Genomic DNA, 69,171 nt, shown 5'->3' on the forward strand with positions numbered 1-69,171 from the left:
TCAGGAAGTCCACGATGTCCATTTGTCCCAATACTGGTGGTGTTCTCACATTTATAAGATAGTGTCTGTCAGCATTCTCTATGGTAAAATCAACTGAGAAGTATTTGGCATGAATTCATAAACAATTAACATGTAGTCTGTGTGGAGACCACTTTGAAATGATGTAAATCTTCTGTTCCTCATCAAACATTTACCCTCTAGTTGTGGCATCCATTAATGAATCTCATCTGAATCCATTATTACTATAATGATTACAAGATGCTTCTAATTCTATCATTCCCTTTACGCATATTAGTTAGCATCACACTGTGCAGTAGAGTCTTCTCTTCTCCCCCATTTATTTATTTATTCATGGATTTATTTATAGCAGTATGGACTCATGGGTTTCTACTTTATTGAGTGGATTGTATTTGTTACTATTATTATTTGTTTGATGCTCGAATTTTCCCAGATTTAGCCAGGGCAAGCTCTCTTAAGCTGATTATTATGCCCTTATGACATATCCCTTGTTATTCTTTGAACAATTTTTACTTTCTGGCACAAAAATATCAAAGCTCACACTGCACTTGTTTTTTTCCATATCTGGAATCAGCCATTTATCCAAAGATCCCAGTTCCCTTTAGTGGGAAACAGTCTTTAGAAGCCAAGAGCTGGGCACTGGTGATGCTCATTGCCACTGGGATATTGTTGCTTCTAGAGCCTCACAAGAGACAGAGCTGAAAATATGTGAATACACACACACACACACTGCCTATAAATCTGTGTCCACATCAGTCTATCTACACATATTGAAAACCATGAGTTCACAAACATTTCCAACTCCAAACCAAAACCACAGTGTTTCCTCCAGCCTTTGTTTTTCCACGTTTGTAAGTCCCTTTTCAGATTGTGAGAAACCTGGATTCCATTATTCTCAATATGTTTACTTTTTCAGCCAATTCCCCAGTGGTAACCCATCCCCTGACCACTCACACAGTCTCCTCTTGGCCGTGGCCCTGGCAGCCCCAGCCATACTGGCTGAGCCACTGGCCCCAGCCCCATCAAACACACCAACCACAAAGGTCAAGTCCTCAGCCCTAGCTGTCCTGGCCACACTAGCTAATTCTTTGGCCCTGGCACCACCAATCTTGCCAGCTTATTCCTCATCCCCAATTCTACAGACCAATCAAAAAGATAACTTTTCCAAAAAAACCCAGGTAGTGCTGCCATGATTAAAATTGTTTACTACTGGATAAGAAAAAGACCTCCGTGGAACGAAGTAGAGAATCCAGAAATATACCTAAATATCCATGCATTTTAGCTCATGATAAAGGTGTCACTTTTTTTTAAAGATTTTATTTATTTATTTGACAGAGAGAGACACAGAGAGAGAGGGAACACAAGCAAGGGGAGAGGGAGAGGGAGAAGCAGGCTTCCTGCAGAGCAGGGAGCCCGATGAGGGGCTCGATCCCAGGACCCTGGGATCATGACCTGAGCCGAAGGCAGATGCTTAACGACTGAGCCACCCAGGTGCCCGATAAAGGTGTCATTTTTGATTAGTGGATTTATAGGTAATCTAGTCAGTGGCGTAAATAAAATAGTGTAGGGGAAATCGAAAAATTGTTAGAAAAAATAAGGTTTATAGTTTATACCAATGTTAATTATAGATGTATCAAAGATTTTGAATAAAATATATTTTATTTTATTCATATAGGGGCCCCTGGGTGGCTCAGTTGGTTAAGGGTCTCTTGATTTCAGCTCAGGGTCATGAGATCGAGCCCCATGTGAGGCCCCTCCCTCAGTGCAGAGTCTGCTTAAGATTCTCTCTCCCTCCCTCTGCCCCCGTCACCCACCCCACTCACAGACACACTCACTCTCTAAAAAAAAAAAATTAATTAAAATTAAAATTAAAAAATACATCCATATAATTTGTGAATAAAGCATGAATAATTTATATTAGATCCTGGAGTAGAAAAGGCTTTTCCAAGAAGGACACCAAGCGAAGAAACTATAAAAGCAGAAGTTTGATAAATTTAACCACACAAAAGTATAAATTTCTCTTTGATCAATCAACACAGCCTAAAAATCATTGACAAACTGGGGAAAAGATATTTGTCGTACAGGAAAGCAAACTGCTGATATCCTTAATTTACATAAAGCTTTTAGAAGTAGACAAAATAAATTCAAATAAAAAAGGTAGATGGATAATAATTCTCAGGCTTACACAAAGGTAAAGAAATGAGAGCCAAGACGAGGGAAAGCAGTGCTGCTCCCATGAGACTGGAAGGCAGGGTGGCAGCTTGGAGCCACGGAGGCTGTGACCACGCTGGGTTCCCTGGGGACTTGTGTGGCACCACAGCCCCACATCTGTCTGGTTGAGCGTTAAGACATGCTCGTTCTTGTACACTGTCAAGGCCTAGAAGTGTAAATTCATGAACTCTTCCTGGAAGTTGGTAATTTATTTCAGTATTTAAAATGTACAGACCTGGGGCACCTGCGTGGCTCAGTCAGTTAAGCGTCTGCCTTCGGCTCAGGTCATGATCCCAGGGTCCTGGGATCAAGTCCCGCATCGGGCTCCCTGCTCAGCGGAGAGCCTGCTTCTCCCTCTCCCTCTGCCCCTCTCCCCTGCTTATGCTCTCTGTCTCTCTCACAATCTCTCTCTCAAATAAATACAATCTTTATAAAAATTTTTAAAAATTACTAAAATGTACAGACCTGTTCACCCAGCCATCCCGTCACTAGGAATTTACCCTGAGAATATACTGGCAAAACACACCAGGTATCTCTTCAACTCAAGGATGTTCACTGCAGCCTTTTTCATAATAATGACAGGGAATAAAATGAAACTAAATTGTCTACCATAAGGAGCTGGTTAAACAAAGTATAGGTACATCCAACTACTGTAGTAGAATGTCACCTTTAAAGAGAATGAGTGCTCTAAGTGCTGATATGAAAAGGTTTCTAACAGTTTGATACTATGTTTTTTTTAAAAAAAAGCAAAACAGGGGCGCCTGGGTGGCTCAGTCGGTTAAGCGTCTGCCTTTGGCTCAGGTCATGATCCCAGGGTCCTGGGATTGAGCCCCACATCGGGCTCCCTGCTCAGCGGGAAGCCTGCTTCTCTGTCTGCCTGCTTCTCCCCCTGCTTGTGCTCTCTCTCTCTGACAAATAAATAAATAAAATCTTTTTAAAAAATAAATAAAAAAAGCAAAGAACTGTGAGTATAGCAGAAACCTTTCTGTGTTAACAAAATTTTACATAAAGAGATGAATACAGATTTGCAGCTACTCGTAGATTTTTTTTTTTTTCCTAATTTACGGAGGCTACTTCAAGGCCATCTGAAACAACAAACATAGCGGGAAGGCAATAAATACCCTTACTCTGATCTTTGCCTTAGAGCCTGGTTCTCAGACTGAGAAGTTTAATGGGGGGAGGGGGAGAGGATGAGCAAGGGCGTTTTTTTCTTTTTTTTTTAGATTTTATTTATTTATTTGAGAGAGAGAGAGCATGCATGCACAAGCAGAAGGAGCGGCAGCGGGAGAGGGAGAAGTAGGCTCCCCGCTGAGCAGGGAGCCCTATGTGAGACCTGATCCCAGGACCCTGAGATCATGACCTGAGCCCAAGGCAGACGCTCAAATGACTGAACCACCCAGGCATCCCAGCAAGGATAGTTTTTATCTCTTGCAATTTGAGGTACAATCCAGAGATGCCTCCAATTCTGAATTTTATCTATTCTATCTGGTCCTTTTCTGCTTGAAAATGAGTTAGCTCTTGGCTGAATGCATCTCTTATAATTCAGGTCTGCAATCCCTTATCCATAAATCTGAAACCAAAAAAGCTCTGAGAAAGAAAAATTTTTCTGTAGCTCATTCCTGTAACTCTGTGGTGGTGAAACTTGACCTAAATTGATGTGAGCTATTTATCTTTCTTAGTATGAATAATCATACATCTCACTGCAGAAACAGGAATGTGTTTGATTTTGGGGTGCTGCTGGGGCGTTTTGTACTATACAGTACATGCCCTCTTAACTTCCTAAATTTAGAAAAATCCTGAATCCTCATAAGCATCTAGCTCCAAAGTGTTTGGACCTGTACCTTGCTAAAAGCAGCAAGCAGCTGCCAACTCACCCTAAAATTCTGGTTCTTTCCAACTTCTCCCATAATTATAGGTTCATGAGGAATCTATATTTGCCTTCCTGGTTTTCTCAGGCAGTGTTTTACCAACTGTATTTCCCCCACATGGCAGGGATCTGCCTCACTGCATGTTGCCCAACTGCTAAATCAATTGCTACATATTTTGGATTTTTATTATGGTGGCCCTCCATTCCTGGTGCTAAATTGTTGTTTTTTTTAAGAGGGAGAGCACGTGAGCATGGGTGGGGAGGCAAAGGGAGAGGGAGTGGGAGAGAGTGCATCTTAAGCAGGCCCCACACTCAGCATGGAGCTGATGTGGGGCTCAAACTCACAACCCTGAAATCATGACTTGAGCAGAAACCAAGAGTCAGACGCTTAACCGACTGAGCCAACAGGCGCCCCTCTTGGTTCTAGTTTCTATATATTTAGAATAGCCTAAACTGCTATAATAAATAGAACACCAAATGAAATGGCTCAAAGTAAACCCTTCCTTCTTGCTCATGTGACATTCTGCAGAAGCTATTCCAGGTTGGCAAGAAGCTCTCTTCCACATAGTCCCTGCAGGGACCCAGGCAGACAGTAGCTCTGCCCCACAAGGTTACCCGGGTCATCACCACTCTAGCTTGAGAGCAGTGGGGAAGGCAAATGCAAGCAGTTGTACAGGTCAGGTCTGGAAAGAGCACCCCTCACTTTTGTTTACATTCCGTTAGGGAGAACTCACTCACACAGCCACACCTAACTATATGAGAATTTAAGAAACGTAGTGTAGCTGGACAGTCCGTGTGAGCTACCATTGATGAACAGCCAAACATTTCTGACCATGTTCATTCCAGCCAGGAATGAGTCTGGCTAGATTGTTGTTTGGGATTTTTAGGGATATGGAAAGGAGAGGACCAGTGGTCATCTGCTAAGGGCAGGGGATGATATTAGGGAAAATCTGGAAGAGAGTGAAATGAGAGTAGTTGTGGCACATGAGAAATATGAACAGAGGTGGAAGAGAAAGCTGTTAGATCTATTACTAGCTCTTCCTCCTTTGTTGAAACCTCCAAATGTCGAAAAGCCCAATAGTAGAGACCTCTGTCCTAAACTTCATACGATTCTCTCTACATGTGATTTTAGATACCATCCATGTGTCTTTGATTTCCAAAAGTGTATCTCAAGCTCAGACCTGAGAGCCAGGCTCTTATACCAACTCTATCTTCCGAATATCTAAAGGGCATCCCAAAATAAGGTGCAATTGGAGAGACTGGCTAGTTGTTCCCCAAATCCTCTTCACCTTGAGCACCCAGATAAGCATTTCCCAGCTTCCCACGCAGCTAGATGAAGCTGGAGAGCCTGGCAGATCAAAAGTAGAAAGGGCTTAGATTCATGAATAAATGTATAAAACATTATCCACTGAATACACGCAGTGAACTCTTTTGTGAACAAGAAAAATCTACTGTGTTCAGCCATTCCTGTTTTAAAGTTATTTGTCCAGCAGCAGTTAGCCTACCCAGACTACAGATGTCCAAAACTGAACTTGACTCTCCTACCCAAATTCCTTCCCCCACCGACCTCCTCTACCTTGATAATTCATGCCTTTTTCCATTCTGTTGCTGAGAACAGAAGCTTTGATTTCTTTCTTTTCCTTACCCACACATTCAGTCCTTGCTTTGTTCTATTATTCCAGTCTTCCTAAAATAACAAACGAACCCAAACTCACAGTGAGTTACAATAAATATTTATGCCTCACACACAAGTCTGCCAGCTGGCTGTGACGAAGCTAGGAGGCTTTGCTAACCTTGGTTGAGTTCAGCCCAGTTTGACTCCAGATTGCAAGGCAGGTTTGGGTCTGCCAAGCCATGAGTCTCATTCTGGGACTCAGAGTAAAGAAGCAATGGTTTCCTGACACATGCTCTTTTTTCATGGTGGGAGGGGCAGAGGCACAAAAGAGATAGCAGAAATTTCCCAGGCCTCATTGAAATCTCAGTCACAATTTGTGATTATCTTGTTTTTATTGATAGTTTCCCCCATTAAAATCTAAGTCCTATTAGTGCCTGGCCTCTAATAGGCACTTCTGTTTATTAAATTAATGTTAAGTAAGAGCATTCTGGAAGTGGTTTGAGGCTAGACTGCTCAGGATCTTGCCATGCCATGTTTGAGAGTCTGGACTTCATCTTGAAGGCATTAATCAGCCATCAAAGAGGTCTGCTTTAGAAAGGTAACTATGATGGTAGTTGGGTGATGAATTTTAAGAGAAACCAGTTCAAAGGTTACTGTAATAGTCCAGATCAGAGGATAGTTAAGGCCTAAACGAAGGCATAGGGACTAGTAAGGAGACTGCTTTGAGGTGCCATCATCAAGAATCAGTAATAATACCATGTATTAAGTGCCTACAGTAGGCCCAGACTCCGTGCCATCTTCATAACAGGCGAGCAAAGCAGGTGTCAGTGCACCAAATTTGCATATACAAGGGCAAAACAAGTTTCGGAGAACGTATATAATCTCCCCCAGAATCACACGGCTAAATAAATGGCTATTCTGGGATTCTATCTGATTCCCAAGCCCAAGGAATGAAGCCAGGTTTCTAGCTAAGGTAATTACTTGGATGATGTCCTTTGCCGAAATGCATAAAGTTCTGATGGGAAAGATCGTGAATGTGGCTTTGGACACCTGGTGAGAAGCCTGTAATATGGTAAATGGTTCTTCATGAAACAGAACCTGATTCTGGCTGACTTGCTGAAAAGGGTATTTCTTGGAAGACTGGGGGGGTGGGTGGCTCACAGAGTCAGTGATAGGCTGGAGATAACAGGCTTCACAAAAAGGTCAGGAAGCCAGGGAGTTCCGGAGGGCTAGGCAACGGGAACTAGTCGTTCACACATTCTTCCCTCCCTTTCTGTTTGTTTGGCTACAGTCCACACTCTGTAATCTTCGTCCCACTGGTCTTGTTTTCAGTCAAGTCTGGTCAAGCCAGCTCCACCTCCTTCTTCTCCCACCAGGGCCTCCCCTGTAATGAGATTTTTTTAAAAAGTCCTGCCCGAGTGGTGAAGTGCTTGTCCGTGGTCAGAGGTGACTGGGGGAGGGGACCGAATTAATGCTTCTGTTCTTCAGTCATTCCTTTACCACCTCAAGCTGCCTTTTTTTTTTTTTTTAAGAGTTTATTTATTTATTTGACAGAGAGAGAGTATAAGCAGCGGGGAGTGGTAGGCAGAGGGAGAAGCAGGCTCCCCGTTGAGCAGGGAGCCCAATGCAGGACTCGATCCCAGGACCCTGGGATCATGACCTGAGCCGAAGGCAGACGCCCAACCAACTGAGCCACCCAGGCGCTCCCCAGGCTGCCTCTTCCTATAAAACATAAACAGTGTCTTACTGGGTTCCAGCTGCTACAACGAAAATACCATAAGTTAGGTGGCTTAAACTGGAAACTTTTATTTTTCTAAGTTCTGGAAGCGGAGAAGGTCAAGATCAAGGTGCCAACAGATTCAGTGTCTGATGAGAGCCTGCTTCCTGGTTCATAGACTGCAGTCTTTCTGCTGTGTCCTCACGTATAGAAAGGCTAAGGGAGCTCTCTAGGGTCTTTTATAAAGGCACTAATCCCATTCATGAGGAGCCCACCCTCATGGCCTAATCACCTCCCAAAGGCCCCATTTCCAAATACCCTCATATTAGGGACTAGGTTTCAACACAGGAACTGGGAGGACACAGTCTATGAGCAGCAAGGGGGAAATTTTCCCCTCCCGAATGCAGAACTGCTTTCCTGCTTTCTTCCTTTCAACGTCCAACAAAACAAGCCCTTTACGCTCAACATGCCAGAAACGTCCAAGACATAAGCCCTTCTTGTACCTAAGGAGAAGTTGAAGGCATGGGAATGAAAACTGCTGAAACAGCAATAAAGATTTTATGAGCCATCAAAGTACTTCTAGCTGTATGGATAAGTCAACACAATGAAAAGGAAAACATACCCGGCCTAAAGCCTTCTGACATCGAGATTCTAACCTGTCCACACCGTGACTTGACTGTTCCCAAGCACCCTCTCTCAAAGAGGGGTGAAGTACCCCCACCGAAGAGATCCTAGGGGAGATCCAGAGGTGGAGACCGTTGGTAGTATGTGGGGCATCTAGAGGAAAGGGGAGAGAGACGCACTTAAAACACGCGAAAACTGGAGACCTCGGTGCCTTGTGCGGTTGGCTCTTCTGGCTGAGTCTCCAGTAGGCAGAAACAAGTTCTACCCCTCAGGCCGACCCCGCCTGCAGGCCTGTCACGACCTCACCGCCTCCAGCCCGCCCCAGGGCTGGACACCAGGGCGTACCTGGGGCTTGTGTACCCTCTCAAGGGTCTGTGGGTCCCCCGGGCGGTGCAGTGTTGCTCCCACAGAAAGAACCGCGAGGCGGGCCTCAGCTAGTCGGCTGGCGGGAGCCGCGGGCGAGGGTGGGCGAGGGTGGGCGAGGGTGGGCGCGGCCGCCTTGCGGGCTGGGCTCCCTTCCGGCTCTCGGGCAAGTTGACTACAATAGTACTTATTAGCTAGGGAAACGTACAGGCCCCAACATCCCTAAATCCTCGCACTTGGCGAGTGCAGCAATCGACGACACCACGGGCCTCCGCCGCCCCAGACACGCAGAGAGAGCGGACCCAAGCCACCCCGTTCCCCGGCGCGGCGGCGCCACCGCTTCCGCGTACTCGCCGGGCAAGCCGCGCACGCGCCTAGAAGCAAGCTACGGTGGCCCTGCTAAGGGCAAATTATTGACGTGCTACTGGTCTGCAAATCCAATCCGAAAAGTGTGAACTGACTGGGATAATTTAGGAAGGCGGCCACGGAGGCATTTACGGAAGGGGACTTATACATGGACTTGGGAGTAGGAGGGGGTAAGGGGTGGACAGCCGTGCGGAGGAAGAGAATTCAGTCTCCGCCGCCTAACCACCAGGGACTGGGAGCGGACACTCTGGAGGCGCGCCCCGGCTGCCGGGTGCCCGGCCGTGGGGGCGTGGTCTCGCGCGGCCTCGGGCGGGGGCGGGCCCTGATCCGGGCCACGCCCCGCCCTGCCAGTGGCCAAGGGCGCGGCACCCTCACTTCGCTGCAAAGCTGTGGTCTGCACCAGCCGAGCGGAGGTGATCCAGGTGAGTCCCCGCACCTACGGGCAGTGCGGAGCTCCGGCTCTCGGGGCACTTCTGCTCCGGCGCTAGGCACCGCCCCTACCTCTGCCGTCCCAGGATGAATAGGGAGGCGCTCCGTTTCCCCTTTCTGGTCTGCATACTTCTACCTTTCCATCCCCTTTGCCCTCCACGTGCCCTGCATCCTCCCCCGATGGAGTGGGTTTGGCGCGTTGAAATGGGGCCCACCTCGCTATCTGTAACTCAGGGAGATTCTCAAGGTCAACCCTTCAGTGCCTTCCTTTTCTCTCCTCCTCTCCCCGGGCTGTGCAGACCCGGGCGCTCCTTGTTTCTGCCTCCCGGAGCCCACCCGACCTTGCCAAGTGCAGCTCCGGTGCAGAAGATGGGCGGGCGGGACGCTGCAGGGGCAGTGGGCAGTGCAGGCCCGATCGGTGACAAGTGCCCTGGGAGCCCTGCGCCGGCTGCGGATGTGGATGTGTTGCTAGGAACCGTCCGGGAGAACCTCCCAGGGAATTGTGTTTGTTTTCCTGCTGCCTCATAAAAACGTTTGTCGGTTTGTACTGGAACCCTTAACGTGGGTCATTTCCTACCTCTGCCCGAGAGCAGGAGACTCCGCAGGGGAGGAAGACTCTCCATGTACGGTTCTACTTTGGATTTCAGAGAATTTTCTTCCTTATCTGTGTCACTGCAGCGAGCCCCAGGGCCACTGCGGTGGGGCAGCTGCAGGGCGGTGGAAGGGGCAGGAGACTCACTGGTGAGTCATTCTCCTAAGTTGTGGCTTCTGCTGTTACTTTCCTTTCCGACCAGGAGTTTACGAGCTACTTTGTAGCTTAAGGGACAAGTGAGTGTGGAATAGGAGGTAAAGGAAAAGCTGAGACAAGAGGGTGTATGCAGGAAAGGAGCGACAGTTGGGGCTGTAATCTCTCAGCTGGAGAAAGGGAGTCCTAGAGGGAAGGACACTACTGCTGTGCAGACCAATGACTCTCTGCGGTAGCTGTGGACCTAGGCGTGGTCCTGTGGAATTGCTGCAGATTTGAGTTTCCTCTGTGCGTGGGAGCTGCAGCCAGGGCTTCTCTTGGGAAATCTGTAGATCACCGAGAGCCTGCAGTTTGTGGGAAGCACCCAAGGTTATCGGTCAGAGTTATAAGGCTATGTTTTAGTTCAATGAATTCAGTAATAAGAGCATAGTATCCTGGTCAGGGGATCAAGAATGTTTATTCTCACAGGAGTTAAATTTAACCAAGTTAAATAAAACTAACCTCTAAAATCCAAAGAAATCCTTTTACCCCTGGGAAGACATTCTGTTAAGCTTCCATCCTGACACAATGTTACAGAAATAGAAAACTTTCTCAAGCAATTTTTTTTTTTTCCTGAACTGATGTTACTATGTATAAAACAGATACACTAGAAAGATCACTGTAGCCAGCTATAGAAAGTGTACACCAGGGGCTTTCTTAGATTAAGGAACAAAACTGGAGAAGGGCAGTCTTTCCCTAATTTAGACTTCCTCCTGTTGGCCGAGAGTCCTGAAGAGACAGTCATGGAAGGAAATTTCCTAACCTGGAGGACAGCAGAGGGAGTGAACAAGAAAGAAGGGCTTTACCCCACTATCCAGAGACATGCTGAAAAGCCCCTGGAGCAATCTGGAATGAAGTGGATGACAAATCCGGCTGTCAAAATGCAATTTAGTGCCTACTGCACAGTTAGCTGTATTTAAACCTATTGTTCCCTGTTTAATATTTAAATATTCTGAATCTATATTCAGAATACAGTTGCCAACCGCAGTTGACCATGAACCATTTCGTATTTTTAAGCAATGTTTGTTTAAAAGATTCTACATAATGCTACAGTTCATGCAGTTGAATTAATACTACTTGTGAGTATACCATCCTCCTAAAAAAGAATTCAGCAGTTATCAGCTAGGATACTACTATGTACATGAGAATTCCTGTTTCCCTCACTCTCTCTTACAGTGTCTACCTACCTACCTATCTTTGTGAGGAGAAAAACATCAATGAGGAGATAAGAAAATTGCACTACCTTCCAAATAACATTTGGAAATCCTTTAAGGATTTCATCGTTTGGGATTGTAAGTCCCCCTTATTGACCCTCTGAGTTCTTGCCAGAGGTGACCTGTTCATTAACTGGAACTCGGGTTCTAATACTTCGGTGTCTTAGTTCACTCTTTTTTTTTTTTTTTTTTTAAATAAGTGGTATTTTATTTCTCCAGCCAAAGCAACTTAAATGATTTTGGCTCAGCGTCATCCTAAGCACAAAGAGTTAAACCCCCCGTTTCAGGCAGCCCTGCTGGTTCTTTCATCCAGAATGTCTGATACCCTGGTGAGGATTCAGCAGCTGCTAAGAATTAAATACAGTCTGCCCACATTTCTTGTGATGGAAAATCCAAGTAGTGCCACTGTGACTCATTTGAGAGTTTTGTTTTCCTCTTGTGGAAGTCAGGGCTTAGTTTCCCCATGACCTTCAGTTCCTATGTAATATGCCAATTAAGGCACAGTTATGTGGAAATCATGACATGAAAAGAAATGCCAATTTCTGTGTTGCTTTGCTCCTTGCAAGCCCGTACACCTGAAAGATTGGAGGAAGTTTTTCCTTCCTGGAATCTCTCCTCTTGTCATACTGCAGTGCTGACACTCATTAAAAGAAATTTAAAAATAAGTTACTTTCTGGACCTTTTCCAAGTTTTTTTTTTTCTTCCAATTAGAAAGTTCTCAGGCTTTAATCAGTCACAGACTTGGAGTTAATTATTAGCTCTCTATTCCTATTAATATATTTTATGCTCAGGAGAGAGTTTGAGGAGATAGCAAAATTCCAGAAGAGGTCAGGTGTGGTCAGACTTGCTCTCCAATCTCATTCAGAGGCAGTAGAAGCAAGGGTGGAAAGCATAGACTCTGGAGCCAGGCTGTCTGGCTGTGTGTGAGTCCAGGCTTCCTCTGTGATGGCTGCGTGACCTTGGGCAGATTACTAAACCTCTCGGATGCTCCGTTTCCTCATCTGCAAAAGAGAAATAATAAGATCCCGTAGGGATGCTGTGAGCAGTTAATACTAGTGAGCTACTTAGAACAGTGCTAATAATTGATTTCTCCTACCACTCTGGTCTGTATCACTGCACAAACCCTTCTAGTCTCTACCCTTCAGACACACTGGTGTCCTTTCTCTTCCTTACACAAGCAAAGCCCTTTCCCAGCTCCCGTGTCCTCACTGTTTTCTCTCCCTGTGTGTCTCTCCCACATCACTTGATGTCCTTCAGAGCCCTTCTCTCAGTCTGCTACTGTCCTGTCTCATGGTCCTCCTGTGTCGTGTCCCTCTACGTCCCTGTGTCTTCTGGAGGGCCAGGACCTTGGCTCTCAGTCTGGATTGCCATCGGCGCCCTGCGCACCTCGCCGCCTGGCGTGGTGCCTCGCGTGGAGCGGGGGATACATCAGGGAAGGAACCGTTCTCCAAGGCAACACTGAGGAAGATAGTAGGTGTGGACTTCAGGCAAGCACTCCATTTAGGTAAAACGTTTGTCCTGCAGCGGTTTTATCAAATCCGCTCCATTTAATGAATTGTTATGTGATTTTTATTTTCTTCTGCGTCCCACGGCTTCTCCCCATTCTTTCTCCTGCCCTCTGAGGTGCCTTCAGACCATGGGCAATGTCCTGCGGCCTGTTGCTGGGATCACATCCCTTGGGACCTCGGGCCCGGCATGGCCCCGGCCTCCTAGGTGAGGTGCCAACACACCTCTTACCCCATAGAGCCTTGTGTGTCAAGAATCTGGGAAAGTTTGTCATCACACCGTCATGTTACAGTCCACCCTTCCTAGATTCCTGAGGAGCTGAATTACCAGTATTTTCCAGGGGAGACTCAGTTCCATTCAGGCAGAACTATTCCCATGAACTTGGGCATCATGCTGGTCCTGTCCTCTCCCGCTCCCAGCTGGGGCATGCAGTTAGGTATTAATTGTTTTCAGCACTGACAGGTCACCAGAGTGTTGGAATTAAAACAACATGGGAGGGGCGCCTGGGTGGCTCAGTCGTTAAGCGTCTGCCTTCGGCTCAGGTCATGATCCCAGAGTCCTGGGATCGAGCCCCGCATTGGGCTCCCTGCTCCGCGGGAAGCCTGCTTCTCCCTCTCCCACTCCCCCTGCTTGTGTTCCTGCTCTCGCTGTGTCTCTCTCTGTCAAATACATAAATATCTTTAAAAAAAAAAAACATGGGAAACTTGAATTTTTTTTTTTTTTGAGCGAGAGAGAGAGCACAAGCAGGAAGGGCAGAGGGAGAGGGAGAAAGAATCTATAAAGCTGAATACGTTTGGATTATATCACATTTATCTCTTAAAGGGACAGATCCCCTACCCTTCTAACCGTTAGCTTCTGCTTTCCAAGTGTTCTGCCAGGAACATTGATGAGGAATCAAAGAATGTGAGGTCCTGGGATGTACCAGTCGCTGACCTACCTCTGCTGTTCGCCTCCCTGAGTTAATGATCAAGTGCTAGATAAATAATGGTATGCCCATTCAGCTAACTTTTCACTTTTAGCCCTTGGAGAAGTATCTACCAAATGTGCAACGCATTGGTGGGGAGTAGTCATTTTTCCTCACCTGGGTTATTATTCCTTCTCTTAAATGTCCACGCACTTTTAAAAAAATCTAGCTGTCATGTGAAACTTTGACACTCAGACGGATCTCGTAATCTGTTTCATGTAGAAGTGGCCAGAATGGGGGCGGCTGGGTGGCTCAGTCAGTTAAGCATCTGCTTTCGGCTCAGGTCATGATCCCGGGGTCCCGGGATGGAACCCCACGTTGGGCTCCCTGCTCAGCAGGGAATCTGCTTCTCCCTCTCCCTTGCCTCTCCCCAACTTGTGTGTGCTCGCACTCTCTCTCTCTCTGTCTCTCAAATAAATAAAATCTTTTAAAAAAAAGAAGAAGAGGGCGCCTGGGTGGCTCAGATGGTTAAGCGTCTGCCTTCGGCTCAGGTCATGACCCCAGGGTCCTGGGATCGAGTCCCGCATCAGGCTCCCTGCTAGGCAGGGAGCCTGCTTCTCCCTCTGCCTCTGCCTCTCTCTCTCTCTCTCTCTCTCTCTCTGACTCATGAATAAATAAATAAAACATTAAAAAAAAAAAAAAAGAAGTGGCCAGAACTGGCATTTTGAAAATGTAGGATGGACACAAAGAAGTCCTGTGATTCTTTTTTCTCTCCCGTCATGGAAACAGGGAATTACTTTTGTGCGGCTTCCCTCCGAGTTCTTAAATTTCTCCTTTGAGCTCTAGATGGGTTCATGAGGGTCACTGCCCTCCCTGAGATGATTGTGAGGACCGTTCATTTGTTGAAACAGCTAGAGGCAGAAGTGAGGCTGGGCAGCTGCCCTGGGGTGCCATAAGCAGATCTAAGTAGACACCCGACACAACTCCAGAGTTTTCTGAACCACCTTCCATGTTGGGGACTCAGAAGTCCATTTGGGACGATCAGACCAGTCCTTTAAGTGACCGTCCTTGTGTCAGGCTCATGAAAATGGTGGGTTTTGCCACGTAAAATAAGGAACCATGTATAAAGAAGGTCAGATGAATAGCACAGGGAGCCAGATAAGAATTTTAACGAAACCTCAGGGAATGGCTCCAAGTCAGTCTCTGAGTGCTTTATCATTGTTCCATTCCTGGGTGTGTAAAAAAGGACACCGCTAAGAAATTGCAGGACAGTTTGAGGAGAACAATCTTGCAGAAGGAAGTAGGGGGTGACCACTGTCCAGCTTGGCTTTTATCTACTTGTGTGAGGGCAGAGAGAGATGAAAGGTGAAAATCCTTTCTCCCTTAAAAAATCCAGTTGTTTTCATTTAGTTAAAGAAAAGTTGATGTAACTTCATGGCTCAGAAGTAATAATTGGAGGCAAGTGCTCAGATCTATAAAGCCTGCCTTTTACTCCATTTGTGCAATGTTGATTGTGCTCTGGGGAGTTACTGTTGGCAGCCGAGAGAGACTTGAGTAAAGAGTGAAGGAGAGCTTCACCCCAGGAGTATTCTGGTGTGTGTGGCTCAGGAAATGTACTGGGTAATTCTTGGAACTGAAGGAACCCCTGCGCCAGCGAGATAGGGCAAGTGGTGGCGAGAAGCAAAAGGCATTCATGGTGGAAAATAATAAAACAGTCTTCCACAGATGACAGAATCCTGTATGTAAAGCATTCCAAAGATTATGGATCCAGCCCTCCCTTCTCCTGGGCTATGGTGCCCGGGCTCTGTCCCCCCGCTTTGCTCCTGCGGTAGAAGCCCAAGGTGCAGCTCAGGTCGGAGCTGGAGTTTTGCAAAAGCATTTCTCCTCATCGCTCCCTGTGCTGGCAGAAGTACTCTAACTCCTGGGTGACGGGGCAAACCCTGCAGGGTGGTGTAGTAGCGAAGAGCTAGACCTAGGGATCAGTCGGCTTGTGTTCAGACCCCAGCTCTGCACTCACTAGCTGTGGGGCCTTAGACAAGTTGCTGAACTCCTTTTGCCTCAGTTTTCTCATCTGTCAAATGGGGATGATAATACTAACTACCACATAGGATCACTGTGGGGATTGTTGATGTAAACTCTACCATGGGCCTGACAGGGGAGAAGCAGTAGGTCTTATAGGAGGTGTTCAGGATGTAGTGGTGATATTATTTCCCATTTTGCTATTTCTGCCATGTGGGCTGAAAAACTCCATGAGGAGTTAGTTTGGTGTGGAGCCTGCTTTAAGAGTCGCCCTCTCTCTCTCGAAGGAAGGAAGGAAAAGGGAGGAAAGAGGGAGGGAGGGAGGAAGAAGGGTGATTCCCAGGCCCCCATTAAGCCCTACAGGATCAGAAACTCTGAGGGATGGGGTGTGTTTTAACAAACATGTCAGGTGACGTTGATGCTAAAGTTTGAGAACCACTGACCTGGAACATGGGACAGCACTGTATTGTGTTTCTGTCTTCATGAAAGTTACTATAGAAAATGTAAGCAGGAGACATATCCTGTGTCCCCAACACATTTGGAGATGTGTACTATTTTCATCAACCAGGGTTCAAGTGCGTGTTAGAATAGCTAACCCATCAGCTGGAACAAACGTGCACACATTCAAAGGCAAGCATGCAGCCCACGCCCACGCGGGTCAGTGAGGAGTGCAGGCATCATGGGGGAGGGGGTAGGACTTGCACTGGCCCATCCTGGCAGGATCGGACCGTGGGAACGATTCTGAGATGTCCTGCCTCACAGCCCACTTGTTTCTTAACCCTCAGCATGGGGGCTTCCACCTTCTCCCACTCCCCTAAAACCTGGCTGTCAAAGGGTCCCCCCTCACCAAAGTCAAGAGTGTATTCTTGGTCTGTTCGTGCATCTTGGCAGAGGTGTCCACCGGTTCCTATTTGGAGCTCTTTCTTCCTTACGTTTGGGGTCTGTACTGATCCTGCTCCCTTTGCACCTTGAAAGCTCTTTCCATGTGTAAGAGTTGAGTCCGCCCAGAGGGCCATCTTGGTTAATGGTGGTGCTTGCTTGCTTGGCCGAACACCTTTCCCTTTGGGAAGTGACGCTTCCTCTCCTAAGACTTAACAGTCTCGCACCTTTTCCTCCTCTCTGCCCCTCTTCTTAGTCCCTTGCGGGGAGAAGCAGCCAGTATTGACTGTTACCTGGCTGGTAAAGCCCCTCTCGTGATCTGGATCTGTCCTCCCTAACCCTGTCTCCCAGTGCTCCCACAGTCCGCGGGGCCCGGCCACACCGGCCGCCTTTCTGTCGCGCGAGTGTGCCAGGCTTGTCCTCACCTGGGGCCTTTGCACTTGCCATGCAAGTACTCTTTTTGTGCAAGTACTCACTTTGCCGTGCAAGTACTCTGACCTGAATAGTCTCTGCCCCAGAATGTTTGTGTGGCTGTTTCTTCCTCATTCTTGTGTCAGTGTAAATGTCGCCGCAGCAAGGTCTTCCTGGTCTTGAGATATAATTGACATATGACACTGTGTGAGTTTAGATGTATCATATTTTTTTTTAAAGATTTTATTTATTTATTTGACAGTGAGAGAGGGAACACAAGCAGGGGGAGTGGGAGAGAGGGAAGCAGGCTTCCTGCTGAGCAGGGAGCCCGATGCGGGGCTCGATCCCAGGACCCTGGGATCATGACCTGAGCCGAAGGCAGATGCTTAACGAATGAGCCACCCAGGCGCCCCTAAATGTATCATATATTTCTTTGATACATTTATTCCGGGCCGTATGATTGCTATTGGAGTGTTAGCGAACACTTTGGCATGTGTGTTATCAGTCTTCTGTCCTCATTAGAATGTCGGTGCCTTAAGGACGGGGATCCCGTCCTGTCCACTGTCGTGTCCCCCACCCCTCAGCAAGTGCCTGGCGTACAGTAAGTGCTTTGATGTTGTGGTCGAATCAGTGAATTAGGTGTTCTTAGACACATTATACTGTCCACACTAGAAAACTGACTCCCTCCCAGACACAGTATGCTGACCACACTGGGAATCTAAGTTCGACCAGCCTTTTGCTGAATTTGAATCTATTTCAAACAGAATCGGAACTAATTTCTGAGTCAGAGCACCTTATTGATTTGTAGGAAAAATCAATATCTCCTTGTTTAGGAAGTATGACTTAAGTAGGCAGACACGCACACTCACCAGTATTTACAATATGCCTTCGTATTTGGGCCAACATTTATTAAGTGTTCATACCAGATGCTTATCTAGTTTCTTTCCTTTATTTTTTTTAAAGATTTATTTATTTATTTTAGAGAGAGAAAGAGCGTGTGGAAGGAGGAGCAGAGGGAGAGGGTGTCCCAAGCAGGCTCTGCGTTGAGCGCGGATCCTGACCCGGGGCTCAATCCCACGACCCTGAGATCACGACCTGAGCCAAAACCAAGAGTTGGATGCTTAACTGTCCACCACCCAGGTGCCCCTAGTTTATTTCCTTTAATTCCTCCAATCATCCTGTGAAGTAAGTAGTTAGTATTCTCCTGTTTTATAGAGAAATTGGGTAACATTCCCAAGCTTGCAGAGGCAGTGTCTAAACATACATCCATCTGACTCCAGATTCCTGCTGTCTCTACCCCTGTGGATCTTTCCATAGGAGAAGACAAATCGTAAAACAATATTCAAGGGCGCCTGGGTGGCTCACTCATTAAGCGTCTGCCTTCGGCTCAGGTCATGATCCCAGGGTCCTGGGATCGAGTCCCACGTCGGGCTCCCTGCTCGGCAGGAAGCCTGCTTCTCCCTCTCCCATTCCCCCTGCTTGTGTTCCTGCTCTCGCTCTCTCTCTGTCAAATAAATAAATAAAATTAAAAAAAAAAAAAACAATATTCAAGTCTGCTAGGAGTAAAAACATTTCCAAAAGGATCTCTACTCTTAAATAAGTGACAGGAAATTAAATTAAATATAAAATCTAGTTTCTTTTAAACCTTCAACTTAATATCCTTTCAGTTGAAAGACGGCCAGGAAACGGTTAACTGAAAGCATACACCCCTGCAACTACTAAGAAGGGAGGGGAGGCAGCAGCCCTTCTGTCCTATTTCTGCCTTTCCCCAATACATTCACTTTCATTTTGTAGGGTATGTTTGTATCCAGTTTCTGATCATGGCTATGAAGGGGAAAATCTGGAATTGGGTGTGTGTTTACTTGTTTGCCTGTTTCCCCCAGTAGAACATGAGCCTCATGAGGGCAGGGACCAGAGTCTGGGCTCTTCATCTCCAGCCAGGGGCCCAGCGAGTGGTACACAGCAGGTGCTCAGTAAACTTGAATAAGCAGGTGAATGAGCATCTCTGGCCACAGCGCGGGTTTCGGTGACTGCAGTTCGCTGATTTCCATGGTCAGCACTGGAAACCCGCGTCCTCCTGAATACTCCTGCTTTGCGGATACTTTAGCACGGCTGGCTAGGAGTTCAGAAAAAGAAGTGAATATATATAGTTCCAAGTTTTCATTTGCGGTGTTAAAATAGCAGTTCTAAATGATAAATTCTTAAATGTATATTATCATTCATTCAAACATCCCCTTTTATAATTGAATCAGGGCAGAGACCGTTCACATTAACACACGTAATATAACCCGATCCGTAACATTTGCTGAGTGCTCACCACGTGTCAGGCATCATGCTGGGCGCTAATAGACAGTGTCCCCATCCCTGTCCCCGTGTCTTCCTCGCAACAACCACAGGGGCGGGTGGGTACCACCAAGGTCATCATGTAACAAATAAGGAGGCCGAGACCACTGAAACACGTGGAGGAATTTTCCCAAGGACACGCAGCTAGGAAGTGTGAGAACCGGGTTCGGAGCTCAGTGTCATTCCAGAACTGCATCCTTAGCTGCAAAGAGCACAGAGCAGGTGAGTGACAGGAAGTCACATATGACTATTTGGTTCCATCACAATATATTGCTATTCCTCTGATTTCTCAATTCCTAACTATTGTCAGGCCACTTTCCGTATGATTTTTTGGTATGTATCTGCTCCTTCTGGAAATTATAGAAAAGTACAAAGGAAAGTGTACAATTCACCTGTCTAGAAATGATTATGTTTATGATTTTGATATTTTCTTTTTAAATTTTTCCTGTTATGGATAAAACTAAGATTATACTGTATATACACTTTTTGAAATTTTTTTTTTTAAAGATTTTATTTATTTATTTGACAGAGACACAGCGAGAGAGGGAACACAGCAGGGGGAGTGGGAGAGGGAGAAGCAGACTTCCCGCGGAGCAGGGAGCCCGATGTGGGGCTCGATCCCAGGACCCTGGGATCATGACCTGAGCCGAAGGCAGATGCTTAACGACTGAGCCACCCAGGTGCCCCACTTTTTGAAATTTTTTTAACCTAACATGCTGTATGTGAAGCCCTTTTCAACATCTTTAATTGTGTGCACACCACTTTTAATGGTTATACAATATTCTATTTTATGGGTGCACTATTTATTTAATTAGTCCTCTTTGCTTGGCCACTGTGCTGTTTCTGTTGTTGCTTTTATAAATGGTGCTCAATGGGGCGCCTGGGTGGCTCAGCCGTTAAGCGTCTGCCTTCGGCTCAGGTCATGATCCCAGGGTCCTGGGATCGAGCCCCGCATCGGGCTCCCTGCTCGGCGGGAAGCCTGCTTCTCCCTCTCCCACTCCCCCTGCTTGTGTTCCCTCTCTTGCTGTGTCTCTCTCTGTCAAATAAATAAGTAAAATATTAAAAAAAAAAAAAACAATGGTGCTCAAGTGAATGTCTTTTGAACCAAATCTGAGTTTCTGATTATTACCTCCAGCTAGCTGCCCAGTGGAATTAATGAATCAAAAGGTATGAACGATGTAAAGAATATTACCGTTGTCGGGCTCTTCTCCAGATGGTTCTGTTTTACACTTTCCCACCGCTGTGTAATAGCGCAGACTAGGTACTTTTAAATAGGTACCTAAAAACATTTCTATTTATACACATTATAACTGCTCGTGGGCAAGCTGGAGTGTGACCAGCCTCGAAAACAGTGTGACGATTAACAAACACCAATATACAGCGAGGCGGGTTGCGGAGGCCTCTAGAGGTGCCGTGGAAGTTGAGCTCCGAAGGAGCTGTTAGACCACGTGCCGTGTGCCGGGCACCGTGTCAGAGACCAAGGTCGAGGGCAGAGCTCCCACCCCCAAGACGCCTTATCTTCTTGGGTCGGTAGAAGGGCTGCTGGTAACACAGAGCAGGTATATAAGCAACAGAATGTGTGCAGCCCAATGAGGGCTCGTGCCAGAGGTGAGGAAGCCGCACGCGGGAAGCTATCTGCCGGCCCCAGGGTTTGGCCTCTATAAAGTGCGCTGCCTCCCCTTAACCAGTGCACCTGCACCCGGACCCACCAAGGCCGATCTTTAAGGGGTGGGAGCGTCCATCCCTCTCTTTGCCCTGGATTCCTCAGAAGGACTCAGCAAATGATAACAGGTTTTTTTTTTTGGATCACTGACTGAATTAAGCTGACTCTCTCCTGAAATGACAAGCCTTAAACCATATTCCGGTCCCTGTTGGATTTATGTTTTCAACAGCTGTGGTGACAGAGCTTTTCTTCTGTGTCCTGACCTCCTCTTTCTCTGCTTCAAAGGTTTCAGTAGACACTTTTGAGGGGAACAAAAGGGATCCTTAGGCACCTGCTTCATGCCGGGCACGGTGCCAGGTGACAAGCATTATGTCGGTTGGAGGTGTCATTCGGGAAAGCCGCCTGGAGTGACGGCTTGCTTCGTTGATTCCACAGGCGTCTGTAGGCACACTCTGTGCTCGGCATGGCGGGTGCCGAACGCGGTCACCCCCTTGGGAACTTAGCAGCTGCTGTCGCTGGCTGCCGTCTCTGGTTTAGCACGGATCACACCAGCTGGGCAGCGCCGACTGCTACGGTGTTGGAAGCAGGACTCCTCACATGGGAGTGTGACGGGGTCAAGGAGGGCTGTCTCCCCATCCTGCAGGCGGCTTCCTGGCCTGTGTTCTAGCGCCTTTGCAGGTGTGTCCAGGGCTCCTGCAGCGAGAGGCTCAGGGAGGTAGGCACTCCCCACTCCCATCTGAGCACACTCGCTGTCCCACGGATAGCTGTTCGGTCTTTTGCAAACCACCCACTCTAGCACTGGACTCTGGGTCCCCCTTACTGTATATTCTCTGCCCTTCAAAGGTACTTGTTGTTCCTGGCTCTGCTTGCCCGTACCCAGATTCCTTTTCCCTAATACCCGTTACTGTTGCAAAGTGGGAGCGAGGGTAACTTGCACTAGAGTGTGAATGTCTGACAGGTTTAACCTCCCAGATTACATATATACTTTGGAAGAGGAGCTCAGTAGTAAATGCTAATTTCAGATTGTACATTTTTGAGCAGTCACCTGAGTGTTCATTGCCTGCAACAGAAACATCTACTCAAGAGGTACTTCTCTGTCTAGCCACTTAGCTTCTCCTACCCCAAGTCCGTACAAACCAGAAAAACCAAGGGCAGTGACTAAGCCATGAAATTTTGCCTGTGCCTGAGTATTTGGCAAAGAATTCTAAAACCTGCTCTTCCTTAGTTCTTTCCTCTACGTGAACCTCCATTTCCTTTGCTGTGAGGGGAAGCTAATGGGAGTTTTGTGAGGGTGAAAAGTGAGCCGAAAAGTGCTACATAAACACAGGGTGACCCCGTGCTGCCAGGGAGCCTGGCGTCCGGTCCGGAGGCTGGGGTCTGGAAATGGGCTCTCGCTCTAGGACTCTCCCGACTCGCAAACATTGACCTAAGCCAAGTGCGCTTAATTGATTGTCCTTAAACAGGTGGCTTCTGACAGAGTGAGTGACAGGTTCATTTTGAGTGACCTGTCTGGCCAAACGTTGTTGAGCTCCAAGGACATCACATAGGTTGGAAGGCTCAACCGTTGCTATTTTCAAAGAGGTGTTCGGAATTCACCCTATATCTTTGTCTCAATAACTACTACCTCCCCGAGCTGATTTTCTACATTTCAGGAGGCAACTAATTCTAGAAGGGAACGAGCACAGGGAGATGGGGGGGGGAGGGAGGCAGCCAGAGACTGCTTGCTTTCTGCAGCCGTTCCTGACGGTGGGGAGAGGGTGGCCAGGAGGCCATTGCTGTGCTGAGTCACAGCCACAGCCCTTTGCAGTGTGTCCCGCCCCCCGACCTGGGCGAGGTGGGCTGGGCGCCCCTGGGATGCAGCTCAGGGTGAAGAATGAAGGAGAAACTGGGGAGAATTATTGTGGATCGTGAGGGGGTAGGGCCAGACTTTAGGACTTCAGCCCTAAATGTCATTTTTGAGACCTAAGGGAAGCGTACTTTTAAAGAACTGAGCTGCTTTCTGGTGCCAAATTCCACACTGAGAAAGGCGCTGTGACCCCACATCAGCTCTCCATTTGGAATCTAAAGGTGAATCCCAGCTCTGGTGCCTTCCATTTTGGACCCTGGGAACATGCCTTACCCTCTGGGTACTCTTGGAAATAGGGATCTTCCGTCTTGCTGGGTTGTTCGTGCAGGGGACGAGAAACACTTTGGGGCAGGGGGGCCTCCTGGGCTTATAGGACAGATTGCAGTGAGCCAGTTAGCAGGAGTGGACATTTTAAACCAAGCACAAGAGACGCAGGAGCTGCTGGCCCGTGGAAGCCTCGCACACGGCGGGCGGGCAGTAAGGATCTCGAGAAGCACCGTGGCTATTTCTCCGTGTCCCGCCTGCCTCACCTGTCCGGTGACCAAAGCTCAGAGCGGTTGGAGGGGCAGCACTGATCTGCCTTGAGATGATGAGGGCTTCCTCCCACCTGCCAAGTTCTCTTCTCCTTGCTGGCCAGTCTGTTTCTTCTCTTTTCTTTCCTTCTGGGGCAGAATAGTAGCTAAAATAGCTGAAATTGCAGAACACTGAAAAAATGCTGAGATTCGCTTGTTCTCCATTTTATGATGAAATTTTTCAAATATACAGAAAGTCTGGAAGAATCATATACTGACCATCCCTATAGCCACCACCTGGTTTCCATAATTAACATTTGGCTGTATTGGTTTGTATTGTCATTTCCTGATGCATTTCAAAATACGTTGCAGGCATCAGAACATGTCACAGGGCTGGTTTTGAAGTGAGAATTCGATGAGCATCCTGGCTCCCCCAAGCTGCCCAGAGCCGGGTCTCTTAGCAATGTGATAGGCTCCAGAGCTGGGCTCTGCTTTCAAAGCACTAGAACCGGGTCTCCTACCTTCTATACCAGTATGTGCCCCAGGATCAAAGGGAGTCCCGAGGTGCCTGTCCTCAGTGTCGCCCCCTCCATGCCAACAGACACACACACACAAAGACCTTGGAATCGTTGTATACTTACTGTTTCATATCCTGCTTCCCTCTCCCTCCCTCCCTACCTCTCTCCTCGGTCTCTCTCTCTCACTCTCTAATTTAATATATCCTTTAGAATTTTGCCATGTTAACCTTTTTTTCGAAACTATGGTTTTTAAGCAGCTGTGTCCCTCTCCAGCAATGCCTCCTGCCGTGGTGTAGCTACACCTTGTAAACGTAATGTTCATCGGGAAAGAACACACGATATGATCCCGCGCTTTTCTGCGTGTACATTGCATACTTGAATAACGGTTCGGTTCTGTTGTGTGATGCACAGTAACATCTGCATCTGCCTCTTCGGAACATCGTGTTCCCTCCCACCTTTGTGACCTTTGCAGGGGGCGCAGCGCCAAGCTGCCGAGCTGCAGGCCTCCTACCATGGGTGCCTGTGGCGCTGGGTGGTACCCTGACGTCTTCGCCTTCTTCCCGCAGAGCAGCATGGCTGTCCTCTCTAAGGAATATGGTTTTGTGGTTCTCACCGGCGCTGCCAGCTTCATCATGGTAGCTCATCTAGCCATCAACGTTTCCAAGGCCCGAAAGAAGTACAAAGTGGAGGTGAGTGGGAACCTAGGTTTGTTGAGGCAAGCGGAAGGAGAGGTGAGAAGCTAGAGGCCAGCACTGGCAGTCTGAGAACCACACCTACTCGAAATGCTGCCCCTTTCGGGCAGGAAGAAGGCAGGAAATGGGGGGCCCTACTGGGAAGCAGTCTCCATCTTGATTTCACTGGGTCTCTTCTGTAGAAAGACCAGCTGTGCTGGGACGAGAACAGCACAGCCTTTGGCTGGAGCTATGTGCCAGGAAGAGTGTTATTTTCTAACGAGGGGTAAACAGGCAGGACCACATCAAACCAAAAAGCTTCTGTGCAGCAAAGGAAACTGCCAGCAAAATGAAAAGCGCCGCCTACTGCATGGGAGGAAGTATTTGCAAACCATACATCTGATAAGGGGTTAATTTCCAAAATACATAATTCATACAACTCAATAGCAAAAAAAAAAAAAAACAGCAATTAAAAACTGGGCAGAGGAGCTGACCAGCCATTTTTCGAAAGACTACATACAAATGGCCAACAGGGACATGAAAAGGTGTTCACCATCACTCATCATCAGGGAAATGCAGATCAAAACCACAGTGAGGTACCACCTCACACCTGGTGGGGAAGGGCCATGATCAAAAAGGCAAGAAATAACCAAAGCTGGTGAGGATGGGGAGAAAAGGGAACATACTGTTGGTGGGAATGTAAATTGGTGTGGCCACTCTGGAAAACAATGGAGGGTTCTCAAAAAATTAAAAATAGAACTACTATATGATGCCGCAATTCCACTTCTGGGCATTTATCCAAAAAAAAAATGAAAACACTAACTCAAAAAGTATGTGCACCCCCAATGTTCATTGCAGCACTATTTCAATAGCCAAGACCTGAAGTAACCCAGGTGTCCATCAGTGGATGAGTGGATAAAGGAGATGTGGTGTATAAATAGGATGGAATGCTACTCAGCCATAAAAAAGAACGAAATCGTGTCATTTGTGGCATCAATGGACCTTGAGGGCATTATGCTAAGTGATACAGGTCAGACAGAGAAAGATAAATATCCTGCGACCTCACTTATATGTGGAATCTAAAAAAACATAAAAGCTACAAGGTACAGCATGGCAGCTGTAATAATTCTTTTTTTTTTTTTTTTTAGCTGTAATAATTCTATATTGTATGTTTGAAAGTTGCTAAGAGAGCAAATCTTAAATGTTCTCATCAAAAGAAGAAAACTGCAACTATGGTAACGAGACTTATTGTGGTGATCATTTCACAACATATACATATATCAAATCATTATGTTACACACTGGAAACTAATGTGTGTCGATTATACTTGGATTTTTAAAAATAAGTAATAAAATCAACTAAATAAAGAGAGTGAGATGGCAAGTCTTCCCTGGTGTGCCACTTTAAAAATGATGTCGTAAGGTGATTTTCTGTTTCCCAAGTAAAGAAGAAACGTGTGGTGCTGAGGTTAGCCTGGGCTTAGACGTTAGACATAAGAAGGAGGTCTATTAAATGCTTCCTTTCATTCCAGCTAATCTAAAAGGGATAATTACTGAGGTTGTCCCTGGTGAGCAAATTTAAATGTCTATTTCTGTTTAGCAACTTATAAATAGACTCTCTGACTAGAGCTTCTTTTCTTTTTAAATTTTCATATTGGTTTTCCTTTTTTTTTTTTTTAAATGGACACATCCATTAAAATTCTCACACACTCAATTTCTATTCTCCCATTAAGGAAAATCTTAGAAGGTTGTGGTATCTGATAGCTCTTGGGAAGGAGCTGTTTCCCTGTGGTGTCTTTGTGATGCATCGGGAACCCAGCAGTCATGGCACAATGTCAAGGGCACGGAGTCTGGCTCAAGCTGCCTCCCTCCCTTGTGCAACCGTGGCACGGACGTACATTCTTAGGACTGGATATTAACAGAAATACATTGAATCTGCCTCTGAGAGTTGAGACCTCACTGCGAGTATTTAAGCAGAAAGTGATCATCTGTCAAGGGTAAAGTAGAAGATGCTTGAGGATAGATTATCTTTAAGGTTGACTGTAACTGAATGCTGCTCTTGACAACTTGATCCACAGCATCCTATTGTTTTCACAGTATCCTACCATGTACAGCACGGACCCTGAAAATGGGCACCTTTTCAACTGCATTCAGCGCGCCCACCAGAACACGTGAGTGTTGGCCCCGAGGGCGCTGGGGACGTCTGCAGAGTGTGTGTTTTCTGCCCAGCACCTCGGTCTTTAGTACTCCGTTTGCTGAAGAGCAGCTGGGATGATGATCACGGGCACCTCCCTAAAAGGGTCGTAAAAAATATGTCTGTGGACAGGTTGAATATTCAGAGTTGTTAGAATAGTGGGGTTCTGGATAATTTTTCAAAAATGTCTTTCAAGTTGCATTGGCCTTTGACAGCATTTGCAAGGTGCATCCTATCTAAGCTGAGATTGAATGTCCCAGCCCTGGGGAGGGAGCGGCTGTGAGCTCTGGAAGGAAATCTACTCGAATTCTCCACCACCTTCCTCGTGGGCACGTTAGAGCTGCAGACTTGTGCTCAGTGTGCTCTGAGTTACCTTTGATCCCATGCAGAGAAAAGAGGGTGGATCCTAGTGGTGGGGCTTCTCCCTGCTCTCGATGTTTAGTTTTACTCTCAAGTGTCTAACTCAGCAAGTGAGAGCGTAAGGGACGTAGACACACATCAGTGGGGCACTTTTTTAAAAAAGGTCTCTGTCTATTCCAGGTTGGAAGTGTATCCTCCCTTCTTATTTTTCCTAGCTGTTGGAGGTGTTTACCATCCGGTAAGTTTTTCCAGGGGGTTTTCATCTGTTTGGATTTTTTTTTTTTTTAAGATTTTATTAGTGTGTGTGCACAAGCAGTGGGGAGGGGCAAAGGGAGAGGGAGAAGCGGGCTCCCTGCTGAGCGAGGAGCCCGACATGGGACTCAATCCCAGCATCCTGAGATCATGACCTGAGCCAAAGGCAGACGCTTAACTGACTGAGCCACCCAGGCGCCCATCTGTTTGGATTTAGTTCACTGAGCTATTAGGGAGGAAAGCGGGAAATGGACATTTACCAAACATCTTCAGTGTCCATTTAAAAGAATGTCATTCCGTTACCTGTTACAAAGTTCTTTAAAGTAGGTAGAACTTTCCCCATTTGTTATAGCTCAGGAGAAGTCTCTTGGATACTGTGTAACCATCCCAGGAGCAGACAGCGACATAACAAAGTAGAAGAATCAGAATTTGAACCCAGGTCTGTCTGATAGAAGGTTCATGTCCATAATTTTCTCATTTGCCATCGTCAGACGTTGACGGGTTACCTGAGGTTACAACGGTGAACAAAACAGGCCCAGACACCTGGGTTACTGTCCCTTGGGGCCACAGACTGTGAGCACTTAAGTACATGTAGTATGTGCGCCATGCTAGCAGGTGACGTGCGCCACGGAGGAAGACACAGCAGGGCAGGTGGACCGTTGTGAGTGGGGAGGTCAGGTGAGGCTTGTGCCAGTTGCTGAGGTGACAGTGAGGCAAAAGTTAAAGAAGGTGGGGAGCAGGTGCCGCAGATGGCCAGACGTCTTCGGACGAAGAGCGAGGGCAAGGCCCTGCGGCAGGAGCCCGTCTGTCTGTCCAGCGAACAGTGAGAAGGGCAGCGTGGCTTCCGTGGGGGGCAGGAGGCCGGGGGCAGACCACAGGGCCGTGTGGGCCATGACCTTGTGGGCCGGAGAGGTGGTCTGCACTCTACCTGACCTAAATAAAGCACGACTAGCTGGTCCCTCTAGTTAGGCATCCCCTCTCCTGTCCGTCTTCCCTAGAGGACCATTCCTTGTGCTGAGTTCTCTAAAATACTCCATGAACTACTCTGGGGACAGCCGAGGTTTGGCGGTAACTGTGCAACATGATGGCCAAGCACGGCCTGGCAGAAACCAGGTTGCAGATAGTGACTTACGGGCCTGGGGTTTTTGTTTTTTTGTTGTTTTTTTTTTTTAAAGATTTTATTTATTTATTTGAGAGAGAGAGAGAGAGAGAAACAGCATGAGAGGGGATAGGGTCAGAGGGAGAAGCAGGCTCCCCGCCAAGCCGGGAGCCCAATGTGGGACTCGATCCCAGGACTCCGGGATCATGACCTGAGCCGAAGGCAGTCGCTTAACCAACTGAGCCACCCAGGCGCCCACGGGCCTGGGGTTTTTGTTTTCAGTGGTTTCACACACCTGATCGTTAACCTTGCCCCAAATCAACTAAACACACAAACAAATCCTAAAGTACTAACCTTACCCCCCGTGGCGCCACTGATGAATGGCAAAGGCACCTGGAGACAGTGGTGCCGATGTTTCTCGAGCCCACACCCCCTCCCATTCTCTCCGGACTCCTCTTGACCAAACGGGTCACCCGGGATGGTGCTCACGTAGGACTCGTCATCTTGCCTAACTTTTACTCTCTCTTCTCAAGGGTCATGGGAAAGGGAAGACATCCCCCCCTCCAAGACCGCATATTCTGGGGTGCCAGCATGACACGCTCTGCCCACTTCCTCTGGCGGAGCCCCTCAATCCAAGTGCGGGCCGACGTGCCACCTGCTTTGAGCCCCTTCCGGGGGGCGGGGGGCTGGGGGGGGAGCCTCACTGAGAGATGCAGTGACAGGCCCATTGAGACAGCCAGGCTTCTCCGCCAGTCCTGCCTTGGGGTCAGTTTCTCTTGGGGCCTATCCTTCGACCCCCTGGCCTGCGTCTCCCTCTCCGTCTCTTGTGCACCCGCACCTGAGTTCCCTGGGGCAAGCCAGGAGGTTTCTTCCAACCCCATCCACCTGGAAGGTCAGCCCTCACCTCCACCATCCACGAGCAGTTCATAGGAGAATCACACACCTTTGATCTTCCTGAGACAAATAACATACATCTACCCTAACTTTGGTGGGGGAGCATTTTACCATATCCACGAAAGTTGTTTTTTTTTTTTTTTTAAAGATTTTATTTATTTATTTGAGAGAGAGAATGAGATAGAGAGAGAGAGCATGAGAGGGGGGAGGGTCAGAGGGCAAAGCAGGCTCCCCGCTGAGCAGGGAGCCCGATGCGGGACTCGATCCTGGGACTCCAGGATCATGACCTGAGCCGAAGGCAGTCGCTTAACCAACTGAGCCACCCAGGCGCCCTCCACGAAAGTTTTCGTAAAACATTGTGTCATCAGCCCTAGATGTTCCTGAGGATCTGCCTGTTTCTTGGACGCCAGTACTAACCTCGCCCTTTTATTTTAGCGTGTAGCTTCTGGCCTGGGCTTGGCCTGGATTGTTGGACGGGTTCTTTATGCTTATGGTTACTACACAGGAGGTGAGTACATCGTGACGCCTGCCCAGGAAACAAATTTAAAATCCCATGCCGCTCTATCTTTCTTCTTAGCAGGGCTTTAAGAAAAGGGGAAGTAACTTGATAGTTAGGTGAAAGGTCTGCTATCTTCCTTCTTTTTACTAACCTTTGAAAAGTAACAAAACTAAACTTTGAGCATTTTCTATGTGTCAGTCGCTGCTCTAAGGTCCTGGGGTATGCTGTTTAACCCCATAGCGATTCAGTGATGTAGATAGTATGTCCTACTTTATCGATGGGAAAGTCAGGCTCTGCTGGGATTTAAACCCAGGCAGCCTGACTCTGGAGCCCCTGCTCTTAATTCACCACTATAGATGGTGTGCCCGAGAGAGAAGGGGGAGAAAGACTCGTGGCTGTACTTACCTCTTGAAAGCGGGGGAACACTCCCAAAGGTCCTGGAGCAAAATTGCTCTAATTATTAACCCCTAATCCTCTTAAGGTCCAAATAGCAGCGTTGTGGCGCATTTCTTGGCATGCGGTATCTAAATTACTGACAGCTTTAGGCCAAACATTGGTCAACCTCTTCAGACCAGTCTGTGACGGGCGACCCCGGAGGCCTTGCTAGAACGGCTTGTGGATGTTGACAGCACCGTCCTTCTGGCACCTCTAGTCACCTCTGCTCTTTCTCCTGTTTCAGAGCCCAGCAAGCGGAGTCGGGGAGCCCTGGGTTCCATAGCCCTCATTGGCCTGATGGGCACAACAGTGTGCTCTGCCTTCCAGCATCTTGGTTGGGTTAAAACTGGCTTGGACGGTGGGTCCAAATGCTGCCATTGAAGAATTATAGGGTGTTTAAAAACTCATTCATTTTGAGTGACTTACTTTTATTTTCAGTTATTTTTTTTTTTCTAAATATAATAAAAACTTACCTGGCATTAGCCTCATACCTAAACCTGACTCTGTTGCTGATCTGTTTTTTGAGTCTTTACCTAAAGCAAATAGCCTGTTCCTACTAGATGAGAGAGGTGACAGATACTGAGCCCCCTCCTCACCCTGCCAGAGGATATTTACTTAGGTGAAACTGGGGAAATGTCTGATTGTGGTAATATGTTCCTAATCATGCCACAGCTGTGAAAAATTGGGGCCCAAGGAAGGAAAGTCTTTTAGCCTTAGTTGGGATATAAGATTATCTTATCACTTGCTGTTAACACGTACGGTAACAACAAGGATTTTTTTTTTAATTTCTATTAAAGCTTGCTTCTTTTGGGGCACCTGGGTGACTCAGTCGGTTAAGTGTCCGAGTCTTGATTCTGATCTCAGAGTCGTGAGACTGAGCCCCACATAGGGCTCCGTGCTGGGAATGGAGCCTGCTTAAGATTCTCTCCCTGTCACACCTGTGCTGCTCAGTAAAGTAGCCACGAGCTCACGTATGTCTGTCTACAATCAAATGAATAAAATGTAAGTAAAAATCAGTCCTGTAGTTGCTCTCATCACATTTCAAGCACTCACTAGCCCGTGAGGGTTAGAGATGGCGTGTGCACCCGGGCCCGACTCTTAAAATCCATGCTTTTCCCACTGTACGCCATCACTTAAGGCTGCAATGCTCTGCTCAGCGACTGGACACGGTCAGCTGTGGCCACATGACCACCTGGAGCCCAGCAGTATGCACTCTACCGTAGTTCATGAGACGTTTTCCCCAGCATGGAGCAAAAGAAGGAAAATGAGGACTGTTTTCATAAAGCTTTAACTTGTATTCTTTTTTATATTAAAATGTCCTTTACAAAATGATGGTGGTGATGAATGGTATTTTGGGTCCAGACTTGAAAAAAATTAAGACTTTACAACAGGCTAGGGTTATGGTTTTGTGTTTTTGGTTTTGGTTTCTCGTGTTTATTTTTTCCTAAGAAGTGCACCTCAGATTAGAGAACTTGCTGTGGTTTCCCTTCTCGTCACAGAGTATGGACATCAGGGAAGCAGCAGGGGGTGGCCTGGGGACGATGTGACATTTTCACGTTTGTTGGAAGTCTTGACAGGATGCTTTTCAAAGTCACGGGATCCATCTTTGTCATTCTGCTATTACAGAACGGGCTCAAATGAGGTTGTATAAGGAACCCCACCACGTGAAACGGTGCTGTGAGGCCCCCCCACCCAGGGCTCGGCTGAATCCAGTGTGTAGATCTCTGCCATAGAGAATAACCGTGTCTTATGAGCTTTCTGTTCCTTTGTCTCATGGAGAAAAAAAATTTTTGGTGTAAGTACCGGTGCTCACTGCCACTCAGGCCGTGTATGTCCCAAAGAGTCAGTTTATTTCTGTAGAGAAACATTCTGGGCTTTGCTGTAGATGGAAACTAGAGAACCACGCGGGTCTAATTACTCCATGTTGCACCGCAGGGGCCCCCCCCCCCACCGTGGGGAGCTGTGTGCCCTTGGGCAGGTTTATTAGCCTCCCTAAGCCTCAGTTCACCCAGCTGTAAGTTGGGGATAATGATAACACTTACCATAGAAAGTTCTTGAGCTCAGTCGACAGCACACGGACTATGCACCCCAGACCAAGGGCGCCACCTGCTGGTGAGGCTGCATGCATCAGGAGGCAGCATCCAGGTGACCTACTACCCTCTTAGGGTCTAAGCAGCCCCCACCCCAGGGTTCGCCCCACTCCCCTCTTCATCCCTCCCAGCACTTGCCTCCAAAGGTGGGCTCCTAACTCACTCGAAACTGAACAGTGTCTCGGGTCCCTCCCTCGAAAGCCGCCCTGTCCGACAGAACTTTCTGACACCGTGCAAAGACTGGACATCTGCATTGTCCAATAAAGTACCCGCTACCCATGTGCAGCATTAAGCACCTGACATGTGGCTAAAGCAAGTAAAAACCTGAATTTTCATTTCATTTTAAATGTAAGTAGCCACGTGGCTAGCGGCTACCGTACTCACAGCACCCCGGTAAAGCCACACGCGGTTCTCAACCGGTCTGCTGAGTTCAGCTTGGCAGGGACCTGACGAATCTAGATGACCGGGATGCCTGGGTGGCTCAGTCGTTAAGCGTCTGCCTTCGGCTCAGGCCATGATCCCGGGGTCCTGGGATCGAGTCCCACATCAGGCTCCCCGCACAGCGGGAAGCCTGCTTCTCCCTCTCCCACTCCCCCTGCTTGTGTTCCCTCTCTCGCTCTCTGTCAAATAAATAAAATCTTAAAAAAAAAAAAAAAAGAGAATCTAGATGACCAGGCCACATCCCAGATTGGTTAAATTAATCTTAAATTTGAAGCTTTCTCTGGGCACTTGTGTATGGCCAAAGTTGAGAACCATTGCTCTAAGAGCAGCGTTTGGCCAACTATTGTGCATAAGAATTCCCTGGGGGGTCCTGTTAAAATGCAGATCCTGATCCTTAGGTCTGAAGGGGTACGGAGATTCTGGGGCTCTCACAAGCAGACGCTGCTGGTCCCTGGGCCACCGTGAGTAGCCAGGCTAACCCAGCCCCTCTGATCCATTCACTTACGCAGACAGTCCTTCCCACGGGCCCAGCGGCCTGATGGTTCTGGCTCCGGGAGTTTGCATTTCTGGGAACTGTATAAAACTTCTGGATGTGAGAGCCTCCGTTTTGAGAAAAGCTCCATTTTCCATTCTAAAGCAAATGGCTAATGAACTGAACTGGGCAAAAGGACCCTTGGACTGGGCGGGAAGTGGCCACTGTCTTACAAGCAACAGCTCGTAAAGCCGTCAGGAGACGGGCTTAGTTAGCAGTTACCCCCTTTGAGAAAGTCCTAGGAGAGGTACACACCCAAAAGTTAACCATAGTTACCCCTGGGAGAGAAGATTAGACGGGGAGGGAGAAAGAAGGGGGCCCTTCTGCCTAACTTTCAAAAAGTGAATCAAAATAACCGGAGAAAAAAAACAAAGACGACGAGTCCAAGAGAATTTCGCTAGAGGACCTAACTTCTTCCAAATCAGAGGAAGCCCTGACCTCCCGGTTAAGTCGGTGTTTCCTGAAGTGTGTTTTGTACCTATTCCTCTTCTGGTAAACGTGTGAAGGACCATAGCTGGTGGCCTCCTGGGACGCACTGTGGACGGCGCGGGCTGGGGCAACTGCAGAAAGCTGCCCCCAATCCGAATCCGGAAAGTTCCCTTCTAAGGCAGGAAGAGACGTGCAGAGGAGATGAAGGAGCTAGAGCTGCGGGATGATTACAGGCGCTCTGGTGGGCTCTTAAGTGCTGTCACACGAGTCCTTGTCAGGGGGCAGCAGAGGGAGCTGAAGCTGCTAAACTGTTGGCCTTAGAGACAGAGGAAGGGACCATGAGCCAGGGAATGCAAGGGTCGCTCAGCACGCAGGACGAGGCGAGGGAAAGGCTTTTGTCCTGCAGCCTCCAGAGGGAGTGGGGCCCTGTCAACCCCTGAGGTTCTGCCCAGTGAAACCCCCTTGGCCTTCAAGTCTCTAGGCTCGTGGTCATGTGTCTGAGCAGTCCTAGGAGACCGGCACACAGCACTGAAGTTCCAGGACTGGGGGGAGGATAGCAGGAAGCACCAGAATTGAAGTCCCAGCCACCTGGCTTCTCCGATTCTGTTTCTTCTGAACATCGGGGCTACTATCACGCCTTTGTAATTTAGCGGGGGCACGAAATGAGAAGGACGTGGCAGTCGGCACACAGTGAGGATTCAAACACCGGCTCCCCTCCCCTGCTCTTTTCCCTTTAGAGGAACTGCCGAAGCCTGTCTTCTCCTACGCGCCCTCTGTGCAAATAAACACCCGAGAGGCTGATGCAGCTGCTATCCCCGAAACTATGGTGTTTAGCCATCATAATACACCATTAGATGAGGGCCCCGTAGGGAGAACTATCCCTTACCCTTGACCACTAAATTAGCTACCGTGTTGGTTCCTTTCATGTGCCAACCTGACTGGGCTAAGGGATGCCCAGACGGCTGGTAAAACATGGTTTCCGGGTGTGTCTGTGAGGAGGTTTCCAGAAGTTATCAGCACTTGGTGAACTGTGTGAAGCAGATGGCTCTCCTGTTCAGGGCCCAGACAGAACAAAAAGATGGAGAAAAGGGGAGTTTGATCTCTGCTTGAGCTGGGACATCCATCTCCTCCTGCCCTCGGACGCCAGCGCTTCTGGTTCTCAGGCCTTGGCACTCGGGACTTAGACCCTCTGCCCCCTTGGTTTTCAGGCCTTCAGACTCAGACTGGATCACATCACCTGCTTTCCTGGGTCTCCAGCCTGCAGATGGCAGAAGGGGGAGCCTTCTCAGCCTCCATGATCATGTGAGCCGATTCTTAGAATAAATCTTCCCTTATATCTACCTACCTGTTCCCTTATTCTATTCTACGGTACTGTGTCTCTGGACAACCCTGACTAATGCAGCTAACGGACATAACTATTTCCCTAAAAGGCAGAGAAAGGGGCCGGGTGAAGGCTGAGAAGTCGCCGTGGTCTGACAGCTCTGCAGACAGGCACTGCGTGCCAGGATGGGGAAGGACACAAAGCCTGCAAGTTCCCACGGGCCATAAGCATTCATGAAGCAATGAACGCCCATCCTTGTGTCCCGAGTGCAAAGGACAAATCCCCGGCCTTACACACTGAACTTCAGCCCTATTCTGTGGACTAGCATTCCCTGGAGATGGGCTTCATTTTAAAACATGAAGCTGAAAGGATTAGCAGTGCGATTTATTTCATTTCGGTGTGCTGCACTAGCATACGGCTAGTCTGTGCATTTAAAAAGAGAGCAGGCTGTCTGTCGTGCAAGGGTCGGAGGTCGATTTCCTCCACCAGCACCGAGTGGAAACAAAGTGCTTCCTCTGGCAAGGTGACCATCACGCAGAACGTGACCCTGTCTCATTGCGATCCCAACCATCGCCTTTCTCAATGGAATGACAAGGGCCCAGAGCTTTAAAATGTCAACGAGCAGAAAATGTTCTCTACGGACTCCACCAGGAACTTAACCAGGAGCCAGTTCTTTGAGCATTGTCAGGGAGTCAGATCTGTGGGAGAAGCATAATCCTGGTCCCTCTCCCTGTTCTCCAGAAGGGTGTTAAAGATTTCACAAACATTGGCTTTGAGCACAATCACAACTTCCTTGATTAGTTTCTAAAAGGCACTTAGGCACATTTTCAATTAAGAAAGGGACTGAGACATGAAGAAGGACACCGAGCCATCCTCTTATCCCGAGAGACACAATTCCGGGTTTGGAACGGAAGGCAGCCGTTGGGCCTCTATCGAGATCAGGCCTCGCTGCACACCTGGCCATGCCGCACGTTCTCAAAAGGCAGATTCCACATCACCCATCTCCACGCACACAGTCTTCAGCTGTGAATAATATTCGATTGTCACGCGGCCATTCTCTCTGCCGAACCCTGAAAGGAAGAGCGGGGTGAGGATGAGCCACGTGACTGAAAAGTCACGGTGACCGGCAAGGACAGGCCCGCTGACCCCAGCCGGGGGAGGAACACACAGCGGACAAGGTTTGGGACGAAGTCCTCAACTGCACATACCAGCTGTGGACCCAGGCATGGGGAGAGGTGACCCACTGGCCTTCGGGGAGGGGGCCCAGGAAATAGCCACGTCTCATTTCTACGGCAGGAATCTTAACTTAGGTATCTACCGCTCTGGGCTGAGATCCGAAAACGTTCAGGCTTTCCTATCCAGTGAGAAAGCAGTCTCTACAACAATCGAAGGACGCCTTCGAAAGTTGGTGCTAACTTGGGGCGCCTGGGTGGCTCCGTCGGCTGAGCGCCCGATTCTTGATTTCACCTCAGGGTCATGAGACCGAGCCCCACATCGGGCTCCATGCTAGGTGTGGAATCTGCGTAAGATTCTCTCTCTCTCCCTCACCCTCTGCCCCTGTCCTGCTCTCTCAAAAAAAAAAAAAAAAAAAAAAAAAAAGATTACTTCTACTGCTTAAAAGCTAAACTTCTAGACTAACTTTGAGATTATGAAACTTAATAGAGATACAAAGATCTGATTGCATAGGTCCAAATGGGGAAGGGCATCTTAGCAACAAAATGTGGAAAACACAGTCGGCTTGAGATTCTCTCTCCCTCTCCCTCTCCTCCCACTTGTGCACACGCGCATGCATGCTCTCTAAAATAAATAAATATCTAAAGATCTTTTTTATATTTGAGAGAGCGAGCACAAGCAAGAGGAACAGGGGGCAGAGGGAGAGGGAGAAGCAGACCCCCTGCTGAGCAGGGAGCCCGATGCGAGGCTCGATCCCAGGACCCCGGGATCATGACCTGAGCCGAAGGCAGACGCTTAACGACTGAGCCACCCAGGCGCCCCTAAAATAAATAAATAAATCTAAAAAAAAAACCCAAGTTGGTGCTCACTAAAACTTAACTCTACATAATAGAATTTTTAACCTTTTCTTACACCAAATCTGTTAAGAGCAACTTGCTGTTTACACCCCACCAACTCACAAAAGCAGGGGACTCTCCAGGTAGCTCAGATTACTCAAAGTCCAAGCACTGCCCGGTCACTAGGTCACACGTCACAAGGACAGCATCCTGGCCTTTCCTGTCACCCTGCCTCAGGCTTAGGTAGGCTCTGCCTCCAAAGGGCAAGGCCCGGTCCCCACACATCCACGTCTCCAGGGACACTATTCAAAAGGTGACTTCCTACAATGGCTCTGGCAAGGCCTCGCTCGGTCCTTTGTCCCCTTCCACACCCTCTGAGCACAGAGCTAGTTGGGTGGGTTAGTCCAGGTTGTTGCTCCTCAGATCTGGCCACATTTCGGTCTCTCTCTCATCCAAGATGGGACAAGCCTGAGCGCACGGATCCAAACATTTCGATTTGTGGAAGGGAAAGCTGGCCTAGGAGGGCCCTCTGAGGCCTACGCTGTAGATTCCAAACTTTTCCCTGCACCGAGTGTTCTGTCTTAATAAAGCAGCGCCCTGGATCCCACTCTGCATCCTGTGCCTGTGAGCCCAGCTCCTCTGGGCCCCGTGCAGGGACGAGGGTGATCAGTGGAGCATGAGCAGGGAATGCCAGGGTAATAACAAAACATAGTAAATCGAACTCTCAGATTAACACCCATCATGTCATCAGTCTCCTCGGGGTCTGTATGTTTGCCAACACTGTGATGGCCACAGATACGGGCCAAGAGGCCAGGGGTCAGGCTCTTAGCATGGTGCTGCTACAAAGTCGAAACCCATTTTCAGGGAAAGATATGGGAGATTACAGGGAATATTTACAGGCAATAAGCTCCAAAGAGAGAACCTCGAAGCAAGGGCTCTATCCTGGACGCCTCGAGGCTCCTCCTCACACTGGACTTCCACGTGCGCTCTGTTACAGTAACGCATGCATGACTGACCGAGTCCACGTAAGCGACGGGCAGCAGCTTAGGGACATTTCTGGTTGTAACCCTAGGGGCTGTCACTGTTGTTAAAAACAAGTTAATATATGCTTTCTGAGATGTAAGAGCCACTTTACATCTAAAAACTCCACAGTGGGGGCGCCTGGGTGGCTCAGTCCGTTAAGTGTCTGCCTTCAGCTCAGGTCATGATCCTGGGTCCTGGGATCCAGCCCCACATCGGGCTCTCTGCTCAGCGGGGAGTCGGCTTCTCCCTCTGCCCCTTTTCCCCTGCTCATGCTCACTCTCTCTCTCAAATAAGTAATAAGTAAAATCTTAAAAATAAAATAAAATCGTAAAATAATAAAATCTTAAAATAAAATAAAATAAAATCGTAAAATAATAAAATAAAATTTAAAAATCCACAGTGAGGGTGCCTGGGTGGCTCAGTTGGTTAGGCGACTACCTTTGGCTAAGGTCATGATCCTGGAGTCCCAGGATCGAGTTCCTGCATCGGGCTCCCCGCTCAGCAGAGTGTCTGATTCTCCCTCTGACCCTCCCCTCTCTCATGCTCTCTCTCATCCTCTCTCTCAAATAAATAAATAAAATCTTTAATTAAAAAAAAAAAATGCTCCACAGGGGATGACAATAACCATCCCTAGTATGGAACCTCTGGGAGTGGATTTATGCCTCCAGCAATCACGGACTGTGAAGAAAAACTAATTCTACCCACGAGATAAACTTTTTCGAGATGCTCTACCAGCCATTTACAAGCTATATACACGTCAGAACCTTCTGGAGAGCTTTTTTGGGGGGAAAAAGTTGCTTGGCTTCCATTCCCAGAGACTGTTGTGGTGGGTCTGGGGAGGACCAGGAATCAGGACACTTTCCCAGGTGATTCTGATGCATGGCCATGTTTGGGAAGCTGGTCTATAGGATCTGAATGACACCCCATGTCCCCAGAGACCCAGTTTGCTCTCACACTTGCCAGCCAGCCCCTCACCTGACTTCTTATACCCGCCGAAGGGCAGCTCCACCGGGCTGACGTTGTAGTTGTTAATGAAGCACATTCCGGCCTGCAGCCTGGCCACCACTCTGTGAGCGCGCTGGATGTCCCTATGAAGGGAAAAAACCGAAACAAAATGTGCTGGTTATTCATAGTTCCTTTTGCTCCTGCTCTAACAGGAAAAGTTAGGCTACCAGTTCTAAAGGTCTCAAAGTATTGCCAACTCATTTCCTCACAATGTGTTTTAAAATCTTGTGGCATCCCCGCAAAAGAGAGAAGGACTTGAGTTTTAGAGTCTCATCCGAAAGCATCTATAAAATAAGCAGCAGCAACAAGGAGGCCAAACACTTCAATGGGGAGAAAAAGAGTCTTTTTAACAAACAGTGCTGGAAGAGCCGGCCATCCACACATCCAGCAAGTAGGAAGGTCGATCCCTTTCTACACCACATATAAATATGAACTCAGATGGCTCATAGACCTAAAACGTCAGAGCAAAAACTGTAAAACTCTTCAAAGAAAACAGGAATAAATCTTCAGGACCCTGGGTTAGATAAATCCTTCTTAGACATGATACCAAAAGTAACAGACAAAAAGAAAAAACCAGAATGAGACTTGGTCAAAATTTACAATTTTTGTACCGCAAATGAGACTATCGAGAAAATGAAAAAGACAGCTTCGAGGAATGCAAATCAAAACTACACTGAGGGGCACCTGGGTGGCTCAGTCGGGTTAAGCATCTGCCTTCGGCTCAGGTCATGATCCCAGGGTCCTGGGATCGAGTCCAACATCGGGCTCCCTGCTCAGCAGGGAGTCTGCATCTCCCTCTCCTCCTGCTCATGCTCTCTCTTAAATAAATCTTTTTTTTTTTTTTAAGATTTTTATTTATTTATTTGACAGAGAGAGACATAGTGAGAGAGGGAACACAAGCAGGGGGAGTGGGAGAGGGAGAAGCAGGCTTCCCGCTGAGCAGGGAGCCCGATGTGGGACTCGATCCCAGGACCCTGGGACCATGACCTGAGCCGAAGGCAGACGCTTAACGACTGAGCCACCCACGCGCCCCTAAATAAATAAATCTTAAAAAAAAAAAAAACCACACTGAGACACCACTTCACACCCAGCAGGATGGCGGAAACCAAAAGGCCACGCAGTAGCGTGGGCTGCCCGGGATGTGGATGCGGAGAAACCGGCCCTCCCCACGCTGCTGGTGGGCACGCGAGGCGGTGCTGCCTCTTGGGGGAACAGCTGAGCAGTGCCTCAGAGAGCTAAGCACAGTCACCACATGACCCAGCAGTTCCACTTCTAGGGATGGGCCACGGGCAGAAATGAAACAGCCACACAGAGACTCAGATACAAGTGTCCACAGAGACATTATTCATAATAGCAAAAAAGTAAAAGCAATCCAAACGTCCACCAGGTGAATGAACAAGATGTACCCATGCAATGGAATATTATTCGGGAATAGGTTAAAGTACGGACACCTGCTACAACATAAAGACCCGTGAGAACATGCCGCTAAGTCAAAGAAGCCAGTCACAAAAAGCCACATACTGTAGGATTCCATTTACATAAAATATTCAGAATAAGCAAATCTGTAGAGCGAGCAAGTAGATTAGGGGTGGCCAGGGCCTGGGGGGACAGGAGAATGAGGAATGGCTGCTCATGTTCGTGGGACGATGAAAATGTTCTAAAATTAGATTATGGTGATGGTTGCACAACTCTGTAAATACACTGCAAAACAGTGGGTAAATTGTACGGTACATGAATTATCCTGTAAAGCTGTTAAAACAGTAACAACATATCGAGTCACCCTTTGTGAGTGCCTCCGTCCGTCCTGCGGCGGCAAAGCAAGAGCAGAGACAACGCATTCAGTCCTCACAGCGAGAAAGCAGCTCCTCAGAGAGGACTGACAGGCCGTGAAACTACTCAGCGTGTTACCCTAACGGTGGATACCGCTGTGCAAGTCCCCGGGGTGTACAACACCGACAGTAAGCCCTGACGTCACTGTGGTCTTTGGGCAATTACGGTATGTAGGTTCATCAATTACAACCAATGTACCCTTGGGTGGGGGACACTGATGATGGCAGGTGGGGGGTGGGGTAAATGGGAAATCCCTGTGCCTTGCCTTCCACTTGGTTTTGCAGCCCCTATGTACAAAGATCTTAATCACAATTTTACTTACAAGAGTTACAACTGGAAACAACAGTCTAAATATGCAACAATTGAAAAAAGGCCTACATATTTTACAACACATTCCAATTAGGAATTACTCTAAAGCCACGGAAAATCACCTTTTTGAAGAATACTGCCCAGTGTTTATATGCTTATAGGTTTCTAAATTCCTTGACATGTAGGTTTTCAATAGGCACCCAACCTGATGCTTTACATAGATCAGGACCTTAAATATTTGTCCAGTGAATGAATGAAATAGGATAGAATGTTCATCAACACTGTTTAAAGCTCAATTTAGGGGCGCCTGGGTGGCTCAGTCCTTAAGCGTCTGCCTTAGGCTCAGGTCATGATCCCAGGGTCCTGGGATCGAGCCCCGCATCAGGCTCCCTGCTCCGCGGGAAGTCTGCTTCTCCCTCTCCCACTCCCCCTGCTTATGTTCCCTCTCCGTCAAATAAATAAATAAAATCTTAAAAAAATAAAATAAAATAAAGCTCAATTTAAACTCAATAGCAGGGGGCGCCTAGGTGTCTCAGTCGGTTAAGCGAGTGCCTTCGGCTTTGGGTCATGATCCCAGGGTCCTGGCATCAAGCCCCGCATCGGGCTCTCTCTCTGCTCAGCGGGAAGCCTGCTTCTCCCTCTCCCTCTGCCCCTCCTCCAGCTTGTGATCTCTCTCTCTCGCTCACTCTCTCTCAAAAAAAAAAAAAAATCTTAAACTCAACAGCAGGGGCACCTGGGTGGCTTAGTTGATTGAGCGTCTGCCGACTCAGGTCATGGTCCTGGAGTCCGGGATTGAGCCCTGATCGGGCTCCCTGCTCAGTGGAGAACCTGCTTCTCCCTTACCCTCTGCCCCCCCAACTCGTTCTTTCTCTCTCTCTCAAATAAGTAAATAAAAAATCTTTTAAGAAAACAAATAGGGCGCCTGGATGGCTCAGTCTGTTAAGTGTCTGCCTTTGGCTCAGGTCGTGATCCCGGGGTCCTGTGATCAAGTCCCACATCAGGCTCCCTGCTCAGTGGGGGGCCTGTTTCTCCCTCTGCCTCTGCCGCTCCCCCTGCTTGTGCTCTCTCTCTCTCTGTCAAATAAATAAATAAAATATTTAAAAAATTAAAGAATAAAAAAAAAGAAAAATAAATAAACTCAACAGCAGGGGCTCTGGCCATTCAGGGCAAACTACAAGATGCTACTCGGGCACCTTTGGACCTCACCTGGAGCAGGCAGAAAATGCTGATGAACATGTCAACTCCAGAGAGGAAATGAGGGCAGTGGCCTCTCTGGGCAGACCCGGCATCCGTCCCCTATTCCTGCAAAGCTGCCTGAGTGTCCTTCCCCACATACCTGGTAAAGACACCAGCTGCTAAGCCAAAAGTGGTATCATTGGCTCTTTCCAGAACCTCAGCTTCAGTGTCAAATGGTAAAATGGACATAACTGGTCCAAAGATCTCTTCTTTCACGCAGGTCATGTCGTCTCTGCAATTAGCTGCAAACATCGTAATAGAGTCAAACATCAGTGAAGGAATGATCGTGCTTGGTGCCTGAAAATGTCTTTTCCACAGTAAGCGCTGAAATACACAGCCATAAGAACGCCTTGAGAACCCTACTCGAAACATCGCCTGCATATCAGCCAGAGTCTGAAAACCAATCCTCACGTATCTACAAAGATGGCAAGTCTACGTTCTCTTAAAAGGTTGTTCAGAGCTCGTGTATATACAAAGTACAAAAAGCACTCTGGTCACCTGTATGTCACACTGTACTTTGGGGACACCTGAACTATCTTAAAGATGTAATAAATAACTCTTGGGTTGTGCTTAAGGATAGTTCATTATGTTCTAATTCTCTGAAAACTAGTAATCCACATACGACATTTAGGGAAACGATTAGCCAGAATATTAAATTATTCAGGACAATCACTACCCAAGAGTCCCAGGAAATATTTTATTATCTCCTGCAGGTTGGTAACACTGCATGGCCCTGTATGCAATGAATTCTATGTCGGAGACTCAAAGGTGATGCGGGCATGAAGTAAGAGGTGGCAGGCGAGGGAAGGAAAGGTTCCTGTCTGAAATGGAACACTCACTGTAGTTTAGCCCCCAAATCTTAAGGAATCTAAAGTTAACCCAGACTCTCAAACTTTAATATGAATAAAAATTAATTGGGGGTTTATTGAAAAGCAGATCGCTGGGCCCCACTCTGAGAGTTACATTGAGGGGTCTAGGGCAGGAGCCAGGAATCGGCCCCTAATTTAACAGGTTTTCCAAGTGGCACTGACGTCATGGATCACAAACCAGGCTTTCAGAATCACTAGAATAAAGTGATTCAGTTAGCTCCCTGTTCTTTGCCTAGGTTCACAGCTTGTTTAACTTTTTTTTCCTAATTGTAAAATATATATTCCCTGTGAAAAATCTGGAATATTCAGAAATGTACCAAGTATAATAAAAATCACCTTTAATCCCAGCAACCAAAGAAATGTACCAAGTATAATAAAAATCACCTTTAAACCCAGCAACCCTATTAACATTACGATGAATACGCCATTCCTTCTTTCTGGGTTTATACCATACACACTATTGTTTACTCTATATTTTTTATTTGTATCTAAAAATATATTGTAAGCTTTTCCTATTCAGTTAATAAGTACAAGCTAATCCATGGTATGGATGCTAGGTTCATAGCTTTCAAACCTCAGTGGATCTTTTTTTAGCGAGGGCTAAAGGTTAAAATGCATCAGATAATCAAGTGCTGAAAATGGACACAGCTGTCAACCTTAGGGACAAAGATCAGCTGGATCTATCTTCTAGACAAGATGTAAGGAATTACAAAACATAATTCAATCTGTATATAGTTTTTTAAAGCCTGTGAAACTGATTTTTTTTTTACTATTTTTTAACTTAAATTCAATTAATTAACATATAGTGTATTATTAGTTTCAGAGGTAGAGTTCAGTGATTCATCAGTTTTATATAACACCCAGTGTTCATTACATCCCTCCTTAATGTCCATCACCCAGTTAACCCCATTCCCCCACCCTGCTCCCCTCTAGCAACCCTGTTTGTTTCCTATGATTAAGAGTCTCTTATGGTTTGTCTCCCTCTGTGGTTTTGTCTTATTTCATTTTTCCCTCCCTACCCCTATGCTCCTGTTTTGTTTCTTAAATTCCACATATGAGTGAGATCATATGATAATTGTCTTACTCTGATTGACTTACTTTGCTCAGCATAATACCCTCTAGTTCTATCCCTGTCATTTCAAATGGCAAGACTGCATTTTTCTGATGGCTGAGTAATAGTCCATTACATATATTGACCACTTCTTCTTTATCCATTCATCTGTCCATAGTTTGGCTATTGTGGACATTGCTGCTATAAACATTGGGGTGCATGTGCCCCTTTGGATCACTACATTTATATCTTTGGGGTAAATACCCAGTAGTGCAATTGCTGGGTCATAGGGTAGCTCTATTTTTAATGTCTTGAGGAACCTCCATACTGTTTTCCAGAGTGGCTGCACCAGCTTGCATTCCCACCAACAGTGTAGGAGGGTTCCCCTTCTTCCACATCCTCGCCAACATCTGTCGTTTCCTGACTTGTGATTTTTAGCCATTCTGACTGGTGTGAGGTGGTATCTCACTGTGGTTTTGATTTGTATTTCCCTGATGCCGAGTGACATTGAGCACTTTTTCATGCGTCTATTGGCCATTTGGATGTCTTCTTTGGAGAAATGTCTGTTCATGTCTTCTGCCCATTTCTTGATTGGATTATTTGTTCTCTGGGTGTTGAGTTTGATAAGTTCTTTATAGACTTTGGGTATTAGCCCTTTATCTGGTAAGACATTGCAAATATCTTCTCCCATTCTGTCAGTTGTCTTTTGATTTTGTCGACTATTTCCTTTGCTGTGCAAAAGATTCTTATCTTGATGAAGTCCCAGTAGTTCATTTTTGCCTTTGTTTCCCTTGCCTTTGGAGATGTGTCTGGCAAGAAGTTGCTACGGCTGAGATCAAAGAGGTTGCTGCCTGTGTTCTCCTCTAAGATTTTGATGGACTCCTGTGTCCCATTTAGATCTTTCATCCATTTGGAGTCTATTTTTGTGTATGGCGTAAGGAAATGGTCCAGTTTCATTCTTCTGCATGTGGCTGTCCAATTTTCCCAACACCATTTGTAGAAGAGACTGTCTTTTTTCCATTGGACATTCTTTCCTGCTTTGTTGAAGATTAGGTGACCACAGAGTTGAGGGTCCATTTCTGGGCTCTCTCTTCTGTTCCATTGATCTATGTGTCTGTTTTTGTGCCAGTACCATACTGTCTTGATGATGACAGCTTTGTAATAGAGCTGGAAGTCTGGAATTGTGATGCCACCAGCTTGGGTTTTCTTTTTCAACATTCCTTTGGCTATTCGGGGTCTTTCCTGGTTCCATACAAATGTTAGGATTATTTGTTCCAGCTCTGTGAAAAAAGTGGATGGTATTTTGATAGGGATTGCACTGAATGTGTAGATTGCTCTAGGTAGCATTGACATCTTCACAATATTTGTTCTTCCAGTCCATGAGCAGGGAACGTTTTTCCATTTCTTTGTACCTTCCTCAATTTCTTTCATGAGTGTTCTATAGTTTTCGGAGTACAGATCCTTTGTGTCTTTGGTTAGGCTTATTCCTAAGTATCTTATGGTTTTTGGTGCAATTATAAATGCAATCGACACCATAATTTCTCTTTCTTCTATCTCATTGTTAGTGTATAGACATGCAAAGATTTCTGTGCACTGATTTTATATCCTGCCATTTTGCTGAATTCCTGTATGAGTTTAAGCAATTTTGGGATGGAGTCTTTTGGGTTTTCCACATAGAGTATCATGTCATCCACAAAGAGTGAGAGTTTGACTTCTTCTTTGCCGATTTGGATGCCTTTTATTTTTGTTGTCTGATTGGACTTCTAGTACTATGTTGAACAGCAGTGCAACTACCAATATTTTTATAGGGATACTAAGATACATTGTAAAATAACAGAGGGAAGCACGAAAATAACATTACCTAGAGCAGTGGGCACCTCTGAGGGAGGGGGGAAGTAAAAGGGTCGAAGACAGCGGGATGACCATACACTTGCCTGTCCAAACCAGGAGATGTTTAAGATTGAAAAGAGGTGCTAAAAACTATTAAATTACAAAATTTTTTAAATATCGCCAGATTGTCTGACAAATTGGTTTTATTATATTGATGACATATCGTTCAAAGAAAAACATATTCTTCAGCAACTTTCCTGAGAAAAGAAATTCATTAATTTTTTTTATCAAACATGCACTACCATTTCTTTCTTTTTTTTTTTTTTTTGAGCTCCTTGCTTCCAGAACAACAGGTGTCGACCCAGTTAAGTCTCAGGTAAACTAAAGCACACTGCTGTCCAAGAGGAAGGGCACATGGGAGGTAAGGAAGAACTTCTACTCCTTAAGTCTGAGCAGTGGGGACACTGTTTACTGACACTTGCTTCATACCATATACGTATTTTATAAATACACTTTTCTATCTAACATTTATTTCAAACTGTTTAAAAGCAAACAAGAAGAGGACGTACTCAGTACACAAGGTCTCATGTAATATCCATCCTTCAATTTGGGATCTTCGGGTACATGTATGTCTCCACCGCACAGCACTTTCGCACCCTGCCCAAAAAGAAGAAGAATGCATAGTTTCTATTAAACACACAACCCTGATATGCACCCCTGAAACATTCAGTGTGTCCTGAGCAGACACCTAGTCAGCCCACTGCAGGTACACAGCAGAACACAGCTGAGGACATCGTGAGCCAAGCAGGTATTAGCACAGGAAAAGTGCACCCAGCAAGGAACGTGGAATAATTCCCCTCCCTCTCGCCCCATCCTATTTCTATTTGTTTCTCACCTGCTCCTTTGCCAGCTTAACAAACCCAAGGACTCGCTCCAGGTGTGGGCGGTTAATGAGGGGACCCATCCTCGTATCTTCCAGAAGGGGATCTCCGATTTTTATCTTTTGGGTCCGCTTCACTACTTCTCTTGTAAATTCATCAAGAATTTCCTTTTGCACAAATACTCTTGTGCCATTACAACAAACCTGAAGGACAGACACAAATGTGTATGTGTGTAAGGAAGGAAAAAGGAAAAGAGGGAAGAATCCAACAGCTTTAATCTGAAAAGAGACAGTATACCTTTTTAAAAGGTTAGTTCCAGCTCTAAAAATTATCCCCATCCAGAACAGAATCACACATGGAATTGTGGACACACCACCCTATCAGCAAAGAAATTGCCCGCCCTTCGAGAAGAAAGTTCTGGCTTTTTGTTTACATTTCCTTAAGGCCATTCATAGATCCACATGAGCCACACGAGCTCTCCTATTGCCTCCTGTCAAGAGGCTCAATGGGGCCGCGTATTTAGAGAGTAGGAGGGGACGGGAAAGCAAAAATAGACTTAAGCACTAAGGGCTTGAGCCCAATAAAACCCTGAAGCATTTCACAGTGAACATCTGTCTCTAAAATCACCAGTCATGACCATTTAGATCCTCCCGTAGAACGTGAGCACAGATACTGTTCAAATGCTATCAGAACTATAGATACAAAGTCCAAAAACAGAGCCAAGTACTGATGCTCACAGAATAATGAACACATATCAAAAGGTCACGGGAGCTGCCATGAGCCAAATCAGTAATTATCTGAGCATCAGAATAAATAATGATAGTAAATGGATTGTAATCCATAGAATAAAGTAAGAATCCATGGTCCGTGATAATAAAAATAAATGAGTGAAAAAAACACGGGAGAAGGAAAAGTTCCTTCTCACAGTGGAGAGTGAACTGATAAATGTAGAAGAACGGAATTGGGAAATCACCATTTGGGAAACCCCATCATAAAACTGTTTCCAGCAAAAATCATCCAAGGGTGTTAAGACTAGTGGGGGAGAGCTGAGGAGGTGCAGAATCCTGTCGCACTGTCTGCTACGTGACGCGTCTCCCCCGACGAACACCCACCCTCGGCAGGGTCAACAGCACCTCTGAGAAGGACACAGCATCGCTTCTGTGGTGTTTTTTTGCCCCAAACACATAACCCAAATCTTACCAAAGGAAACACCAGACAGACCCCAAATGAGGGACATTCTACAAAATAAATAGCTTGTATTCTTCAAAAAGGTCCTGAAAGATAAGACTAACTGAAGAGCTGACTGTTCCAGACTAAAGGAGGCTATGCGGACATAACAACTAAAGGCGACACACCTTCCCGGATTCGGTCTTGGACCAGAAGAAAGAAACTGTGTTTTTGTTTAGTTTGCTAAAAGGACTAATGTCAAACAAATGACAACATGTGGGGTGCCTGGGTGGCTCAGTCCGTTAAACGTCTGCCTTCAGCTCAGGTCATGATCCCGGGGTCCTCGGATCGAGTCCTGCATCGGGCTCCTTCTCAGCGGGGAGCCTGCTGCTCCCCCTGCTTGTGCTCTCTTTTTCTCTCTCAAATAAATAAATAAAATCTTTTTTTAAAAATGATAATATGTGGATAGGGGCTGCAGAGTGCGTATACTCCATACGAGGTTATTGATTTTACTAAGTGCACCGTGCTTACATAAGAGAATGCACCGTGGGGTGCCTGGGTGGCTCAGTCATTAAGCGTCTGCCTTCGGCTCAGGTCATGATCCCAGGGTCCTGGGATCGAGCCCCGCATCAGGCTCCCTGTTCAGAGGGAAGCCTGCTTCTCTCTCTCCCGCTCCCCCTGCTTGTGTTCCCTCTCTCACTGTGTCTCTCTCTGTCAAATAAATAAAGTCTTTTATAAAAAAAAAAAAAAAAAGAGAATGCACTTGTTTCTAGAAAATACACACAGAAATGTAAAAGTTATGGATCTTATGTCTGCAACTTTCAAACCGTTCAGAAAAAGATAACACGCATATGTATGTATAGAAAGAGAAACAGAATGACAAAGGAAATGTGATAAAATGTTAACATTTGAGAAACGTGGCTCAAAGATACGAAGGAACTCTTTGCACTATCTGGGCAACGCTTCTGTAAGTCTGAAATTATTTCGAAACAGAAAGCTTTAAAACATGCTGTTCGATGAAGGGGCGAGATTCCTTTGAGACCTCTGCCAGGGACGGGTGCATACCTCGCCTTGCGTGAGGAAATTGGCCATCAGCGCCCCCTTCACAGCGTTCTCCATGTCACAATCGGAGAAGATGATCAGGGGAGATTTGCCTCCCAGTTCCAATGTGACGGGTTTGATTCCTTTGGCTGACATCTCCATGATCTTACAGAACAAGAACAAACACATTGAGAAGCGTCACGCAGGTAAAACCTCATGCTACATCAGCTAGAACCTGAGCCTCCAGGCATCTTGAACTACGAAGGACCTGCAGCCTTGTCTTGTCAGGGACTTTGCCCTTTCGTCTACCTATCCTTTTCCAGAACCCTTAAGAGAATCCACAGGACTGCACTTGACTTTCTGAGGAGGGAATGCATTTTGAAACTACCGTTCATTCACGTGTCACAGGCGGAAACTCTTCTCTTACTATTACTGTGTTCAAGGCTGACAGTTAGTTAAGGTCAAAACAGTACCTCGGAAATAAATTGAGCGAGCACCCTTCCTTCTGAGGTGGCTGCCACAGAGGAGCTCAGACACCAAGGACCCAAGTGGCAGCCCAGACCCCGCGCTCGGAGACACGGGCAGAAGATGACTTCCATCCCCTCGGGGACCGACTGCCAGCCTAATGTTCTGATCATTCCACTCCACTTCCTTCCCCGCTCACATGTCTAAAGCGCGCTTCAGATCCTTGTCCCGATTCCCACGGCCTCCCTCCCAGCACAAGCTGGGTAAGATCGGAAGGTAAGCCTCCGACATGTACTCTGGGCAGGCCCGACACCGCCATCTGTGGGGACCCATACTGGTTTCGTTACCTTCGAGCCGGTGGGCACACTCCCGGTGAAGGAGACTTTGGCCACGTCAGGATGCTGACACAGAAACTGGCCCGTGGCCGCCCCTCCTTGAACCACGTTGAAGAGCCCAGGGGGCACGCCAGCCTCCGTGTAGATCTCGGCCAGCCGCAGCACCGACACCGGCGTGAACGGAGACGGCTTGAAGACCATGGCGTTACCTGCGCAAACCCGAGACGCGAGCACAGAAGACCGCTTAAGACCGGCGATCCTCTGAGCACAGGGCGGGACAGGAGGACAAGCCAAGAGCAGCTCCAAGTGTTTCCTGTCCACCCCTCCATCACCTCCTAGACCCGCACTGGTACAAGTAAGTAAACCCAGCTTGTTCTCCCCACCTTGGCTTCTCGCAATGAGCAGATCCCAAGCCACGCACCCGCCCAGTCTCAACCAGGAACACCTTACACCCGCATTTCCAGACCTTTCCACAGCTATGATCTCATTTAACACGTGCCACAGAAGGAGGAAGCGGTGCGCTCACTCCCACTTTAGAGAAGTTGGAAGGAAGACCAGAAAGGTTCATTTTGATGAGTCTCCAAAGCTAGTGACTTAGTTCTAGTCCTTCTGTCGCAGCTGTCTCTGCCTCACACGGGAACTTGCAAAAAGCAGGAGGACACGAAGCGGCAACACGAGGAAAGCTGCATTTCAACACAGCGGCCCAACCGTGGTGCTTTCTTTAACCTCAGGATTTTTTTTCCTAAGATACAATAAATCATCTTTTCCCACCGATTCCTCTTTAAATAGTATGAGAAAACTTCTTCAGTCAGCCAGCCCAAGTTTCTCTAATGGGAGCCTTGTTTATCATTTGTCTTAAGAAGGACAAAGTTTATCTTCTGCTTCTTAAGTGAAGCCAAACTTGAGTGCGACTCCCTCCACAGAAATCATCCCACAATTTTTGTGCAGAAAGGAGAACTTATAAGGAGCACAAATCTATATCAATGTGACCGTAAGAAATCAGGCTTCCAAGGCCAAAATTAATGGTCTTCCTTTCCATAACAAAAATAAATTAGATAAATAAAAGTGGGAATGGGGCGCCTGGGTGGCTCAGTCGGTTAAGCGGCTGCCTTCGGCTCAGGTCATGATCCCGGGGTCCTGGGATCGAGTCCCACATTGGGCTCCCTGCTCGGCGGGAAGCCTGCTTCTCCCTCTGCTTGCAGCTCCCCCTGCTTGTGCTCTCTTTCCCTCTCAAATAAATAAATAAAATCTTTAAAAAAAATAAAAATAACAGTGGGAATAACATAGAAGCAATCCGTGTGCGTGCGCTAAGCTGTCAGGTTCCGAGGCGGCAGGGTAGTGGGGGACGCCCGTCCTCTGAGGCTTCAGGTGTCCCAAGGCAGGCCCCTTCTGCTGTGGAGTATGAGTGTGTGAATGAGTGTGTATGTGTGTGTGTGCACGGGCACGGACAGGTGAGAGGCAGAGAATGGGGCGAGAGCGGACGGCTCCCACATGGAAGAGCCATTCTTTCTCACCACATGCTAAGGCTGGCGCCGACTTCCAGCAGGCGATCTGGAAGGGGTAGTTCCACGCGCCTATTCCCACACAGACGCCAAGCGGTTCTCTTCTGGTATAGCCAAACGATCCGCCTGGGAGCTGGATATGCTCGCCTAAGGGGGAAACAGAGGAGTCGCAGAGAATGCAGGACTGCCTTTCCGGAGACTCCGCCAACAGCCCTACTCAGCTTGTACCACACTTGGTGGCCTCCCCGCTGACCCTGGCCTCCCTGCTGTCCCCGGCCTCCCCGCTGACCCCGGCCTCCCCGCTATCCCCAGCCTCCCCACTGACCCCGGCCTCCCCGCTGTCTCCGGCCTCCCTGCTGACCCTGGGCTCCCCGCTGTCTCCGGCCTCCCTGCTGACCCCGGCCTCCCCGCTGACCCTGGCCTCCTCACTGTCCCCAATACGCCGGCGCTCCCTGTCTCCGCTCTAATGTTCATTCTAGCCTTGCGTGCACGCCTCTGCACATTCTCTCCGATAAAGAATCCTACCCGTCCCTCAAACCTGTGTTCACTTGACTTAATATAATCCTCTAAAACCTTAGAGCGTCTAGCAGATAATAACTTAAAGGAAACAAGATGGAAGTGTAGGACCCAAACCTCAGACTCTGGCTCCCCACTGCCCTGCTGGGTGCTGGTGACCATCCAACACCAACTACTGTAAACCTCACAGAGTCAAACAAAACAAAACCTTTTCTGCTAACTTAACTGGGTGGAACTAGTAAATATAACGCTTACTGACTCTTGCAAGAACTGGTTTTTTAACAACTTGGCCTGAAGCTCAGGTACCATGCTGAGTGCTTTACGTATATTTTCTCATTTAATCGTTATGAGAACGCACGAAGACAGTTTCAATAAGGAAAGATAAAGTAATTCTCAGGGTCACCCACGCGGAGAGTGATAAAACCAGGATTTTTAACCCAGGTCTGTCTTAATCCCCAAATCTCTCTCCTTCACCACTAGGATCTGCTCTTCTGCCTCCCGGCCACCTGCTCCCAGGCCAGGCCAGGGCTCACCAGCCATGGATGCAGCCAAGCCCGCATAGTACTCGAGACACTGCCATGAAGTGTCCATGTCCCAGCGGGCCTCGAAGATGGACTTGCCATTGTTGATGGTCTCCACAGTGGCGAGTTCATCCTTCCGTTCCTTCGGGTAAAACAGAAGACTAGATTTAAGACATATTACCAGACACCTCAACATATTCAACACTCAGACTACATCACACAATTTTTAAAAATAGAAACAGCTTGCATTTTTTTTTTTTTTTAGAAGGTGCTCAACCTAATTGGTGTTCAGGGAAATGTACTTTTTTTTAAATTTTATTTTATTATGTTATGTTAGTGAAACAGCTTGCACTTTAAATGAAAGGAGTGGTGCTGTTATATTTGGAAGAGAGAAAAAGCTTACTGCGGAACAGAGCCCTGGTCTCCCCTCAAGTTAATCGTCACAGATTTAAGACCCATACCCCGTTTCAAGGTCGATTAGAAAAGGAATGGTTTGATGGGGCCCCTGGGTGAGTCAGTCGGTGAAGTGTCTGCCTTCGGCTCAGGTCATGATCCCGGGGTCCTGGGATCGAGCCCCACGTCGGGCTCCCTGCTCAGCGGGGAGCCTGCTTCTCCCTCTGCTCTTCACCCCATTCATGCGCACGCTCTCATTCTCAAATAAATAAATAAAATCTTTAAAAAAAAAAAACTTATAAGAAAAGGAATGGTTTGCGAAGTGAATGTTATATATGTGTATGTGTATAAACACGTACACACGTGCACATAATGTGTTTGCATGTATAGAGTAAGAGACAGGCATCATTACGGAAAGGGTAAGCAATCGCCAAACACATATTTGTCAGGTAAGAGGTTATATACACGCATGGCTTTAAATCACCCAAAGACACGCAGCATGTGAAAATCACAAGATAATTACCTTCTAATGGTCAGTACTCATCAATTCTCTTTTTAAATACTGTCCCAGTTGTAGCCTCCATGACTCAGAGATGCTGGAGATGGTCCAGGGATGGAATGGAAAGGTTTGGGAAACTGGCCTAAAGAGAAAAGCTAAATAATGCCTTTCTTTGTCCCAAAGATGAAAGAGCTGAATGAACAGAGCGTGTAAAAGTGGACGTTGGCTATTATGGATCCAGTGTAAAAATAAACAAGAGGGTGAACATCTGTACATACATAAAAGGTGCATTGAAAACTGACAAGATGCAGCGCTGTCTTATGAAACCTGATAAGCGGGGAGGCAGACCAGAAGCAAAAGGAAATGGCAACCACAAATATCACGAGCCCGTACCCACAGTACACACCTCGGGAGAGAAGAGGGGAGGAATATAAAAATCACTGGGAAAGTCGGACCGTGAGATCTGAACACGCTATGCTTCCATAAAGGCCAGAGCCATCAAGAGTTTTGAGTGAGTCATTCCACCTTCATCGCTACGATAAAAAACATATGGATCCAGTCTCTGCCTTCACGAAACCGATTTTTAAAACAGGACGTTAGTAAATTCTAAATAAGTTGGCCCAGACCCTGTGCTCTCAGACCCAGGCAGGAGATAAGGACTTCTGTCGCCACGGGCCCAATGCCGGTCAGCCGTTCTAACCACCCCCAGTGCACTGGACTAACCACTCCCTGCCCCCTCACACATTTAGGGCACACTTCAGACCTTTGCCCACAATATCAATGGCCTCCCGGCCCATACAAACTAGATAAGATCAGAAGATAATCTGGGTAGGTCAGGCACTGTGAACCAAGAGCTAAGTTTTCTTTCAATTATTAGATAACCCTGGAAATTACCCAAACTAAGACACACAGAGAAAAAAAAATGGGAAAAAAATGAACAGAGCATCAGTTGCTAGAGGAGAGCTTCAAGCCGCCCAGTCTCTGTGTAACTGGAGGCCCTGAGGAGAGACAGAACAGGGGGCAGAAATTCAGTTAGAACTTCCTAATTTTAAGTTAAAGCACTGAAAAAAAACCATCAACCTAGAATTATATACCTACAATTCTTTCAAAAGGCAAAGCAAAATGAAGACTTTCAGACACACCAGAGCTGAAAGAACATCACCAGTGAACCTGCGCTATAAATGCTAAAGAAATTTCTTCAAGCAGAAAAAATATGACACCACATGGAAATCAGGGCCTACACAAAGGAATGAGGAGCACCAGAGGGAGAGGGAGAAGCAGGCTCCCCGCTGAACAGGGAGCCCGACGCGGGGCTCAATCCCAGGACCCCGGGATCATGACCTGAGCCGAAGGCAGATGCTTAACTGACTGAGCCACCCAGGCACCAAAGGGGCCAATTCTTAAGAGGACACAAAACCCTAAATGCTTATCCACTAGGAAAAAGTGAAACACAAACTAAAATAATAAATTATCTGCTTGAGTTACCACTTTTGGGCTACCTAATTCAAAATAATTTTTTAACGACAGAGGAAAATAGTTGGGAGGAAATCCTCCATGAACACTGCTTCATCTCTGTGTGGCCCAGGCTTTCCGAGCAGAGGACACTGGCAGGCTGAGAGGCAGAGGCCCTGGAAGGCAGACTCGGTGTCTGCCTAAAGACAGAGGTGCCTGGAGAGATGTGCAGATGGAAAGCTCGCTGCTTCCCATTTCTGGAGACACCTGCTTACTTTCCAGGGTAATAAAGCTGGTAACACCTTCCCCCCCGAACCCTGGAGGCGATCTGCTTAGTGAGTCATCTCTCTTGCTCCACGGTAGAGCAGACACAGGCGTGAGAGCAGCTCCTGTCTAAACTGAGTCTCATAGGGTTCCCCTCCTGGGGTGCAACCTCTGCAAGCGACAGGGTAACCGGTGGCCCTCACTGCATCTCCCTGTGGGGACTGGAGCTCAGAAAACTAGTATTAAGGTACTGCCCTGACTGCTGCATTTTGCTGTATCTTTCTCGGGGCACCTGGGTGGCTCAGTCGGTGAGGCGTCTGCCTTTGGCTCTGGTCATGATCTCAGGGTCCTGGGATCGAGTCCCACGTTGGGCTCCCGGCTCAGTGGGGAGCCTCCTTCTCCCTCTGCCCCTCCCCTCTGCTTGTGCTCTCTCTCTCTCAAATAAATAAATAAATAAAATCTTTAAAAAAACAACATATCTTCCTCTAATCCAGCAAGCCTCGTGTCTCCTGTCACTATATATGTGTACATATATATGTATGTATGGTAATTCTCAGACACGTCACAGTTTCTGACTTAACACACTTGTGAGAACAAAAATCACCAGAGTTCTACCACTCAGAGATAACCACAATTCATATTTTGGTGCACATGCTTCTGAACCTTCTAATTTTCTGTAATAAGCATCTCTAGTCCTTTTGCTTTTTAAGACTGTAAAAAGTTTAGGCGTTCAATCGGTGAAGCATGCGGATTCTTGATCTCAGGGTCATGAGTTCGAGCCCCATGTTGGGTGTAGAGATTACTCAAAATAAATAAAATTAAAAAAAAAGACTGCAAGAAGTTTTAACTTTGTTTTTTTTTTAAGATTATTTATTTATTTGAGAGGGAGAGAGAGAGCATGCGAGCAAGAGGGAGGATGGGGAGAGGGGCAGATGGAGAGGGAGAGAGAGCATCTCAAGCAGACTCCCCGCTGAGTGCAGAGCCTGACACGGGGCTCAATCCACAACCCCAAGACCACAACCTGAGCCAAAATCAAGAGTCTGACGCTGGGGCGCCTGGGTGGCTCAGTCGTTAAGCGTCTGCCTTCGGCTCAGGTCATGATCCCAGGGTCCTGGGATCGAGCCCCGCATCGGGCTCCCTGCTCGGCAGGAAGCCTGCTTCTCCCTCTCCCACTCCCCCTGCTTGTGTTCCCTCTCTCGCTGTGTCTCTGTCAAAGAAATAAATAAATCTTTAAAAAAAAAAAAAAAAAAAGAGTCTGACGCTTAACTGACTGAGCCACCCAGGTGCCCCTAACTTTGTTTTTTAAGAAGGGAACATCTATAAATCTATGACATCTTCCCAGGCAATTAAGGTAGAAAATGTACCTGAAAAAAGAAGAGTAGACTTAAGAGTCATCAGAGGAAAAAATAAACTGTTCAGGACAAGTACACAGAGTTAAAAAAGGAGACAAGCTGCAAAGGACACATGACAACAAAGATGGAGAAGACAAACTGCCAAGGGAGAGGTCACAGAGAGCCAAGATCCAGAAGGCAATTACTCAAAGAAAGCATGGCCTAGATACCCAGGAAATCATGCGAAAATGATTTTCAATTTCATAAAAAAGGCATTGCCTCACAGAGCATCAAAGTCTAACTGCAAACCATCACAGGGAACCCTCAGAGCAACTCAAGGGGGACATTTCTGAAAGAGAAAAAAAGTGAAACATACCCTTATTATTCTGGCCGCCTCCAAAAGAATTCGACAGCGCTCCATGCCAGATTTCTGACTCCATATTTTAAAGGCGGCCTTGGCATCTTGCACAGCCAAATTTACTTCCTTCTCTCCTGAGCAAGTGAAGGTGGCTATCACTCGGCCTGTAACCGGAAACACAGTGTTATCTCCAACTGTCGCCTCCCCATTTAAAGAAAGTACTGTGTATCCAAATTCCCTTTTAGTGACCCCCTTCTTGTTTTCAGCTATGGTTTGATTTCATGACCACCCCTACACCAACAGTTCTTAACTCTGTTCTGAGGTGACTGAACCCTTTAGGATTCGAACAAAAGGGGGCGCCTCGGGGCGCCTGGGGTGGCTCAGTCGTTAAGTGTCTGCCTTCAGCTCGGGTCGTGATCCCAGTGTCCTGGGATTGAGCCCCGCATCGGGCTCCCTGCTCAGCGGGAAGCCTGCTTCTCCCTCTCCCACTCCCCCTGCTTGTGTTCCCTCTCTCGCTGTGTCTCTCTGTAAAATAAATAAAATCTTTAAAAAAAAAAACAAACAATGTTTGAGAATCTCAGGGGTCTTGCGAAATCAAAGTTGAAAGTCCTCAGTCCCCTGGGTTATAAACTCTGATTTGATATCACTGGTCTATGTTCTACATAAGTCATATCATACTACTGAGACGCTTCATGCGTGTGGTTAATAAACAGCAATATCAGGAAAACCTATCCTTAAACACAAGAAAAAATTTTTCTCATGGGGCTCCTGGGTGGCTCAGATGGTTAAGTGTCCGCCTTCAGCTCAGGTCATGATCCCAGGATCCTGGGATCAAGCCCCACATCAGGCTCCTGGCTCAGCGGGGAGCCTGCTTCTCCCTCTCTGTCTGCCTCTCCCCCTGCTCATGCTCTCTCTTTCTGTCTGTATCTCTGTGTCTCAAATGAATAAATAAAATCTTAAAAAAAAAAATTTTTTTTTTCTCAAAAATAAAAAAGTCCGGTCTCTCCTTTTCTTACTCCAACCTTATTCCCTATCCTGGTGCAAAATATGAACCCCACATCCCAAGGGTTGTGACTGACTCTACCAACAAGAATTCTTTAAGTACACCAAATCGGCAGTTCCTTTTCCATCCCCCAAGAACTCCAGGGACTCTGCTTTTTCCAGAAAGACTTCACAAGCCTGCAATTTGTTACAAATTTGAATAGCTAGTTGGTAAGGGCAGTGGCTAAGGATTGCACACATTGTAGGTAATTAAAATAAAGAGCAATTTTTCTTTCTCCTGTAGGACTACAGGGATGGGGGTGGAGAGGATGTTCCCTCCAGAAAAGTCCGCTGATCCCTGGGGCCCCTTCCTGCTCTGACAAGGTTACTACTGCTCTGTGGTTTAGCAGAATGGATCAATCCTAAATTCTGCAGTCCTTCGCAATCCAGTTTTGTCCCTCTGGTCACCTGCCATTCTGGTTTGCACAAAACATTTACATTTTTCTCCCCACAAATATTCCATAAATCTCAGCAAAACAAACATAAACCAAAACCAAAACCTCTTCCTCATTAGCTGTGCGATCTTCAGAATTCTCAGCGCAAATCCAGGGCCCAGCACGGTATTTGGCAACCTCAAGCACTGGATAAAAGCTGGGCTTTTTTCCCTTTCCCAATTCTAATTCATGCACAGAAATATTTTAACGCTAGGAGATGGCAACAAAGCCCTCATTCATGCTTAGAGTCATCTGTGCATGCTTCTTCATTCTCGGCACTAATGTTTTCACCTGCGTCCTTCTGGAAATCCTTTAATCCTTTCCTATGCACAAAGTTGAATACATTACTGCCGTTCTAACTTTAAAAATTAATAACTAACAGGGGCACAACCTCACGCACCGTGGCTTTGTAGACTCTCTTCAGGCCGTTGTAGCACGACCCGCGATCCCCCCCGCGACGCAACTCACCAGCTTTACCAGTTTTCTAGACTCTCTTCCTGTTCCTGTCCAGATGCATTCGCGTTTGCAGGAGTCCTTAGCTGCCTGCACATACAACTCTATTCTCCACACCGTCACTCACCTATGCCCAGCAAACGTCTGCCGAACGCACTAAATGAAGGTTCAGGGCAGTAGGACACCTCCACGAGTGGGGCGGGGAAGCGCCAACCCGCGCCCGGGCCCCGCCACCGCCCCCCTGCACCGCCGCGGCCCCCGCCGCCCAGGCCCCGCAGCCCGGTCTCCGTCCCGTTACCGGTTGCCGGCTCGAACGCCTTCTCGGTGCCGGAGGCGTCCGCCGGCTCCACGCGGGCCCCGCCGCGGTAATTGAGCGGCTGCGACACAACGAAAGTGCCAGTGCTCATGGCCGCAGCAGGAGCAGGCCGAAGGGTGCGGAGAAGCGGAGCGAGCGCTGCCCAGCGGGCTCGGAGAAACATGGGAGCCGGACGCAGCGCGGAGAGCAGAGGTTTGGGGCGGCGGGGAGGGGCGGGACCGAAGGGATAGGAGAGGCTGGCCGGGAGAGGCCGGGCGGGCAGGGCGGGGCCGCGGGCAGGGGCGGAGCTGGCGCGGAGGGGCGGGGCCGCGGAGAGAAGGGGCCAGCCGCGGAGCCCTCCGGGCCGCGGAGACGAGCAGGGCCGCGGGACTGGCGGGGAGGAGCTGGGGGAGAGGCGGGGCTGACGGGGAGAGGCGGGGCCGCGGGGGCTGGCGGGGAAGAACCGGGGGAGAGGCGGGGCTGACGGGGAGAGGCGGGGCCGCGGGACTGGCGGGGAGGAGCTGGGAGAGACGCGGGGCTGACGGAGAGAGGCGAGGCCGCGGGGGCTGGCGGGGAGGGGCGGGGCCGTGGAGAGGCAGGGCGAGTGGCGGGGCCCTTAGGGCCGGGGCGGGGCCGGAGGGGAGGGGAGGGGCGGGGGCCGGCGGGGGCGGGGCGGGGCCGGCGGGGGCGGGGCGGGCCGGCGGGGGCGGGGCCGGCGGGGAGGGGCGGGGCCGGCGGGGAGGGGCGGGGCCGGGCTGCGGGGAGGCAGGGAGAACGGATGCCCGTCACCCCGGGGCGTATCCCAGCTTAAGGGCCTCCAGGTGAGGGGCAGGGTCTGGGAGACTAGGTGGCGTAGGCTCCTAGGCGGTCCAGGTCAGTCCCTCGCTTTGTCAGAAGGATGGGGACACACACATACACACACACACAAATACACACACACACGGAAAATGAGAACGATGTGAGAAGATGCACAGGTGAATTAGCTTGATCGTGGTGATTATTTCACAGTGTATACCTATATCAAAACATCAGGTCGTACACCTTAAATATATACAATATTTGTCAATTATACCTCAATAAAGATAAGAAGGAAAAAAAAGATCTGAGAGAACCCAGAGAATGTTAAGTCCTTGACTGTAGTACTGTTTTATCTGCTCTCCTCCATGTCCTCATCTGAAGTGGGTGTTGACACTTCTGTTTCCAGTGATGATGGAATAACAGGGACCACATATATCTTCTTGTCTTAAACAACTAGAAAACTGGGCTAAATATAGGAAACAATAATTTACAGATATAGGACAACAGGTAACATAGGACAGTGGTCTGAAGTGAGCCCTTCAAGCTTCCCAGCTGTCTGCCTAAAAAGAGTTTCCAGGCCACAGGGCAGGGAGAGGGAACCCAAATAGAGACCAGCCATCTTCCTGAACAAGGAGACAGAATTTCCAGTTCAAGAATGTGAAGGGGGCTAAAGAGGAAGGAGCTATACAAAGAGAGCTTTGGAGATCGGCAGAGAGTGCCCTTGATTTGAAGGCTGAGTACTGATCTATAGTACCATAGAGTACGTTCTATGGTACTCAGTAGGGAGGAGACAATTCAGGGCCGAGGAAACACCCACCAGAAAGGAATAAGCAGGAAAATCCCGTGAGCTCATATGGGACTGGGAGTTGTTGTGTTCCCACCAGCCAGAATAGAAAGACCTTATAAGAGAGGGCATTGTGTAGGGTCCTCAGAAGGATATTGACTCAATAGTGGGGTCACATTAGCCCCAGTGGCTACTCTGGGTCTGCTGTAACAATGCTTATCAGCAAGTCTCAGAATGACCGAATCAATTCCAAGTAACTCATCTGTGCCCCAGAACAAAAACCCCCAAATATTTAAAGGAATACAACGAAGTCTAGCGCCTAAAAAAGTATAATCCAGAATGTCTAGAGCCAACCAAAAATTATCATGCATGCAAACAACCAGGAGAGAAATCAATCAAAAGAAAGACCCAGAAACCCCACAGATGACAGAATTAATAGACAAGGATGTTAAAAGTTATTATAAAAGTACTCAATAAAGGGGCGCCTGGGTGGCTCAGTTGGTTAGGCAGCTGCCTTCGGCTCAGGTCATGATCCCAGGGTCCTGGGATCGAGCCCCACATTGAGCTCCCTGCTCGGCGGGAAGCCTGCTTCTCCCTCTCCCGCTCCCCCTGCTTGTGTTCCCTCTGTCTCTGTCTCTCTGTCAAATAAATAAATAAAATCTTTAAAAAAAAAAAAAGTACTCAATATGCTTATGAAGGTAGAAGAAAAAATAAACATGATAAGGAGGAAAAGATATATAAAAGATCTATATCAAACTTCTGGAGACGAAAAACATAATATCTGAAATTTAAAAACATACCAAATGGGATTAACAGATGCTGCAGAGGAAAAGATTAATGGATTTGAAGACATGGCAGTAGACATTCTCCAAAATGAAACACAAAGAGAAAACTGGAAAACACAATAAACAGAGCATTTCTGGGCTGTGGGGCACTATTTAGTGACCTAACATATATGTAGCTGGAATCTCAGAAGTGGGGGCATTGGGATGTGGAAAGAAAAACATTCGAAAAAATAATGGTTAACATTTTTCCAAATTTCATGAAAACTATAAATTTAGCAATCCAAGAAGTTCGATGAACTTCAAGCAGAAGAAACATTAACTACAGCAAAACACGTCCTATTTGAGATACTAGAAACCTGTGAGGAATAGAAATCCTCAAGCAGGTGCTAAGGAGAGTGCCTTCTGGAGGACTATTTGACTTTCGCACCCTGATGTCTGCAAGTTTGGGAGCACAAGGTTTGTTTTAACAAACACTTTTTTTCAGCCAGGCTCCCTGTGGTTTCTTCAGGAATACTCTCACTTCAAAAACATACAAGGCATTTATTTACTCTGTTTGCTTCTATCCAGTCCATGCGTCAGGAGCCATACACAGAGGTCTTTTCTAGACGGAGTCCTTAACCTGTTTCATGACAGGCTTCCTTGCCCCTAAGCTCCTCTTTCTCAATTTAGTGGCACCTGCCTTGAAACCGCCTGAAACAACTGGGCCAGATCGGAATGAGATCTTTGTTGGCCTGAGAGGTCTTAATGAGAGGCTGCTGAGACAAGGCCAACAAGTCTTGTCCCTTGCTATTTATGCTATTGAAGCAGTTGGCTTTTCAATACCTACAGGGTCCCAAATTCTGGACTCTTCGTTCCCTTCTTCTGCTTCAAAACCCGTAGAGTCTAATCTGAGCTCCTTTCTTCCTAGTAATACCTAGCTAAAAACAGCAAGAAGCAGCCACCTCATACCTTCTGGCTCATTCCAACCACCTACTCTAGAAATACTGGCACAATAGGAACTGTATCTGCCTTTCAAGTTACCACGGAAACCGTTCCACCAACGCTTTGCCAAAGCACCAGCTTTTCAGCCGGTGATATCAGTTCCTAACCTTCTGCTGGGCATCTACTAAGCCAATGCCCGTGTTTTAGGTGTTATTTTATTTTATTTAAGATTTATTTATTTTAGGGGCGCCTGGGTGGCTCCGTTGGTTAAGCGTCTGCCTTCAGCTCAGGTCATGGTCCCAGGGTCCTGGGATCAAGCCCCGCATCAGGCTCTCTGCTCAGCGGGAAGCCTGCTTCTCCCTCTCCCTCTGCTGCTCCCCCTACTTGTGCCCTCTCTCTCTCTGACAAATAAATAAAGAAAAACTTTCTTAAAAAAGATTTATTTATTTTAGAGAGAGAGAGCATGAGAGCATGGGCAGGTGGGGGGGGAAGAGGGAGAGGGAGAATCTTCGAGCAGACTCTCTGCTGAGCGTCCCGAAGCAGGGCTTGATCCCAGTGATGTGGGAAACAAAGGCAGAAGAAAAATTATTAAATTTTCTTACTACCGGGGCACCTGGGTGGCTCACTCATTAAGCGTCTGCCTTCGGCTCAGGTAATGGTCCAGGGGTCCTGGGATCGAGCCCCGCATCGGGCTCCTTGCTCGGCGGGGAGCCTGCTTCTCCCTCTCCCACTCCCCCTGCTTGTGTTCCCTCTCTCACTGTGTCTCTCTATCAAATAAATAAAATCTTTAAAAAAAATAAAAAATAACTAAATTTCCTTACTACCTACAACCCATTGACAAGTCCTTGGAACAGGCAGAGTGCATTCCTCTAGGGACTCAGCTGCCTTGATGTTGACACTTGGCTAAGGGCAAAAGGCAATCTTAGCCTGAACACCCCCCTTCCCTGCCCCAGGATCCTGTAAGTCTACTTTAACATATAAAAATTCCTTTGGAAATTTCCTTTATCTCTACCCCCCAAGATAAGTGTTGGCAATCATCCCCCAAGCATATGGTCCACCGATATACATCTGAAGGTTTGTGACGAAGGTTTTATTAGATGGTAATAAACGCCCTTTTCCCAACAATAGCTAGCCCTCTCAAGGTCCTGGAAACCTTGCTTCCAAAATTCCTTAGAGATTTACGCTCTCCCTAACCCCTTCCCAACTTGGAAGTATATAACGTGCCACTTCTCATGACCCCATTGCTGCTCTTTCAGGCCACGGGTCCTGTCCCTGTGCTTTAATAGAATCACCTTTTTGCACCAAAGACACCTCAAGAATTCTTTCTTGGCTGTCGGCTTCAAACCCTAACCTTCTTTCCTACATCACCAGAACCCTGAGATCATGACCTGAGCTGAAACCAAGAGTTGGCTGCTTAACTGACTGAGCCACCCAGGCACCCCTTAGGTGTTTTTTATTTTATTTTTATTTAGAGATTTTATTTATTTGAGAGAGAGAGAGCATGAGAGAGAGATCACAAGCAGGGGGTAGGGGTAGAGGGAGAAGTAGACTTCCCACCAAGCAGAGAGCCCGATGCAATGCGGGGCTCGATCCCAGGACCCTGGGATCATGACCTGAGCTGAAGGCAGACGCTTAACCGACTGAGCCCCCCCAGGAGCCCTAGGTGTTTATTTTAAATAGCATTCCGCTTCAGGGTACCAACTTCTGTATGAGTCCGGGTATGTTAAACTAGTTTATTAAACAAATCTAAAATGCAATAACTTGAAAACAGTAGAAATTTATTTACAACTTACCTAACAGTCCAGGGACATCTAGGTGAGAATGTTCAAGATCTGTGGAGCCAGACTGGGGAGGAGGGAGCTTGGCTGCACAGAGTTACTGAAGGAACCAGGATGCGAGCATCAACATGTGGTTTCCAAGGATGTTCTCAGTGTCACCCTGCCGGTCATCCAGAAAAGAAAAAGAGCAAGAAGGTGTAATGGGTCAGGCATGGAAGTGGCTCATATCGCTTCGCTTCCCCTCCCGGTGGGGAAAAATTCGTTGCATGGCTGTACTGAACTGTCACTCATAGTTAGTTAACTAGTTAGTTAGCCAAGTACGCATTTGGGAACACAGCTAGCCAGCTCCACCACAGATGTTCTGTTGGTCAGGGTTTCCCGGAGAAACAATCAATAGGATGTATTATATAGACAGAGTGAGAGAGACGGAGAGAGGTTTTAAGGAATTGGCTTACACAGCGCTGGGGGCTGGCAAGTCTGAAGTCCCCAGGTCAGGCTGTCAGCCTGGACTTTCAAGTAAGAATTGATGTGCAGTCCTGAATCCAAACTCTGCAGGGCGGCAAGCTGGAAACTCGGACAGCGTTCCGATGTTGCGCTCATGAGGAAAATTACTTCTTAAAATTCTTTTTTTTTAAGATTTTATTTATTTGACCGAGAGAGACACAGCCAGAGAGGGAACACAAGCAGGGGGAGTGGGAGAGGGAGAAGCAGACTCCCTGAGGAGCAGGGAGCCCGATGGGGGGCTCAATTCCAGGACCCTGGGATCATGACCTGAGCCGAAGGCAGACGCTTAACGACTGAGCCACCCAGGCGCCCCAAGGAGGAAAATTATTTCTTATTTGGGAAAACCCAGTCCACTTTTAAGGCCTTCATCTGCTTGGATGAGGCTCCATTCATATTATGGAAGATCATCTGCTTCACTCAAAGTCTACGTAGATCGTAGATGTTTATCATATCTAAAAGGTACGTGCACAAGCAACTTCTAGAATGGTGTTTGACCCAACAACTAGGCACCGAGGCCTAGCCAAGCTGACACATAAAACACACCATCACAGATACCCAAGTATGAGCAGTGGTTGTTTTGAAACATGTATTATCAGATATAGTTATGTGATGATATTATGTAATTATATAATTATATTTCTCTTTCTGTCATGAAGAAGTCCGGTATTTAGTTAAACTGAGGCTGTGGCAAAGTCTCAAGGAAGAAGAGGGGCTGCAGAGGACCCGGCAGAGAGAATTACACAGCAGAGGGAAGGTCACAGGGCGGAGGATGGGCTGGGCTGGATGGAGACATGCAACAGGAGGAAAGACGCTGAGGTGACCAGCAAGGTAAGGGGGACCCTCCCGGGTCCACTGCTCTCTTTTTCTCTTATTTTTCTTTATTTTTTTAAAGATTTATTTATTTGAGAGAGAGAGCGAGCGAGAAAGAGCGAGCACATGCATGCATGCACGAGTAGGGGAGGGGCAGAGAGAGAGGGAAAAGGAGAGAGAGCATCTCAAGCAGACTCCCCGCTGAGTGCAGAGGCCAATGGGGGGGCTCCACCCTGGCTTTGACCCTGAGATCACAACCTGAGCCGAAATTGAAAGTTGGATGTTTAACTGACTGAGCCACCCAGGTGCCCCTTTCTCTCTTATTTTTAAGGGTGGTTGCCATGTCAAGGGAGGAACAAACCTTTTTTATTGTTTTCGTTGTGTGGTTTTTTTTTTTTCATGGAAAGATGTTGAAAGGCTTGAGGAGTGACAGAAGGAGGGTCTAGGAATGGAAAATGTTAACACACCTGCCATGCATCTACGAGGTCTGTGTCTTAAGCTCAACCATAGGGAGCCTCCCATTGGCCCCATTACACCCATTCTAGAATCCTCTCGGTGTGTGTGGCCCATTCTCCCTGCCTCCCTTGCCACGCACAGTGGAGAGGTAGCTCCAAGAACAAAGCCCATCATGCCCCTAGCCAGCTGGCAGAGCCAGTTACCATCACTAGGTGGCGCACGCACATAAGCAGTAGGTTGAGCGCCCCCCCATAAAAGTTAGAAAACTAGAGAAAGCAAACCCATGCAACAGAGAAGGAATGCAAGAATGCGGTTCACAGATTCAAACAGCTATGGCATTTTTGAAATTCTGACCACCAAGCTGCTTTATCCTGTGCCCCCAAAACTTGGGGCTGGGTGGATATCGGTCGTGATGGAAATCTCCCTGCACCAGAGAGCAAGGTACAGAGTCTGAGGGGCTGCCGGCTCCGCAAGGACCCGATGGCCCCCACAGCAGCCCATCTCTCCCTTGAATGGCCTCTCTAAATCATCACCCATACCGCTTAATATTAGTAACCTACGCAAAAGCCATTTCTCCCTTTTCCCAGGCTAGCAAACTCCCCTCACATAACTAGGACAAATAATGAGTAGACTGAACCAACCAGGGTTCTTATTCCCCTTGACATTGATGGGTTTGGGGATGGGCATGTGACCCAGATCCAGCCAGTGAGCACTGGAGAGGCCGGGCATCTTCTAGGGGAGGAGCAGAGGGAGAGTTGGATAAGCACACTCCATGCTGAGCGCAGAACCCGATGCGGGGCTTGATCCCATGACCCTCAGATGGTGACCTGAGCCAACCAGGCACTCCAAGACTTCCTACTCTTAAAAAAAATTAATTTCTGTTGTTTAAGCCACTCAGTTTGTGGTACTTTGTTATAGCAGCTGTAGCAAACTAATCCAGGGAGCCAATGGAGAGTTTTGAGCAGAAGAGTTACACACTCTGGCTTACTTTTTAAAGGAATCACACATTGTTGCTACCTTACAAAAAGAGTGGAAGCAAATGGACCAGTCAGGCTGCTAATGCAATAAGCTATGTGGGAGGTGATTGTAGGCCACAGTGGAGGGAATGAGAAAAGCAAAGCCAAGAGAATATGCTACTTGGTTGGGTGTGGGGAATGTGTGTGAGAAGAACCAAGGGTGCCCACATCTTAACGTTATTCGTCTTCAGCTCGAGAAGCCTCCGTTTCTCCTGGGTATTCTTGTTATTTTGTGTTGACATCTCTGTCTCTATTTTTCCTTTAAATGATAATGTCCCCCAGGATTTGGTCTTCTGCCTTCACAATCTATAGATCCTCCTCATAGATCACAGCCAAACCTATGACTTCAAATTTCACTGGCATTTTGATGACTCCCAAATACATAACTCTTTGATTTCCCTTCTGATTGCCAGAAACATATATCCAGACTCCATTAGGCATTCCCGCCTTGCTATCCCACAAGCTTCTTTCATTCATTTTGTCTAAATAGACTCATATGGGGTGCCTGGGTGGCTCAGTCGGTTGGGCGTCTGCCTTCAGCTCAGGTCATGATCCCAGGGTCCTGGGATAAAGCCCCGTGTCGAGCTCCCTGTTTGGTCGGGAGTCTGCTTCTCCCTCTTCCTCTGCGCCTTCCCCCATCCCTGTTCATGCTCCTTCTCTCTCAAATAATTAAAAAATCTTAAAAATAAATGGACTCATTATTTACCCCAAAGTGTGTTCCTCCTCCTCTATTCCCTTCAGTGTACCTGGGAAGTTCAAATGTGGCTTCAGCTTTAGGCAGTTAGATCTAGGGGTTCAAATAATGTTGTCAAAGTTGCCCTGCCCACACACACACCTCTTCTCTTCTTTATGTTTATTGGATTCATTCTTTATGTGTATTGGATTCATTCATTCATTCTCTACATTCATCAGAAAGAATGGTGAATGGTTCAAGCCTATGTACTTACAGCTTGTGATCCAAAAGGATCAGAGGCCTTCTCTTTCCTTTGACCCACCTATCAAGTATTAGAGTAGTTCCTGATTGGTTTTGTTTGGCCCATATGCCCAATCTGGAGCCCAGTCACTGGTGCCAGGAGGACAGAATACTCTAACTGGCTAGCCTTGGTTCTACGCCATCTTCAAGGGAAGGTGTGACTGACAGGACATACCACATGGAGTAGGGGAGGTATGGTTCCCTAGAGGAAACTGTTATCAGAAGAAGGAATGCTAGGCAGTCAGTCATATACTCCAGTCACACTGTTCTATTCAGTGATTCACAGGAATTACTTGTAACAATTTTTGTAACTAGATGTTCACTTGTCTGACAATTTGACATCTACCTCCCTCACTAGACTGGAACTCGTCAAAGTGTAACTGTGTATTTTCGGTGACCACAGTGCCCCCTGGCACACAGTAGGTGCTTAGTATTTGATGAGTGGTTGGCCTCCGAATCTGTCCAAAGTCTTGCCTTTTCTAATCTATGTCCACCCTGCCACCAGGGTGATCTTGAACTGTGCATCTGATTATGCCACTTCTCTGCTTGTACTCACTGGCTTCTTGGCGATCTCAAACTAAACCCCTTAGCTAATCATGGAGAGACCACGCGGCTTGTCAGTTCTCCATTTCTCCCTAATGATCCAGTCATCCTCAGCTACCGACTGTTTCTTGCCTGCTTACTTTTTTGTACATTAGTCTACATTATTTGTTGTCTCCAATGCTTTTCCACCTTTTTCTCTGCCACCTCCAATAAACCCTTCAGAATTTGGCTCTTGCCAAACTGTTAGACGTCCTCCTCTCTGCTCCTGAAGCAGGTAGTGTTCTCTCTACCTAGCATACTTCATGGATTTATTCCAGGGCTGCCCCTTCTACACTCGATGCTCCTTGAAGGCAAGGGTTTTTACTAATTTTTGCTGACCAGTACCCAAAATTCTTGCCAAAGAGAATCAATGGTTCCTTTCTCTCTGTGTAGCTACTTCTATTGCAATAAACATTACAGTCATTAATGTTGCTCATTTTTCTCCTAGAGGATTCTATGTAGTATTAATCCCTGCACCTAGCCTGGTGCGGCTGAGCTGTTCTGACCTAAAAAGTCAATTACAGAATAGAATCACACACACAAAAATATTTTATGTACTTCAGACACTTTTAACTTAAAACAAATACATACCCATTCACTTTTGATGTAGGGCCAAGGCATTTCCCTTG

At 47.4% G+C, this 69,171-nt stretch overlaps 2 protein-coding genes across 2 annotated transcripts; one reads left to right on the forward strand and one right to left on the reverse strand.

The window, feature by feature from the left end:
• Positions 1–9,025: 9,025 nt before the first annotated feature.
• On the forward strand, positions 9,026–31,017 carry MGST3 (microsomal glutathione S-transferase 3). Its single transcript, XM_032422435.1, has 6 exons — positions 9,026–9,203; positions 24,376–24,498; positions 26,577–26,650; positions 27,214–27,271; positions 29,714–29,786; positions 30,457–31,017. Exons 2-6 carry the CDS (start codon positions 24,382–24,384, stop codon positions 30,591–30,593), a joined length of 459 nt encoding a protein of 152 aa, XP_032278326.1. The 5' UTR covers positions 9,026–9,203; positions 24,376–24,381; the 3' UTR covers positions 30,594–31,017.
• Positions 31,018–32,970: 1,953 nt separating this feature from the next.
• ALDH9A1 (aldehyde dehydrogenase 9 family member A1) lies at positions 32,971–59,365 on the reverse strand. Its single transcript, XM_032422429.1, has 11 exons — positions 59,139–59,365; positions 56,931–57,076; positions 52,628–52,757; positions 51,591–51,725; positions 50,089–50,285; positions 49,301–49,441; positions 47,083–47,271; positions 46,757–46,844; positions 42,538–42,679; positions 39,033–39,145; positions 32,971–36,095 (listed from the first exon to the last, which is right to left on the reverse strand). The coding sequence occupies exons 1-11, from the start codon at positions 59,317–59,319 to the stop codon at positions 36,001–36,003; spliced, it is 1,557 nt and encodes a 518-aa protein (XP_032278320.1). The 5' UTR covers positions 59,320–59,365; the 3' UTR covers positions 32,971–36,000.
• Between the last annotated feature and the right edge of the window lie 9,806 nt (positions 59,366–69,171).

This window comes from Phoca vitulina, unplaced genomic scaffold (assembly GCF_004348235.1).
Source record: "Phoca vitulina isolate PV1807 unplaced genomic scaffold, GSC_HSeal_1.0 scaffold26, whole genome shotgun sequence".
NCBI classification, from domain to species: domain Eukaryota; kingdom Metazoa; phylum Chordata; class Mammalia; order Carnivora; family Phocidae; genus Phoca; species Phoca vitulina.

What these genes read in the sequence shown, in the direction of transcription:
- ALDH9A1 (XM_032422429.1), bottom strand. Translation starts at nt 59,319, where the DNA reads ATGTTTCTCCGAGCCCGCTGGGCAGCGCTCGCTCCGCTTCTCCGCACC. An exon ending in CTTGGCTGCATCCATGGCTG is followed by an intron (nt 51,726 to 52,627) that starts GTGAGCCCTGGC and finishes TTTCCCCCTTAG; the next exon opens with GCGAGCATATCCAGCTCCCA. An exon ending in GTGTGCCCACCGGCTCGAAG is followed by an intron (nt 49,442 to 50,088) that starts GTAACGAAACCA and finishes TTGTTCTGTAAG; the next exon opens with ATCATGGAGATGTCAGCCAA.
- MGST3 (XM_032422435.1), top strand. Translation starts at nt 24,382, where the DNA reads ATGGCTGTCCTCTCTAAGGAATATGGTTTTGTGGTTCTCACCGGCGCT. An exon ending in GAAAGAAGTACAAAGTGGAG is followed by an intron (nt 24,499 to 26,576) that starts GTGAGTGGGAAC and finishes TTGTTTTCACAG; the next exon opens with TATCCTACCATGTACAGCAC. An exon ending in CAGCGCGCCCACCAGAACAC is followed by an intron (nt 26,651 to 27,213) that starts GTGAGTGTTGGC and finishes TGTCTATTCCAG; the next exon opens with GTTGGAAGTGTATCCTCCCT.